This window comes from Urocitellus parryii, chromosome 11 (genome assembly GCF_045843805.1).
Source record: "Urocitellus parryii isolate mUroPar1 chromosome 11, mUroPar1.hap1, whole genome shotgun sequence".
In the NCBI taxonomy this organism is placed as follows: domain Eukaryota; kingdom Metazoa; phylum Chordata; class Mammalia; order Rodentia; family Sciuridae; genus Urocitellus; species Urocitellus parryii.
Window position 1 is genome coordinate 16,805,615 of NC_135541.1, and position 71,511 is coordinate 16,877,125.

General features: G+C 42.1%; 2 protein-coding genes and 1 pseudogene across 5 annotated transcripts; all 3 read left to right on the top strand.

Moving 5' to 3' along the window:
- The first annotated feature begins 494 nt into the window (after positions 1–494).
- Sesn2 (sestrin 2) lies at positions 495–25,932 on the top strand. Of its 3 annotated transcripts, none has more exons than XM_026391764.2 (11): positions 495–645; positions 6,036–6,695; positions 14,480–14,542; positions 16,747–16,944; positions 17,329–17,511; positions 17,622–17,834; positions 18,876–19,026; positions 19,374–19,654; positions 20,030–20,220; positions 23,533–23,677; positions 24,231–25,932. In XM_026391764.2, exons 2-11 carry the CDS (start codon positions 6,606–6,608, stop codon positions 24,315–24,317), a joined length of 1,602 nt encoding a protein of 533 aa, XP_026247549.1. In that variant the 5' UTR covers positions 495–645; positions 6,036–6,605; the 3' UTR covers positions 24,318–25,932. The 3 variants fall into 3 exon arrangements, with proteins under 3 accessions (XP_026247549.1, XP_026247550.1, XP_077647233.1); XM_026391765.2 differs by having other exon boundaries at positions 19,536–19,654; XM_077791107.1 differs by lacking the exon at positions 6,036–6,695.
- Positions 25,933–34,696: 8,764 nt separating this feature from the next.
- LOC113184758 (ribosomal biogenesis factor pseudogene) lies at positions 34,697–35,025 on the top strand (annotated as a pseudogene).
- A 19,811-nt stretch (positions 35,026–54,836) lies between these two features.
- Positions 54,837–65,909, top strand: Med18 (mediator complex subunit 18). 2 transcript variants are annotated; one of them, XM_026391737.2, is made up of 3 exons: positions 54,837–54,948; positions 55,505–55,645; positions 64,842–65,909. In XM_026391737.2, exons 2-3 carry the CDS (start codon positions 55,573–55,575, stop codon positions 65,393–65,395), a joined length of 627 nt encoding a protein of 208 aa, XP_026247522.1. In that variant the 5' UTR covers positions 54,837–54,948; positions 55,505–55,572; the 3' UTR covers positions 65,396–65,909. The 2 variants fall into 2 exon arrangements, with proteins under 2 accessions (XP_026247522.1, XP_026247523.1); XM_026391738.2 differs by having other exon boundaries at positions 54,837–54,933.
- The last annotated feature ends 5,602 nt before the right edge of the window (positions 65,910–71,511 follow it).

The following is a 71,511-nucleotide window of genomic DNA, read 5'->3' on the forward strand; positions in this document are numbered from 1 at the left end:
TTATGTCTAACCAAAACTTAAAAATAAATATTTTTTTTAAAAAAAGTAAGTCTTGGGGTCTGGGATTGTGCTCAGTGGTAGAGCACTTGCCTAATAAGTGTTGGGGCACTGGGTTCAATTCTCAGCACCACATAAAAATAAATAAACAAAATAAAGGTTTGTGTACATATACAACTAAAAAAAATTGTTTTAAAGTAGTCTTGAAATGAGACAGACATTATTACCCTATGTATTATTACGTGTACAGCCAGAGAAATGAGAAATTGTGCTCCATTTGTGCATAATGAGTTGAAATGCATTCTGCTGTCATTTATAACTGATTAGAACAACAAACAAACAAAAGCAGTCCTGAATTGAAGGGCAGTCTTGGATGCTTCCTGCAGAGGCGGGGCTGGGAAGACACCAATCAGAGGTCTGCACCAATCAGAGTCCGGTTGATGGGCAGACCCTGGAGAAGCTGGAGACACTCCCCGTCCTTCAAACAGCCACAGACATCGCTTGGGTAAGTAAGCCGCCTGGAAACCCTGCAGGAGCCTATCCTGCGCATCGCTGAAGATTGCTATTGGCTGCCAGAAAAACCCATCCCACCTTCATCCTCATTGGCCCTTGCGGTTTACGTAAGAGGAGCCTGTTGCTGAGCAAGAAGTAAGTGCAGTTGCTTTCGTTGAGAAGACAGTAGGACTGAAAACCTGCTGGGCGTCCTTGAGTCAAAACGAAACAAAACAAAAAAGCCACAAGTTTATTCAGCTCCTGCTAAATGCCAGGATCCAAACTTTAAAATATTAATAGTTATCTTGACTACCCACTGGCTGTCAGTACTGAGCTAGATCCTTAAAGAGTCACAACACTGTAAATAATAATTACGACTTATGGAGCACTTGAATCCGAGTCAAACCTTAGCTCTCATCCGTACAATACCCCCGTGAAGACAAACTTTATCGCCCTGTTTGACACAACAGGAAACAGATTCAGAGAGGTGGAGTGACTTGTCCAGGTTCACACATCTAGAACAGGTTAGAACTGGGAAAATTTAGACTCCAATACCTTGATTTCAAATCCAGCCTTCGGTGGGGGCGGGATACGGAAGTTTTTGAGGGGTAGGAGAAGTGGAACATTCTGTAGCCAGAGCCAGGAACAGGCCTCCTGGTTGCTCTCTGAGAATTGAGATGTTTAGAGCTTTTGGGAGTGGCGGTTGGGGGGAGGGGCGAGACAACAGAGCTAGGGACAAGTTGTTCTTTCCGGAAACGTGAGGTTCTTAGGGCACCCTATTAAGGCATAGGTGCCCTTGGACCTCAAGATTCTAGTCTCGTCTCTGTGGGCAACTTTTCTTTCGTTCTTCCTTTTTGTGGTGCTGGGGATTGAACTCAGGGCCTCATAGATGCAACGCAAGTAGTCTACCACTGAGCTACATTCCCAGCCCTGCGTGCAGGTTTCTCGGGGAGCTTGGGCAAATTCTTCCTTCTCTCTAGACCTGAGGCTTATTGCTTATGGGATGAGGGAGTAAGCCAAACAATGGGAAGTCTGCTTAGGCTGCAGTCTTTTAGGAGAGTGGTCCTTAACACTGCATGGTGGTAGTATTTCCAAGGGGTCAGAAGGCTGAGGCAGGAGGATGGCAAGCTCGAGGCCAGCCCCGGCAATTTAACGAGACCAAAGCGGGAGGGAGGGTTCTGGGGATGTAGCTCATTGTTAGAGCACCCTGGGTTCAATATTCCTCAGTAACATGCCAAAACAATAGAGAGGTCCTTGCTGACAGCAGGAGACTCTTCAGTAACCACAGAGCTTTTCTTAGCTATTGCCTGGCTTCTTTTCAAGAACTGAAGACCTTAACAAGGGACCTAACAAACGAAAAAACTGAAACTGGTTTGGGGCTGCAGCCACACCCCCCCCCCCCCCAACCCTACGATTTTTCTATTCTGGCTAAGCTGTAGCAGGGTCTGGCCTGCAGGGGGCGCTAAGGGCTCACTCCGCCGACAAAACTAAATTTGAGCTTTTCAGCAAATTGCCTGAAAGCATCCAGTGGGTTAGTTTTCACATTTTCTTTCTTAAGAGGATTGAGCTTTTCCAAACTTGAAGATTTCTGTCTTTGATATGCAATCGAAGAAAGCGAGTTATATGCATGGCCCAACACCCGCTCTCTCCACAGTGGATCTTAAAGATTGGTGTTCGTTTCAGTTCCTTTGTTTTACAGATGAATAAACAGACTCTAAGATGAGGTGGTGGGGATCGCTTTGGGCGAAAAGACTGAAAACTAACACTTGAGTTGCTTGACTCCTGAGAAGTGCTTTTAGGAGACAGTTGGCTCTGTTCCCTAGAGTCTGTAACCACGACTTGCCTCCTGATGTGCAACTCTGAGGGACAGTTTCAATGTTGGTTGTCGGCTTAACAGCTCAGGACCTGTCATCTCCATGCAGGAAGGACCTCACTCAGCACCTCACACAGTGCCTGCTTAATGAGTAATTGAATGAATGTTTGAATAAGCTTTGGCAGGTGTGTCCCCTTTGGCTTTATCAAACCCATTGGAGTAGAGTTTTTTCCTCTGAAAGCTCTCCCCAGTCAGAAATTGTGTTCTGAGATTGGAATCTGGGGAAGGAAAACAATACGAAGAGCTCAGAAAATGACTTCTGGGGTGATAAATCATGACCCCTGGAATGGTCACAGTACAAGGTCATTATAATGCCAGAACTGGAGAGAGAAAATTAATTCAGCAAAACTAAATACAGAACAGATGAGAATCCCATTAGGTTCATAATCTGAAACAGGATCTGAAGCTGAAGAAATCTCAAAAACATTTCAAATCTAATCTAGATGTGGCTTCAGGACTGAAATGTGATTGAGGAATAAAAATAGCTTTGGCCAATCAGTGGCCTTAACATAGCTGATGCAAGAGTCGAGAGAGTATGGCAACAAGAGGAGGAAATCTTGAGTGAACCAAAAATATAAGGTGTGGGGGAGGGGAGGAATGTGCCCCTGCCATTATCACCAGCCCCCCACCAAGCCCCAGCAAACTGATAAATTCAAGGCTGGATTTTCAGAGCCCAGCACAGCACCTGATACACACTAGATGGTCAATAAATATTTACTGAATAAAGGAGGGAGGGAAAGAGCAGGTTTGTTCTGAGTAGAGCCGGTTCAGTGACTCATCTTTTCGCTGGTTCTTTTGCTTAGATTTCAGCTGCCCTGGCCATCTTCAGATGATAACTTAGCTTCTCATGAAGACTCTCTGGAAAAGGGATGTGCTGGCCCATCAATTATAGGCCACTTGACAGTTATGTTTCTCACTCTCAATTAATATATCTGCTTTAAGCATCAGTTACATGTGCCAGCATGCTTCTTACATATTCACAGTCTTCTGTCATCACCAGTGTGGTGGAGTTTCTGCTATAGAGTCATCCTGAGTTTGAATACCTACTCAACATTAATTATCTGATCTTAACCAACATACCTCTAGAGCTCAGTTTCCTCATCTGTCAAATGGGGACATAATGCCTTGTTACACAGAACAATGGATATATGCTGGACTTTTACTGAAGCTCAGTAAATATTAATGCTTGTGCCTCTTCCTCCTTCCTTCCTTGGAGACTGGGTTACAAAACATCACCGAATTTAGAATATCAATCCTGTTGCTTTTTCTTTTCACAAAATCACTGACTTTGAAAGTAAAACTTTGGGAACAATTCAGTCTTTTCCCTGCAGATTCTATAAGAGTAAATCATATATATTAAGAAATATTTACTGGGGGTGCTACAGATATAGCCCAGTGGTAGAATGCTTGCTTGCTTTTGAGTCCCTGGTCTTATCCTCAGCACCACTGCCTGGCACATGCCTGTAATCCCAGCAATTCAGGAGGCTAAGCAGAAGGATTGAAAGTTGGAGGCCAGTCTGGGCAATTTAGTGAGAACTTGTCCCAAAATAGAAAACACAAAGGGCTGGGGATGTAGCTCAGTGGTATAGCAGCCGTGGGTTCAACCTTCAGTTCCACCAAGAAAAAGAAAAAGAAAACTCACTTTATGCTATTGGGGTGGTGTAGTGGTGAGGTGGTAAAATACTACCACCATGCAGTGTTAAGGACCACTCTCTTAAAAGACAGAGACAATTCAACACAGTTCCTATCTTAAAGGAATTCTAATACAGCCTGGTATGGTCAAAAGTCAATACTGTGTGAACTTAACAAAACAAGCAATTTTACCTCGCTGAGCTGAAGTTCCCTCACTTTGTATTAATGGTCAATGATATTCCATTGTTAGTTGGAGGAAAGGGGCAAGACATATAGACATGATAATGAGTCAAGTTTGGAGACCAACAGTATAAAAAGCTAGAAAAAAATGGGCTGAGAATCTAGCTCAGTGGTGAAATACTTGCCTAGCATGCAGGATGCCCTGGGTTTGATCCCCAGCACTACCACCAAAAGAAAAGAAAACAAAAAGGGAGATAAAAAAGGTGTTGAGGAGTGGGTGGACTACTTTCAGCTGAGCTGAAGAAGCAAGGAAATGGCATTTGAACAAAGGCTTCATTCAGGCCACAAACAGGAATGAAGGCATTGAATGCCAGATACACTTTCAATGGGCAGAGATTTGCATAGAGAAGTACTTAAAAGAAAGGTTTGAAGGCCAAACAAGGAGCATGGGTGTGGCAGATGAGAAAGCCGGAAAAAGTAAGGTGAGGAATATCTTGGCAGGCCTTGATGTCAATCTTGGGGGGGGGGGTGTCTTTATTCTGTAGCTGATGAGAAACCAGGGAAGCTTTTTGATCTGGACATTTAACATTACAGAGTGATTTTGTGTGTGTGTGTGTGTGTGTGTGTGTGTGTGTGTGTGTTTTGCTGGAAATGGAACCCAGGGCCTTTTGCTTCTAAGAGAGTTCTCTGCCACTGGGCTACCTCCTCAGCTCACACAGTACTTAATTCATAGGAAGATTCAGTGACTACAGGCATACTATTGTCAGGACATTGTGCTAGGTAGCATAGAACAGGAGAAAAAAGATGTAAAATGGTGGACCCTGCCCTCCAAGAGCTTATAATTAAAAGGTCAGATAAGACATATACACAGAAAATTACAATGCAAAGTAGAGTGTGAAAAGTGATGAGAGACCCAACCCAAGTGCAGAGGGAGCTTAGGAGAAGGTGAGATTATTTTCTTTCTCCCAAGAAGCTGGAATCAAGAGAACACATCAGAGGCTCATCTTGGAATCATAAGCCTAAGGGGACCTGGGAGGCCTAGTTCACTCTGGCCCCTGCCAGGATTCCCAGTCTGAATAAACAAGAGCTTTCAAAATTGAAATAAAGAGAAGGGTTCAAAAGACAACAGTGAAGGAAGAAACTGTGAAAAGTGAATAGGAGATTTGGCCTTGAGATGCTAAGGTGCTGGTAGAGGCAACTTCCTTGCAAAAGGAGAGTTGAAAGCCAGGAAATGGATGAGATCAGAGAAGTGTGGAGAGAAGAGTGATAAAAACTGAAACTAGGGGAGCACCCACGTTTTAGGGAGTGGGAAGATAAAAAGGAGTCAGAGAAGGCGTGGCCAGAGGGAGAAGTGAGAATAAACCCAGCAGAACACCTTGATACAAAGTTTCGAGAAAGAGGGTGGCAAGTGTGGAATACAGGACTGGAGGCACCAAAGGAGAAGAGGGGGGAAATGGCAGCAATAGGGATCGAGATTAGACGTGAGATTGCCAGTGGCATTTTAGTGCATGAAGGCTTTTCCAGAGACTCCACGAAAAAGGTGGATTCCCTGTGTCTGGTACACTTGGAGGTGGAGTCCTCCCCGGGGTCTGGGGGAAGAGGGTGGCGACCTTTGGCCCCCAAATATCTGGTATTCGACGCTGTAATTAGCACCGCTGGAATCGATGAACCAAACCTCTCCCAACCCTAACCCGTCGCTCCAGGAACTGAAAAGCTAAAGAACTCATTTGAGAGGGATTTCACACCTGGCTGTCTGGTCCAGCCCGGTAAAGTCCCGTTTCATCATGCAACCCTAATGACTCTGTTGGCTGTCAGTCTTGTCTGGTATTGCCAGTGATGTGACTAACCCCTCTTGCAAAAGTTTGCAGCATTCGTCGGAGGCCGACTACAGCTCCCAGAGTTCCTGGGCGCTGCCGGATGCCGATTGGAGGAACAGTTAGCTCCAGAGGGAGGTGTTGCCCCCGCCTTCCTGAGAAACAGGCATCTGATTGGCTGTGCCGCGGGGCTTTTGTGTCCCCGCCCTCCCCCGGGGACCGCAGCGAGCTGAGAGGCGCTGCTGGTGTCAGAGCCAGACGAGCGCTTGCAGTTCCGCGGAGGGGATGCTGAGGAGCGCTGGGTCCGCGAGCAGCGCTGGCTATTGCGGACTTCCGAGGCACCTCAGGCCGTGAGAACCCCTGCTTCTCGACCAAATCCAGGGCCCCAAGGCCATTCACTGTTCCAGAAGCCAGCCTGGGAGAAGAGTCCAGCACAGCAGTAGCCGTCTCCGGATCCCGAGCGTTCTGGAACCCCGAGAGACACCCTGGGGTTCTCGAACCTCCCCCAGCAACTCCCAGCTCTAGCTTCCTGCGTGCGTCCGTCCGTCCGTCCGTCCGAGACACCCCACCCGTGCCCTAATCTCGGCGAGCCGCGACTGAGTGCTGGTGCACACACCATGATCGTTGCGGACACCGAGTGCCGCGCGGAGCTCCAGGGCTATCTGCCGTTCTCCCGGGGCGGCGTAGGCGCCCCGGGGACCGGAGAGGTAAGCTGCCGTGGATCGACGACACTCTTCCCTGAGCCGCGTCCTTGCCTCAGGCTAGCCCGAGCTAAGTCAGTGCGCCCCCCGGGCTCAAAAGGGGGAGTGGAGCGTGTAAACCTGGACTAGGGTTGCATCAACCGGCAGCCTTGGGCCTCCCCTCCCCTCCCCTCGTCCCTCCCTTCCTCCCTTCTCCACTCCCCCTACCCCCCGGGGCTGCGGAGCCCTCCCTGGCTTCATCGGACTCCTTGGCCAATGAGAGGGAAGCCTTCTCGAGGCTCTCCCGGGTTTGGGCTCTTGTCGAGAGAGTCTTCAAGTCCAGGCAAATCCCTGCCGCTGCAGCCCCGCCACTCCTCCTCCCCGCCCCCTTCCGCAGATTCCCTGTCTCTCGGCGGTGGCAGGCCAGCAGAGGACTTTCTGGGATGTCTTGGCTCCGAGCCTTGGGGAATGGGACACCTGGGTCTGGCCGGCTAAGGTCGATTCCTTCCCCTGCTCTCATCACACCTCGGATTTGAAACCGGGTGCGGGTGTTCTGGGGGGTTGGCTGGCGGCGGCAGCAGCAGCTAAAGCTGGGAGAAGGGTTCTCGAAGAAGACTGTTGCTAATTAGGCTGCTCCCTGCTAAGTGGTCTGGGGTCCTCGAAGTTTGTTTAGCAGGGACTCTCCTCCTGCCCCCACAGAGCGTGGAGGGGCTTTGTAGGGAGGCAAGAATAAGGTCGGACCTAATTTAACGTCTCACCCGCGACCAGCAGTGGGGATAATGAACATGTTATCATTTATTAAGCACCTATTAGATACCAGGCTTGAAGCTTTGAGTCTTCTGACTAAAACAGCAAAACAAGCTACACTATAGCCCCTTTTTCCAGGATGAGAAGGGGATTGAGGCTTCTTTCACTAACCCCATAGAGTACCTCATTCTTTGGCCTAGGATTTTGGAGTGGGCTCGGCACTAGAGGGAATTTTGCTTGGTTCTTCAGTTTCCAAATCTGGGGTATCATGGAGGTGTTATTGCTGGGAGTTGGTAGAGTTCTAGTCTTAAAGGGGGTGACCTGGGGAAAATCTCTGCTCTGTGTAACATGATTTCTGAATGGTTTGCTACCATTTTTTCTTTTAGTTACCTTACCTTTTCATACCATGATTTAGGAGCCCCATTTAGAGGAATGACCTCTTCTGCCTCTTCACAGCTGAGTTACTTTAATGTTCATGAAAAAAATGGAAATAATGTTATTATTGAGATCACCTGGGTACTAGAATGGGCCAGTGATGGGCTGGGCTTGTGGCTCAGTGGCAGAGCACTTGCCTTGCACAAATGAGGCACTGGGTTTGATCCTCAGCACCACATAAAAATAGATAAATAAATAAAATGAATGAATTGTGTCCATCTACAACTAAAAAATTTTAAAAACAAACAAACAAAAAACCTAATGGTCCAGTCTGGTCCCAGCCCTCCACTTAATTCTCTGTGTTCTTTTTGCCAAATGATGGCTCTCTGATTGCAGTTTCTTCTCATGGGGATTGATGGTATCTCTAAGAGGTTGTTGGGAAAATTAACTCAGAATATGAGATTGTTGAGAGAATTAACTCAGAATATGAGCAAAGGACCAAGTATAGTACTTGAACATAGTAAATGCACCCCAAATCCTGGGCTACTGTCAGAATGTGGTCACACATTCCCCATTCTTCAGAGTGACTTGTAAGGGGCTTCCTGAGCCTGCTGCCTCCTGCCTGAGGTGAGAATGAGTACATTGCTCTCTGGTCTAGGAAGAAAAGAAAGAGTACCTTAGGTACTCTTAGTCTGAGTAGACGTTGAGGGAGTGGCCTTTAGAGGAAATCACTTTTCAGCAGTGGGAAAAGCTGCTGATGCCTGTAGTTTTTTTTGTTGTTGTTGTTTTGTTTTTTTTTGGTTTTTTTTTTGCGGGGGGGGGGGGGGGGCTACCAGGAATTGAACTCGGGAACACTTGACCACTGAGCCACATCCCCAGCCCTATTTTATATTTTATTTAAAGACAGGGTCTCACTGAGTTGCTTATCTGAGGCTGGCTTTGAACTCGAGATCCTCCTGTCTCAGCCTCCTGAGCTGCTGGGATTACAGGTGTGTGCCACAGCACCCAGCTTCTATGTATTCTTCTCCCTTGAGAAAAGAGGACTTGAGAAGGTGTCTGTTTTTAGTGGAATCTTTAGAAGACAGCAGTGTGCTGATCTTACACAGCCTGATGCTCAAGGCCTAAGGAACAGCCCCTTAACTTACTTCACCACACACCCCCTTGCAGGGTGCGAAGACCTTCATATATGAGACTCTCCAAAAACTTCCCAGTGCTTCACTCTAATACTAGTAATACAAAGCTCTGTTAGGCTCTAGAATAACTTCCTCAAACATCACTTCCTCTGAGGAAGCTTTTCCTCCCCCACCAAATGAAGTCCCTTTGCACAGCCTTTTCCAGTCCTCTTCTCCATTATAGGAGCTTTGGGTGCAATTATGTGGAACAGTTAAGTGTTTCACAACTGCAGGTCTCATCCCAGCCTGCTCTGTGCATCTCATAAATGCTTGCAATTATCTGCCCCTTGTTGGCTTAGCTGACCTTCTTGAACTGTTCAGGCTTTGAAGTCAGATCTGAGTTGTACCCAGCTGGGAAAGGGCCTTTCTGAGCCTCAGTAACCTGTCTCTAAAGAAGAAACAAGAACATCTATTTCCCTCTGGGTGCTTGGGAGGTATCCGTGAGCTCTGGTGTGTCAAACACTTAGCTTGGTGCCCAGAACAGGGTGGGTATGCAAGTGTGTGACACCACTCATGCACACACTCCACAGCTGGATGGAGGTTGGGCTGCTTGTGCTGTCTTCCTCTCAGGTGTAAACAGAGGGAAATATCTGAGTTCAGCTGACTGGGGGTGGGGAGGGAGTGTTTGCCCCTTCCCTGCTGGTAGAAACTTAGCATATGTAAGAATCTATAGCTGAATCTCAGTGCTCCCAGGGTCTGCCTACCAAGAGCAAAGGCTGGCCCACTCCAAGAGGACAATGCAGGTAGTGGATAGAACCCTGGGAAGCCGTACTGAGCTGCATTTAAATATTCAGGCCTGGGGCCACTTCCAGGAGATGTACGGTAGAATATAAAGGCCCTTTGATGCCATAGGTATTACTTGGGTTCACATTGCAGATTGATCTTTTGTCCTCTGGTGCTTACATTTGGACCTTTAATCTTTCCTTGTGTGCAAAATAAAGTCCCCTTTACCCTCAGATTGATGAAGATTAGATGGAACCTGCATTATACATGGCTGAACAAATACAGAAGTTAACATCTAGTGAGTGATTGCATTAGGAGCCAGGCACTGAGGTCTGAGTTGATTATCCTCTTTTTCACAACTGGTCTGAGGACCTCCTGTTGAGTGGTCTCCCAGAGTGCTGTTTGACTTCAATGTTCCTGCTGCCCCCTGTGATGTCAGAGTTAGAACTATAAATTATAATAGCCCCTATTGGTTCTCCTTCTGCTCCACTTTGGCTGTGTTACTTTGGGCAAGTGACCTGCCCCCACTGGGTTTCCCTTTCTCCATCTATAAAGTGCAGGTAGAATCATGCCCTTATCAGGTGTGCTGAATGTGTATTCTTCAGTATGGAAGCCCCTAGCCATGTGTGGTTATTTAAATTTAAATAAAAGTAAACATTTCAGGACTTTTTGTTCTAGTCATATTTGGAATGCTCAGCCACAGTGACTAGCTACCCTATTTATTTATGCAGATGTAATACATTCCATCAAAAACATTGGGTCATCATAGAAAATCCCATTGGCCTATTCTGTGCCACACACTGGGATAACAACAGTGAACTAGATCTAGTGTGTGCCTTGAGGTGAGAAACTTTATGACAGGTGCTGTGATTGGGGGTAGCCTGTCCCTGGATCTGGGGGTAGACAAAAGGAGCTTTTCTCTCTTAGTGAACCTCAAGTACAAAAGTCTTGTAACTCTTGAGACCTTGAGAGATTTAGAGAATGGGGAATATCGTTCCTGTATTTTAGGAAACTTGTCTGTTTGCCAGATCTCCTACCTCTTTCCTGACTGAATGACCAAAAGTGACTTGTCCTCTCTGAGCCTTCTTACTCTGTAAAATGGGGACCCAAAAAGTGGTTTTATGTCTAGGAAGTGCCTCTGAAGTCAATGCTAAAATAATGGCAAGCAGTATTGTTACCTACTATTCTTCTTCTTCATCATCATCATTATTATTATTATTGACTCCCTACTCTAGGGAATGGAGGGCTGATTTGGAGGTGTCATCTCTTGGCAGTGAACGTTGTCCTGCCTGAGTCCCTTGGCCTTCCCCTGCTGTCAACGTTGGGGAGGCCTTTTTGGATTAGAGCTGTAGAGCCCAATCTCTCCTTCTTGCTTTAAGGGCTTCACCTCTGTCTGGAGTGCTGGTCCCTTGTGTCTTTACAGGCCCCGCTGCCTTCTCATTGATTAGATATGAGCACAAAGGTCACCTCCCCAGTGGCTCTTTGTGCCTACTTAGACTAAAATATTCCACACTGTCCCACCTTGTCATTGCAATCATTGTTCTAAGATTTCATTCACGTCTCTGATTCGAAATCTGTTCATTCGTCCACGAGATTCAAAATATATGAAGCCTGAGACTTTGTATTTCCACTGCTGTATTCTTGCTGCCTATAGTGTAGTCACCAAAACTATTTGTCATATGAACAAATTAATTTCAGTCCCACCTGGAAAACACTTAGCATGGTGCTTTATGCTTGACACACTGATGAATAAAAGGTGCAAACAAATGGTCTGCACCCTGGCTGTACATTTTGCTGGGATCCCACCTCATACCAATGCAATTAGAACTGCTGGAGGTGGGACCTTGGCATTGATAATTTTTTAAAAAGTTTTTTTTTCAGTTGGAGATGGACATAATACTTTTATTTATTTACTTATTTATTATGTGGTGCTGAAGATTGAACCTAGAGCTGCACATATGCCAGATGAGCACTCTTCCACTGAGCCAAAACCCCAATCCCTTGGCATTTGATATTTTTGAAAAAGCTTCTCAAGGGATTCTGATGTACTGTTTGGACTAAGAAACCCTTGTTTGGGATATCAGTGAGGTTAATGACATCTGGTTTTTATTAAGTGCTTATGGTGATAGAGGTGCTGTGGTAAGCCTTGTGGCATTCTCTCATTTAATTGCCATGGTGACATAGTGAAAGTAGGTACTAATGCTATTATTTGGTGAGGAAACTGAGGCTCACAAATGAAGCTGTCATTTGAGCTCTGGCAATTTATGTCCAAAGCCCCTGAGTTTTACATGTACTCCATACTGTACATTATCTATCATTGCCATCATCATCATCATCATTATTCATAAAAATGTTGATGGATCTGGACCCATCATTTAAAGATCTAAGGGTACACCTTCTTCCTTGTCAGAATTTGGAGTGAGTGAGTTAAACCTGGAGTTTCCCCAGGTTCTACCCAGCACCTCTTGGAGGCCCTCTATGACCCCATCTCAATTCTGCCCTCCCTTCTGTGGTTCTCTCTCTCTCCTCAGGTTCCCTGAGGGGAGGCTCAGTTTGTGGAGTCAGCAGTCCTTATCTCCCAGACAGAGCTGTTGGGCTTTTTCTCTCTGGTGAGGGAGGAGGGAAGCTGGAAAGGGAGTGCTTGGGGTTGATGATAGTCAGTGTGCTGGCCTTGGACACCTGGCCTAATAGTTCCTAGAAGTTGGCTGAAAGGGACCTGAACAGTCAGCTCAGCCCCTTTCTTTGTTTAGGATTAAGGCCCAGAGAGTGTACATAACTTTCCCAGAGCCATACAGCAAATTAGTGGCATAATTGGTTGCCACATCTGGGACTTCCTGGTCTAATAGTGTTTCTCCTTTGTGGTTTTCCAGACTTCAGGGGGCTTTTGACCAACTTTAAAAAAAAAAAAAAAGGTTCAAGTATAGTTTTTAGTTCCTGGACACCTAAGATATTAAATCTAGAACTTAATGGAGAAGGGAGGATTGGGGAACTTTCCCTCTCCAATAAAAGCATAACTTCTTTCATATTTATTTTTTAGTCTTAGGTGGACACAATATCTTTATTTTAATTTTATGTGGTGCTGAGGACCGAACCCAGTGCCTCATGCATGCTAGGCGAGTGTTCTACCACTAAACCACAACCCCAGCCCATGAAGGCATCACTTTTTATTTGGGTAAATTTTTTCCAAAGTCTGTGATTAGTCCCCCTTAAATTAACAAAATAAATATCCTTCTTGAACCCCATCTCTAGGACTAGGAGAAGCGGATTTAGTGAGTGTGTGATTCTGGTTTATTAATTTTCTTTCTTTCTTTTTTTGATATTGATGATTGAACCCAGGGGCAGTTTGCCACCAAGCTACATCCCTGGCCCTTTTTATGTTTTATTTTGAGACAAGGTCTTGCTGAGTTGCTTAGACCCTCACTAACTTGCTCAGGCTGGCCTTGAACTTACAATCCTCCTGCCTCAGCCTCCTGAGTTGCTAGGATTACAGGCGTGCACCACCATGCCTGGCTGATTCTGGTGGTTTCTAGAGGCTCAAATACCATCATAGCAGAATAGTCACCACCATCTGCCTTGTATCACCTGCCCTGATTCCCTCCATGCCTCTCTGCTTTTTCTGTTTTCATTCACAGAGCACGGTGAATGACCCAGCACTCCTTTCCACAAAACATGATCTAGAAGAAGAACAACTTAAAACAGATCATCAGAGGGCAGTGTTTTTAGAAGCAAAAGCATTGGGGATTGTGGGGTCACAGATGAGGGTCAGAAAAATGTTTCTAGTCCCTGAAGGACTATGAAAGAGCTCTGTAAGCTGGGCCATGCACGTTTGTAATCCCAGTGACTTGGGAGGCTGAGGAAGGAGGATTGCAAGTTCCAGGCCAACCTTTGCAATTTAGAGAGTCTCTCAGCAATTTAGTGAGACCCTAAAAAATAAAATAAAAATTAAAAAGGGCTAGGGTGTAGCTAGTGGTAAAGCACTCCTGGGATCAATCCCTAGTATTCCCAAAAAAGCTCTGCAAAAGGAACAGCCAGAGGGAGGGTGGTGAGCCTGGCCCACTAATTGATTTAGAAGACCATGGAAGGGGTGAAGATAATTGATCAGATTTACACTCAGAAAGTTAGTCTGGGGCTGGGGTTGTGGCTCAGTGGTAGAATGCTTGCCTAGCATGTGTGAGGCACTGGGTTTGATTTTCAGCACCGCATATTAATAAGTTCATTAAGTAAGGGTCCATCAACAACTAAAAATATGTATATAAAAAAACAAAAAAGAAAATCTGGCTGCTGAATAGAGGATTGCTAGGGCAGGTGGGCTATGGAGGTCAGGAGACAATTGGTGGGGTTGTGGGTGATAGTAGATGATAGTTGTATATGAGGTGGTGGTAGTAGTCAAATGATCATGAGAGGGACTGAAGCTGCTTCATAGGCATCAAGGGTATTTGATTACTGGCTTTGGGATATACACTATGGGGAGTTTTGTATGTGTTCTTGGGGCTGCTAAGATGGTGGTGTCCCGAGATGTCCAACATGGTGGTTGTATATTTCTTTTCTCTGGATCCCTCCCACCAAGCAATGCTGGGGCTCCTGGGTCCCTGCCCAGTTCTTAAACAATTCAGCCTGGGATGAGCCCTCTTTCCTGTTTACCTGTTCACCATCCAATAAATGGGTACAAATTTTCCACCTGATTCCTCCATGCACAGTAGACCAGAAAGATGGTTTTAGGAGGAGGTTGGAGAGATAACAGTCCTCTTCGTTGTCCTCCCTTCTTCCAGCTAACTTCTATGTGTTTCTTCCCAGGAACAGAAGGAGAGCCGGTCTCGTCGAGGCCGAGGGCCCAGCGCCTTCATCCCAGTGGAGGAGGTATGCTTGGAAGGGGTTAGAAATCTGGTACCTGGAAAGAAAAGACATGAGACATTGTGGATCAGGGTCTTTTCCTATCCCTTAACTTGCAGCTTTGAATCTACATACAAAACAGCTCTGTGGAGCAGGCACTACCAACACCATTTTCCTGAGGAAGAGCAGGCTTGGAGAAAGTAATATAACTTATTCATACTTTAGCTTCCCAGATCAATGCTTCTATTTTCTTAATGATATAGAACTACCTCGTGTATCTTCTCACCCTTGATTGTATGTCTATTACAAAAAATGATTTGTTTTTAAAGTAACGTATGTTCATTATTTTAAAACTTCCAGTATGTCAGAAACCTCTAGTGTCTTGTAATTACACCCCCCACACAAGTCATTATATTTGTTAATCATTTACCATTTGCTACTGTTTTCTGGATTTTTTTCCCCCCAGTATCGGGGATTGAACTCAGGGGTACTCTACTGCTGAACTGCCCCCCGCCTTTTGTGGTGCTGGGGATTGAACCCAGGGCCTTGTGCCTGTGAGGCAGGCACTCTACCAACTGAGTTATATCCCCAGCCCTGACCTGCCCTTTTTTATTTTGAGACAGGATCTTGCTAAGTTGTAAAGGCTTATCTTGAACTTGAAATCATCTTACCTCAGCCATCTTAGTCACTAAAATTACAGGCATGTGCCACCCCATCCAGCTTAGGCTTTTTTTTTTTTTTCCATACAGATAGTTACTTTTGTACAGAAAACCAAGATCATAGCTTTCAGTTTGTTTTTCATTTGTTTTGTTTTTTCACTTTTTAATACAACAGAGACATCTTTCACTTACAGAGTTTGTTCATTCATTCATTTTTATTTATACTTATTAATTTGTAGTGTTGAGATTGAACCCAGGGCCTCATGAATGCTAGACAAACACTATACCACTGAACTGTACCCCAGCCCCCACCCATTCATTTATATAACAGATATCTGTTGAATTATTAATCTGTGATGCATCATCTTATGAACTGTGGCTAGAAAATAAAATAGACAAAAATCTGTCTACACGGAGCTTACATTCTAGTGTGTATATGTGGGGGAATTACCCTCAAAACACACAGGAAATTTTAAAAATTGATTGCTCATTTTTCTTCAGCATTCAGTACAGAGGAATAAGTTTTTTTGTTTCCTGTCCTCTTGTTCTCCCAAATGTGTGGGCCAAATGGTTAAGGATCTGTTAACAAACCCCTAAGTTCTGTATTTCCCCCTCCTTTGTAAATGTAAGGCAAGCAACCACACAATGATTATTTGTATCTGTAGCCTCTTTTATAATAAAGGAACAAAATAGGCTATGGAGTTCATCTCAGTTTGAATCCTGGTTCTGTCATTTACCAGATCTGTGACTTCAAGCAACAAACAAAACCTCTCTGATTTTCTCATCTGTCAGTGGGGGGAAAATAATAGGATTCACCTCACAGAAATATTCTGAAAATTCGAAGAGATAATGCAGGGAAAGCTCCAAATTGTGGACTTGGCATGGACAGAGTGCTCAGGAAACGTGAACTGTTTTCACCTCTCCACCGTTGGCTGGGTATATTTGCCAGGTTCAGACAGAAACTCCATGAAGGCAGGAGAGACGACTGTTGTTGTTTGGGATGGAACCCAGTACCTTGTGCAGGCCACTTAGCTACAACCTCGCCTCCAAAACCATACTTGTAATCTCTGTTCCTGAGTTTTCCTGTTTAAAAATGGGGAAGGGGCTAGTGTGTAGCTCTCCGTGTTAAAGCATTTTCCCAGCATGCCTGAGGTACTGGGTTTGATCCCTGGCAACACAAAAATAAGAGAAAATATAACTTCAGTTTTATCATTGTTGTGAGGATTATTTTATCTTAGATTTTTTGGTACTGGGGATCAAACCCAAGTCCTCAGGCATGCCAGGCAAGCACTCTGTCACTGAGCTACACCTCCAGCCCAGTTGTTGTAAGGATTAAGTAAGTTCATAGTACTTCAACAGTACTTGGCAGATAACGACCATTATATAAGTCTTATCTATTATTATATAAAGTACCAAATAAGTATTTAATCAAATAAATATTTTTTCTTCCCCATTCCCTCTTTGGATATGATGGTGGTTTTCAGTCTTTTGCTATTATAAACGCACCACAAAGGATATGTTGGTCTCAGATGGGAAAGACAGGAGGGAAACCATGTTCTCTTTGTTTGGCAGGTTCTTCGGGAGGGGGCTGAGAGCCTTGAGCAGCACCTGGGACTGGAGGCGCTGATGTCCTCAGGGCGGGTGGATAACCTTGCCGTGGTGATGGGCCTGCACCCTGACTACCTCAGCAGCTTTTGGCGCTTACACTATCTGCTGCTGCACACAGATGGGCCCCTGGCCAGTTCCTGGCGCCACTACATTGCCATCATGGTGAGCCTGTCTGGGGCCAGATGCTTGTAGGGATGTCCTCATGGGGCTTCTGTACTTGAATGTCTTTGCTGGGGACTTCTTGAGTTTATATCATAGATGACGGGGGAAAATATCACTTTGTCCAACTATCCATACACTTTAGGCTTTGAATAGATGCATCTTTAGACACATCTTTAGTGTCTACTTCGTCTACTAGTGTCTGTAGATTGAGTAACTGAGGTACAAAGGGGTCAGGTGACTCGCAAGATGGTGGTAGAGCATGACCTGAATTTCCTGCCTCTTAGGCAAAAATAAGCCCTACACTATCTCTTTCTAAGGGGGACCCACCCCGAGCACAGCCCAGAAGGACAAGGGTGACCCAGACTTTATCAACCTTCTCCACAGGCTGCTGCTCGCCACCAGTGTTCTTACCTGGTGGGCTCCCACATGGCTGAATTTCTGCAGACTGGTGGTGACCCTGAGTGGCTGCTGGGTCTCCATCGGGCCCCGGAGAAGCTGCGAAAACTTAGCGAAATCAACAAGTTACTGGCACATCGGCCCTGGCTCATCACCAAGGAGCACATCCAGGTGCAGTGGCCCCAGAGGCATGGCCCTGAGGGAGCCCAATGGCCAGGCTGGGGCTGGGTCGGAAACCCAGGGGCAGACACTGAGCAGATCTGACCTTCTTTCCCCTCCAGGCCTTGCTGAAGACTGGGGAACATAGCTGGTCTCTGGCCGAACTCATCCAAGCCCTGGTCCTACTCACTCACTGCCACTCACTGGCCTCCTTCGTGTTTGGCTGTGGCATCCTTCCTGAGGGAGATCCAGAGGGAAGTCCTGCCCCTCAAGCACCATCACCCCCCAGTGAGCAAAGCAGCCCTCCAAGTGGGGACCCACTGAACAATTCTGGGGTAAGTTACAGTTCTGGGTCTTAGTGGGGCAGAAAGCTGTTGTGTCCTCTGGTCCTTGAATGGAAGCCACAACTTTCTTAACTCCTCATGCTGAAAGGCCACAGAAAAGTTATTGTTTGACCTTTTTTTGGTGGGGGGAGCTACCTGGGATTGAACTCAGGGACACTGAACCACTGAGCCACATCCCTAACCCTATTTTGTATTTTATTTAGAGACAGAGTCTCATTGAGTTGCTTAGCACCTCATTTTTGCTGAGGCTGGCTTTGAACTTATGATCCTCCTTCCTCAGCCTCGCAAGCCACTGGGATTACAACTGTGTTCTACCATGCCCAGCAAATTATTTGACTTTGAAGCTCAGCTTCCTTGTCTGTTAAATGAGAATAAAGACCCCCTACTTACAGTGGGTTGTGAGGATTCAGTGAAATATCATGTGACTGGACTTTTATTGTGGGTATTAACACTTTAAAAATACAAAGTTTGATGGGCTGGGGGTGTAGCTCAGTTGGTAGCGTGCTTGTCTTGCATGCACGAGGCCCTGGGTTCAGTCCCCAGAACCACCAAAAAAAAAAAACCTGAGCCAGGCATAGTGGTACACTCGTGTAATCCCAGCTACTTGGGAAGCTGAGGCTGGAGGATTACAATTTCAAGACTAACCTGGAAATTTAGCAAGACTCTGTCTTAAAATCAAGCAGGACTGGGGATGTAGCTCAGTCGTAGCATGCGTGAGGCTTTGAGTTCCATCTTCAGCATCACCAAAAAAAAAAAAAAAAAAAAAAAGAAGAAGAAAACAAGAAAGAAAACAGATGCTTTGAAAATTACCTCTGAGGGAAGTAGCTGCTTAGGGAAAATACGTGTCTCTGTTGTAGCTTTATAAACTTCCCCTTGGGAAGCATAGACCACGTGAGTTGTCTAGCTCAGTGGCTGGTGCGGAGGCTGCCCTAGTCCATTACGATCATCCAGGCAGTCCTGGAAAGTGGGAAGGGTGAGTAGTTTTCCACAGGGCGAGGGAGGAGAAATGGTGACTACTGTATCCATCTTCAGGGGTTTGAGTCTGCCCGGGATGTGGAAGCTCTAATGGAACGCATGAGGCAGCTGCAGGAGAGCCTGTTGCGGGATGAAGGAGCCTCCCAGGAGGAAATGGAGAGCCGTTTTGAGCTGGAGAAGTCGGAGAGCCTGCTGGTGACTCCCTCAGGTAGAGGATCACAGTAGCCAAGGGTCCATGGGCTGCCCCTTCTTTCACCATCTGGTGGGAGTGGACTCCTCCATTTATCGTGTTTTCTGACCGATAGAGGCTGCCACCCTTCAGCCTCCTTGCCAAGAGGTTCCAAGAATGGGCCTTGGGTTCAGACCTGCTTTTGAGTCTCATCACTTTAGCCTTTCTGTGTGACCACTGACTAGTCACTTCCTGTTGCCAGCTTCAGGTTTGTTGTGTAGAGTAACTGAAACAAAGTGCTAAGCCCAGAGCCTGGCCTAGGGTGAGCAGCCCCATGGAACTGCCACCATTAGTGTTACTGGGGGCCTTACCTCTTCCTCCCCTAGGCCTGGCTCCAGCTGAAGTCCTGCTCCCACTCACTAGCGACGGACTCTCTCTGGCTCTCTGCTCTGCTTCCCCATGCCCCCCTTTGATGATTAATCAGGAGTGGAGCCCTTTGTGCTCCATGTCTCGACCTCACGGTGACCTCTTTCTGACATGGTCCTCAGCTGACATCCTGGAGCCCTCTCCGCACCCAGACATGCTGTGCTTTGTGGAAGACCCCACTTTTGGATATGAAGACTTCACTCGGCGAGGGGCTCAGGCCCCACCCACCTTCCGTGCTCAGGTAATGCCCTCCCTACTGGTCATGGTTGTTGCTTCAGATTATGAACAGGCAGGGGGCAGATGGTTTGAGTGGTTATAGAGTTGAGCACATTCTCCACTCAAGATCCCATAAAGGCAGTGGGGCCCCCATGTATCCTAGAGGGACCCATCTATTCCCCAAGCTCAGGGAGTCCTGATCACAGGGAGAAAGTCATCACTGAGGTATATCCACCTTGGTTTCTCAGGCCTAGAGCAAGCAGCATGTTAGGTTTGTAGCGTAGGAAATAAACATTATGGAGAGGCAAGGTGTGCTCTAGAGGCCTAGAGGACAGGGTCTCTGGCCAACATTGTGCTCCAAAGTCTCACTTATCAACTGAACTCTTCCCATATTCCTCAGGATTATACCTGGGAAGACCATGGCTACTCACTGATCCAGCGGCTGTATCCTGAGGGTGGGCAGCTGCTAGATGAGAAGTTCCAGGCAGCCTATAGCCTCACCTACAACACCATCGCCATGCACAGTGGCGTGGACACCTCCATGCTCCGCAGGGCCATCTGGAACTACATCCACTGCGTCTTTGGCATCAGGTGAGCACACATCCTTCCATCACGGCATGCACACACAAGTCTTCTCTCTGAGCTCGCTCTTATTGCTTTTGTTATTGTTGCCTTTCCTTTCTGCTTACTATTTTTCAAAGCCAATTTATTTCTTAACTAATTTTAAGAGATAATAGGAGTGCTCATTTTCTTTCTTGAACATTGTAAATGAAACTCTTAATCTTACCTGCTGAGATAACTATACATAAACATGTTACATATATAACATACACATATATGTCCATGTCATTAGAGAGAGTTAAGTTTATATTTCCATTCTGAATAGCAGATTTTCTCATAGTGAATAAAGACAACTTAAATACCCATCAGTAGGGGACTTTAAATAATGATATGGCCATTTAGTGAAATATTGTGCAGCAATTAAGGGTTGGGGATATAACCCAATGGTGTAAGGCCCTGGGTTTAATCCCTAGCACTGGGGAAAAAAAACAACAAAACCAAACAAAAACAGGAATATGCAACTATTATAATATTATAATATGAATATAGAGATCTATTTATATTGCCATGGGAAAATGTTCAGAATGTTTTGAAAGAAAAGAAGCTTACCAACCAAAATCTTCTTTTTGTTCCTTTTTTTCTGAATGCTTGCTTATTCATGGAAAATGTTATTTAACGGTGGTTATCTGTATAGTACACCATGCTAAATGGCATTTGTTGCTTACTAAATATTTTCTGATTTTTTTTTAATTTTTCTTTTTTAGAGAGAGAGAGAGAATTTTTTTTTTAATATTTATTTTTTAGATTTTGGACACAACATCTTTGTTTGTATGTGGTGCTGAGGATCGAACCCGGGCCGCACGCATGCCAGGCGAGCACGCTACCGCTTGAGCCACATCCCCAGCCCTGATTTTTTTTTTTTTTTTTTTTTTTTTAATGGTGCTGGGTTTTGAACCCAAGGCCTTGTGCCTACTAGGCAAGTGCTTTATCATTGAGCTACATCTCTGGTCCTCTTTTCTAACTTTTGAGTAGATGTTGTTTTGTTTTGTTGTTTTTAAACGAATGGCATAATAGTCAATATATTCTCCAGTTTGATTTTTTTCACATCTAATAATGTAGTATGAACCACATTTCTTATCAGTATGAATAAATTTCTTAATGTTTTTTAACCAGTGCATTGTATTCTGTTATAATTATTCATTAATATCCCTGTTGTTGGATATTTAGGTTGTTGGCAGTTTTTCTTTTTTGCGGGTGCTGGGGATTGAATCAAGGACCTTGTCATGCAAGGCAAGCACTCTACCAACTGAGCTACATCCCCAGCCCTGTTTGCAGTTTTTCAATGTTAAAAATACCATGTTCACTGACTAGGCTTTATAAGTAAGCTCTTTTTTTTTTTTTTTTTTTTTTTTTTTTGGTATTGGAGACCAAACCCAGGGACACTCAACCACAAAGCCACATCCCCAGTCCTTCATTTTTTACTTTGAGACAGCGTCTCACTATATTGCTTAGGGCCTCACTAGGTTGAAGCTGGCGCCAAACTTTCGATCCTGCTGCCTCAGCCTCCCAAATCACTGGGATTACAGGTGTGAACCACCACGCCTGGCTACACAAGTTCTTGTAGATAAATCCTAGATAGGATATTACTTGTCACATTTAAACCTAGAACAATTATTTTGTTATTTAAAAAAAAAAAAAAAAGCCAGTGCTGTGGCACACACCTATAATGTGTAAAACACTTGCCTAGCCTGCTCAAAGTCTGAGTTCAATTCCTAGTACTGCCAAGAAAACAAACAAACAAACAAAAAGTTACTCTGATAGCATGATGAAAAAGAAATCAACAAAAAAATTAAGGAAATAAGAAATTTCTCAAAAATCTGCTACCCGAGTTCAACCACATCCATATCCCATGATGTTTTTCTGCTATTTTTTCTTTCTTATGTAGTTGCTTTTATATAGTTCAAATTATAGTGGCTATTTCACTTAAAAAAATATACTGGATGTTTGTAAAGAGAAATAAGACCTTGATTTTTAGAAAATTTAGAAAACATAAGGCCCAGGAAGTAGCTCAGTGGTAGAGCATTTGCTTAGCATGAGTGAGGCTCAGGGTTTAATTCCCAGCACTGGAGGGAAAAAAAAAATATCCATGACACCACCTGCTTTTATTACCATAAGATACTTTCTGGGTTTTTTTTTTTTTTCTATTCACAAATAACCAAGATATATATAATTTTACAAAAACAAGATCTGCTGCCATTTTCTTGCCTACTCCTTTTACATATTTTACTCATATTAAAAACATTAGTGTAGTTCAGTAAACATATGATTTTTTTCTTGCTTTTCTCATTTAATTGTTTATACTGAGTATCAAAAAATTATCCCCAGAGGCTGCAGTTGTAGCTCAGTGATAGAGCCTAGCATGTGTGAGGTACTGGATTTGATCCTCAGCACCACATAAAGGCATTGTGTCCATTTACAACTTAAAAAAAAAAACAAAAAAAAAAACAGGCTCTGCTGTACATGTTGCTTGTAGAAAAATTGTTTTTCTTGGGGCTGGGGCTATAGCTCAGTGGCAAAGCACTTGCCTTACACGTGTGAGGGACTGGGTTCAATCTTTAGCACCACATATAAATAAGTCAAAGAAATAAAGGTTCATTGACAACTAAAAAAAAATATTAAAAAAAGAAACTGTTTTTCTGTGTAGCTATAAATCTTATTTCATTGAATGAGCTATACCTACTGGGCCATCCTCTTGCTGACTATTATGGAGTTTCATCTCTGGGATGGCAAGATGGCATTTTAAAATGTGGGAAGGGTAGCTTCTTCCTGGCCCTCAGGTTTAGGAGTCTTCACTCTCTAACATGGTCCTTGCTTCTAAATTTTTCTCTGAATTTCTCTGTGACTCAGTATGACTTCAGCCTTGGAGACAGACAGAGCTGGGTTTCAAACCTATTCCCTGCTGTCTGACTTAGAGAAAGTGAAACCTCGAGTGTCAATTTTCTCATCTGCAAAGTGGGATTCATGAATACAGTGTATTGTATATAAAGCTGTATATCACAGTAGTGTGTAGTAGTTCTGAGAATTCCATGAATACCTGGTCACATGGCACATTGGTGGTACTCAGTTCAACATGCTCATTCTCTGTGCATTCCTTGGACTGGTCCCCCACAAGTTTGTTGGCCCGTGATATATGGTATTATCTTCTTCTAAGACTTCTGGACTTCTTGTTGCTTCCTACCTTCTGCCTTTTCTCTCCATTCTCTGTTCCTCTTTCTATGGGGTGGGGGTGGGAAATGAGCTTTCCTTTTGGGAACAGATGAACAATGCTGTTGGTCTTTCCAGATATGATGATTATGATTATGGGGAGGTGAACCAGCTCCTGGAACGGAACCTCAAGGTCTATATCAAGACAGTAGCCTGCTATCCAGAGAAAACCACCCGAAGAATGTACAACCACTTCTGGAGGCACTTCCGCCACTCAGAGAAGGTATGACCCATGGGGGAGGAGCAGGATGGAGGTAGACGGGCCCAGCCAGTGGAGAGGGCAGGGAGGTGGGACACGTGGGCATGTTGTCTTGAGTTTACATCCTCCTCAGCTGCTAACAAACCTGTAAAATGGAAACACGGGTACCAGCTTCACCCAGCGTCCTCAGTGGCAGGCTGGTAGACATAGGTTCAAATCATAACACTGTGACTTGAGGCAAGTCTCTTCACCTCTCTGAGCTTTCCCACTTTACAATGGGAATCAATTCTGCCACCATCAAGGTTGTTGGGAAGATGAAATGAAAAGATGTATTGTAAACCCTTGATCCTGCACAGTTAATGGTAGCTCTTATTTAGCCCTGTGGGATAAAGAAGTTAATCATGATAAGGAAGAATGCACTGGAAGTTCTTCAGTGGTCATTGTACCAAATTGCTCAGAGCACTATCAAAGGTCAAGACATCTCTGTGGCAAAAGGGAAGGGTGAGGCGAGTGGTCAGGGATAGTGGCAGTCTGGGAGGGTAGAGGATCCGTTAACAAGCCTTGCTCTGTATCCCAGGTACATGTGAACTTGCTACTCCTGGAGGCCCGTATGCAAGCTGCCCTGCTGTACGCCCTCCGGGCCATCACCCGCTACATGACCTGACTCCCTCCCACGCAGGAACCATACCTGGAGCAGCTGATCCTGGGGATACCCTCCTCCCTGGAAGAATTCCATCTGGAGACAGATCTGGGACCCTTTCAGTTCCATGCCCATCCCCACCCTGCTGTGGGTGGGCTTGTGTGATGTGCAGCCCCCGAGCCACACCCTCTTTTTTTCTCACTGGAATGGACAGGATCACTGCACTGACTCTGGGATCTCAGCTCTGTCCCTGGGAACTGGAAGAGGATTAGGAGATCCCAAGGGGCTATGCATTTTTCCTTCCCCTGCCCCCCAGAGGCAGAGGGCATAGAAGGGAAATGTGCCAACCTCAGACTTATGTGCCAGCAGGCTGAGTCCCAGGCACCACAAGTGCTGTGGCCTTCCTGGACTGGGAAGTCCCTGGCCTAGCCCCTGTGAAAGAGGGCCAAAGACCTCCAGGGACTAACACTCCAGGCAGCTTTGCCTTCTTTCCCCCATCATTCTCAGAGTTCATTACCTCCCACTTGAACACCCATTAATGTGAAAGCCAGGGTCACAGCTGGCCTGTATGCCCTGTTCCCCAAAAGCCTTTTCTGTTGGGCAGAATGGAGACCCCTGGTACCCTCGTTGCCTGAATCCTAGTTCAGTTCTCTGACCTTCTTTGCCCTTGTATGCCTTTCTCCGATGATTTGAGGTGGGAGACCCCAGGAGAGAGGCCAGGCCCAACCTTTTGGATGTGAACTGTTTCTGGAGATTTGGAGCCACTGTTGGTCACTTTGCCTTCTGAAGAAGAAGGATTTGATGATAGATTCTCTGTGTTTGGATCCTTTGTGGTTGAGGTCAGTCCTCTTCTCGGCCTCCCCCTTGGAGCCACAGTTGATACCTGGGAGGAGCAGAGGGAGCCTCTTCACTCTAGGCTGTGCTGCCTGTAGAGGCTGGAGCTCTGCCAAGGATATTTGCCAAAAAGCAGGGCCTTTCTAGGTGGCTGAGGTGGCACTGAGACTCAGTAAGAGAGGCAGACACCAGGGTTCTTGTTTGGGCCCTGCCCCTGATTGGGTGACCATGCCACATTGCCAGGCCACCTTGACCACCACAGTTGCAGACGGAGGGGTGGGTTTGAGTTTCCCCAGTGTCTGAGGCTTTGCCCTGGGATCTCAGGCCAACCTGTCAACAGCAAGCTGATTTTTCTTATAAGATCTTACAAAAGTCCTCTGGGGACCCCCATTCCTGTAATTGTTTTTTCCTGGCTGCCTTCCAAGGACCCTCACCCCCATCCTGGCGTCTGATCTGTCCCCTCTCCTAGATTTTAGCTTTGCTTGGAGGCAGAAGCAGCCAAGGACTAATCCCAGGCACTTTCTGTAGCAAACAACTGTGAATTATGGCTTCTCTTGCCCTTCTTAGCAGTAGGTGCCTCCTCTTGATCCAGTTTGGAGGTACCTGAGAAAGGCAGGGGCCACCATGCTGCTGCTTCTGACCCTCCTCCCTGGGGCAGGACAGGAGAGAAGCCTGCCAGTGTGCCACATTTCATACCCCGTGCAGGCACGGGAAAGCGACTGGGCACCCCCTAAGGCCTGAAAGCCCTCCCCACAAAGAAGGGGGGCCAGAGGGAAAGGGGCCCAGCATGGGGGTTTGAGTTGTAGAGGGGACATGATGCCTCTGTTATTGTCTCCTGGGTTGGGTGGGAAGGGTATCCAGTGTTCAAGTGCAGAAATCTTTGACCTTGTTAACAGTTACATATGATAAGAAATAAAAGTTCACCAAGGTTTTGTTTTGTACTCATTGTTAATGGACTGTTTTTCCATTTTCTGAAGGCCAGGGTTCATCTCCTAACACAAGCAGAGAGCTATGATTGCATCATGGACCTGACCCGACAGTCCCTGCCCTGACGATTACTTGTGTCATTGATTGCAGGGTTGGAATTGTTGACATTGAAAGTCTTAACTTCTGTGGCTTGGGTGTTCAGCCCTGCTACCCAACTCTAGCTGATTTGGCATGGTGAACTAACAATGACCACATCATTTTCAACCAAGCCTGGCCCTGGGGTGGATATGTGGAGGCCATTTCTCTGAATTTGCCACAATCTTGCAAGGGAATTAACTCAGAGGTGAAATGACATTGCTGAGGCCACACAGCTAGTCATTGGAGATGCCAGGATCCATCTGTTTGACACTGAGGCCTTGGCATCTCACCTTGTTTTGTTTTTTCCTACTACTGGAGGTCCCCCACCCTACCATATTATGATCTGCTTCTCATCCTTCCCTTTCTAGAGGCACCAAGGAGACAGAATCAGATTTAAGGAGTTAAATTGTGCCCATGCCATTTATAGCTGTGTGACCTTAGTCAAGCTTCTTAACTTCTCTGGGCACCAGGAACTAAGAAGTTCATCAGGAAAACCACATCATGACTAAGCTAAAGCTTATTCTGGCTTCCCATTTGCTCTGAACACTACTGTCATAAACTGAAAACTAGACCTTACTGGAAGCCTCCCCCAATTGATTCTCAAGTTCACTTTTCCCTTGAGGTAGCTTTTTATTTTTGCAGTATATCTATACATTGACTTTTCCTTCTAAAGTCATTTGAGAGTGTGAGAGAAAGTGAATCAGACTTTGAGTCCAAAGCTTGGATTCTGGCTCTGACTTAGCCACTTGTATCCCTGGGTGGGGAGGCTATTAATTAATTTCACTGGGCTTTGAGGCTCCTCAACCACAAAAATTGGAATAAAATATTTCCATTTCTTTTCTAGGTAGCATTTGTGGAGTGTGGCTGTTATCAAATGTTTTCACATTTAATCTTCACAACAGCCCTTTGAGAAAGGAGTGGGGTTTTCCACTGCACAGATGTGGAAATGGAACCATAGATGAGAGAGATCTAGGGAACATCAATTTAGCAGGTTCAATTCCAGCTTTGACATCCAATACCTTGACTGTGAGCAAGTTACTTCAGGTCTTTCTCCTCAATTTCCTTATGTATGGAAAGGAATTTATATTTCTGATTACAGGAAGGTTGTAAAAATTAATGCATGAAAGCCGCCTAGCATAGTTCAGGGATCTCTGCCTCGTACTGGTGAGCAATTCAGTATTAAGAAATTTGCCATACCAGGTGCAGTGTCACTCACCTGTAATTCCAGCAGCTCAGGAGGCTCAGACAGGAAGATCACAAGTACAAGGCCAGCCTCAACAATTTAGACCCTGTCTCAAAATAAAAAGGCCTGGGGATGTAGCTCAGTGGTAAAGTGCCCCTGGGTTCAATCCTTTGTACACCACCACCACCACTACCCCCACCACCCCAAAAGGGAGGAAATTTGCCAAAGATTATGCAAATGAGGCAGAATTGGAACCCTTATCAGTCTGATTCCAGGGTTTTCTACGTGGCATTGCTTTTGTTCCAAACTAGTCAGCATTACTTTTTATCATGTTCAATTCAATTTGCACATGAAATTGAGAACTGATACAGATTGAATATAATACGTTTTAGACTTCTGAAGCCTGCAGTCTTAAGACCAGGACATATCTACCCACGTCGGAGTTTGTGGGAAGTCTGCTAGTGGCTGCATTCTTTTGTCTGTCTGGCTTTTGAAGATATGCTTGGATTGAGGGCTGCTGAGAGTGAGTAGGAAAACAAGCTGGGTGAGTCTCCGGCAAGTTTCAAACATTCACCAGAGTCATGGCAGGTGGGTTGGAGAAATGGTTCACAGCCTTTTGCGCTTTAGAGTCTCCTGGAGGATCAGTGTATGGAGGCAGAGCTGGGAAATGTGTATCTTTAACAGCTTCTCTAATATTCTTTCATTCAACAGATGTTATAGACCGCGGAGATACAACAGTGAGGGAGACAGACAGGGTTCCTGCTTCTTTGGGATTTATTGTCAAGTGGCAGAGACAGATATTAGATCCTTACTCAGCAAATTATTTACATTACAATTGTGATGAGCACCCCACAAGAGATATGAGTGAGGCAGAGTGATGCACGTCTGTCATCCCAGCAACTTGGAAGGCTGAGGCAGGAGGATCACATGTTTGAACCAGCCTTAGCAACTTAGTGAGACCCTGACTCAAAATTAAAAAAAAAAAATGGGCTAGGGATATATCTCAGTGGTAAGTGCCCCTGTGCACACCCCCCCCCCAAAAAAAAAGCAATGAGGTGCCTCTGAGGACATTTAAGACCTAGCAGTGGAGACCTCTTTCAAGGAAATAAGTTAGACTCTGCAGAAGCTACAACACATTCAAGAAGAGAGGATTTCCACCCACTGAAGCACCTTCTTGGAACCTGAAGGCTTCATGAAACTGAACAGTTAGAAATGCTCATCTGCATTCTTCTGTAGTGGTGCTTGGGTGTCACGCAGTCTAGGGCACACATTCCTTCCCACATCCCCATTCCATTGAGGGTGTTGGCTGCTGAAAGACCTGAATCCCTCTCTGGGAACTGTCCTGGGTTGAAGGGAGCAAACTAACTCATGGTTATGCCCTCCAGATAGTCTGCTTCCAATGACTTGTTGATAGGAGAATGAACAAAGGCCTGGACCCTTTGCCTTCCTTTGAAACAATTCTGACAGATTATTCCAGCTCTAGAATCCCCTGTCAGATCAGCTGAGCCCTCCACTGCAGCTGCATTGCAACCCAACTTCTGCCTAGCCCTGCTTCTCACTGTCCTCTGATATTGTTCCCAGTAAACCTCCTGTATGCAAATTTCCATCTAAGTCTGCTTTCCAGAGTACTTGACCTAAGACTCTCTATTACAAACAGGGGGAATGACTTGTTTGAGGTCCCACAAGCCTGAACCTTCAGACCTTTAAATCTCTGGCACTAGTGTCAACACTTTGTGCCAGAGACCTACAACTTCTTGCCTTAATTTTTTCTTCCTGAGGCTGGAGGCAACAGCTGCAGTGGCCAGCATAGGTTCTCACTCACATGGCTGGAGAACTTGGGCAAGCCTCTTCCCCTCTTTGGGGAGAAGCTTAAGTATAGTGCCAGAATGTCCCATCTTCTCTCAAGATTGCGTGATCTCCTGGCCCTAAAAAACAAACAAACCAACAAAAAGTCTTAGCTGAAATTCTTTCCTCCCATGTCCAGATCACCTCTGACCTAACAGTTGGCTCCTACTGGAACAGAGACTTGAGCTTCTGTCTCATTTCTGAGTGTCCAAATTCACATGTCGAGGAAGAACTCTTTTTGCTAGGTGCAGTGGCATACACCTGTAATCCCAAGACTCTGGAGGCTGAGGCAGGAGGATCACAAGTTCGAGTCCAGCCTCGGCAACTTTTTGAAAATAAAATTTAAAAAATAATTGTAGCTATAACTCAGTGGTAAAGAACTCTCCTAGCATGCAAAAGGTCCGGGGTTTAATCCCCAGTACTGCCAAAAACAAACAAAAAGAAAAAAGGAAAAAAAACCTTGTAGAGACAGAGATCAGGGAGAACATGAGAAAGACTGAAGCTGAATGAAGAAAGTCCTAGACAGATTCGGCAGAATTGTACAGGGCATATCAAGAATTTTGAAAAAAAAAAAAAAAGAATTTTGGACCTTGACCTGGGGAATATAGCTCAATGGTGGAGTGTTTGCCTGGTTTGTGCAGGTGCCAGGCCCTGGGTCTGATCCTTGGCACTGCCAACAACAACAACAACAAATGGACTTTATTGTGTGATCAATGGGAAGTCTTTAAAGGAATTTTTTTTTTAATTATAAAACAAATAGTACTATTAGAGGAAGGAGTGAACAAGTTGGTAGGAGTTATTTAGGCCCTCCCAGTGTGTCAGGTTCCTCACTTAATACTTATAGTCTTAATATAATTTAGTTCTCACCAGAGTCCTCTGTAGTAGAGCCCATTAGCTCCACGGTACAGATGGACTCAACTGAACCTCAACTCAAGAGCCCCCCTCCAGAAAGATTTCTCTGGCTCCCCAGAGGATGCATCTTCCTTCTTTGGCCCTTATAAACTTTTTTTTTTCCTTTGGTGTACACGTGTGTGTGTGTCCACACACCAGGAATGGAAGCCAGGGCTTTGCACATGCTAAGCAAATGCTCTATCACTGAGCTACATTTATAGAAAACAAATAGACTCTTAAGGTAAACATGCTTCCAGGAACAGAGATATAAGTTCAGTGGATTCAAATCCCCATGGTCTTTTCTCCAAATATCTAGCCAGGAGGCTATTGTGAAGTGAACAGGACATGTGGTTTTATCACCACAAGTTTTTGTTTTTGTTTTTTCCATCTAAGATTATAGTCATTTGTTTGGCTCTCTCATCTCTGTATTTGATTGTGAGCCCCAAGAAGGCAGGGATTTTTGTCTGGTGTGTTTTGTTTTATTCCCACAGTGGGGACTGAGTAAATAAGTGTGGAGTCCATGTTTATAGATACCAGGATGCCTGGCCTAGGTACTGGGCACTGTTGGCAGCACTTGAGAAATCACAGCCTCCCAGCACTGTGAACTTGGCTGTGTTCCCATTGCTCCTCCCCACCTGGTTGTCTGTTTTGTGACCAGCTCTCAGCTACTCAGCATCAGTCTAGTGTCAGGGAAAGAGGTTGGACTTTGGAACCAGACAGATGAGGCTCAAATCTGAGTGCAAGTCCATCTGGAATGAGATAGAATATAAACAAACAGAACCAAGTACACTGTTAAACTTTAGTAACTTTAGTTTTCTCATCTATGAAATGTTACCATCTACATAAAAAATGTTTTCATCAGGATCAAATGAGCAAATGTTTATAAAGTGCCTGCTTAGTTTAGATCCTTCTTTCAGCAGAAAACAAGGGGTTGGTCAATATGATTTTCTTAGACTTCACTTCTTCAGGTCTCAGTTTCTCTTTCTCTAATAAGGGATAGAGAAGTGGGTATAGCTCAGTCATAGAGCACTTGCCTAGCCCTAGGCCCCAGGCTCGATCCCCAAATGAGAAATAAATAAAAATAAAAAGGGGAGATAATACTTCCTAGGTCATAGGGTTGCTGTGTCCATTCAATTAAATCAGGTTCTTACTCAGGCATGAGTTGCACCCACCTCCCCAGGACATTTGGCAAAATCTGGAGACATTTTTGGTGGTCACAACTGGGGGTGCTTTGGTAGGTAGAAATCAGGGATGCTACTAAACATCTTACGATGCACAGGGCAGTGTCTTACAACAAAGTATTATTCAGGGCAAAAAGTCAATACAACAATTGGTACATATCAACTACGTGGTAAATAGAAAACAAATAGACTCTTGTGGTAAACATGCTTCCAGGAACAGAGATATGAGTTTAGTGGATTCAAATCCCCATGGTCTTTTCTCCAAATATCTAGCTGTGAGGCTATTGTGAAGTGAACAGGACAAGTGGTTTTATCACCACAAATGCCCTGGAAACCAAAGGGTAAGCAATATGTTCTGAACAGGAAAACTGCAGCCTTGGACCTTGGACTCCTAGTGGGGGCAGGGACATTGGGAAGGCTCACACACTCCTCAACAGGCAGCATCTCCCCTGGATGAGTTCCAGCTGTTGTCTGGGTCACTGCAAACAGAGACCTTTGGCCTGTTCCAGATCCAGGATTACAGCCCTTAGGTTCCTCCCAGTTGACAGGAGTGCTCAGAAGATATACTCCAAGTCAGCAGGAATTAAATGGGCACCCCAGGAGAGCTGTGTCATGTGACCTGATGACACAGCCAAGATGAACTGAGAGGTGCAAATCAGTCCAGGTGAAGGCATAGCCAAAGCGGAAATGAGATTCAATTCAACAGAGTGAAGCATTTAGCATTTAGCAACTTTCATCCCCTACTGTGTACCAACCACTATCCTTCTCCTGTGTGGGAGTCTGTTTGGAATAGTAGTTAGGAGTGCAGTCTCTATGTAGAGATGGACATTTGAATCCCAGCTCAGCCAGCACAGGTGTTTGTCCTGTGCAAGGTACATCATCTCTCTGGCATACTTAGTGTTATGTGTCTCAGTTTCTCTCTCTCTCTCTCTCTCTCTCTCTCTCTCTCTCTCACACACACACACACACACACACACACACAAACTACAAGGGCTATTATCGTCTCTCATTTTTACTTTTTGCTTATTTTTGTGGTGCTAGGGATTGATCCCAAGACATATGTCCACTCCAGGGCAAGAGCTGTACCATTGAGCTACATTCCCAGCTTCATCATCCCTCTTTTACAAAGAAATAAATGAAGGCTAAAGGAGGTAAGGAAGGGTAGGGGGTATAGCTCAGTGGTACAGTGCCTGCCTAGTCTGGGTGAGGTCTTGGGTCCAATGCCCAGCACCACAAAAAAACAAATAAACAAAAAGAACATTAAAAGAGGTGAAGGACTTTATAAGTGTCACGTGACTAAGTAAGTGACAGACTTTAAGGAAAATAGATTAATAGGATGCAGTCTCTGCAGAGAGCCACAATAAACGTTTAATTCCAATCAAAGAGACAATGAGAGCTAGGCATGGTAGCATATGCCTGTAATCCCAGAGGCTCTGGAGGCTGAGACAGGAGGATTCTGAGTTCAAAGCCAGCCTCAGCAATGGCAAGGCACTAAGCAATTCATTGAGACCCTGTCTCTAAATAAAATACAAAATAGGGCTGGGGGCGCTGGGGCTGTGGCTCAGTGGTAGAGCACTTGCCTAGCACATGCGAGGCCCTGGGTTCAAAACTCAGCAACACATAAAAATAAATAAATAAATAAATAAAGGTAAAAAACAAAATAGGGTCGGGATGTGGCTCAGTGGTTGAGTGCCCCTGAGTTCAATCCCCAGTACCCTCACCCCACAAAAAGAAAGAGACAATGAGAGACACACTCACAGAGTATTCAGGTGGGGTGAGGCAAGTCTAAGGTCAATTCCAGGTGAGGACAAGTACAAAGGCCTCATGGGGGAAATGGTGGTTGAACTGGTCTTTGAAGATAAGTAGAACTGAAAATAATCAGACTCTGCTTTTATAGACTGATGTCCCCCAAAGTAGGACCATTAGGTTGGGCCATGGGGTGTGTGTATACAGGGGTAGGAGCAGAAGATCTGTCTGGGAAAGTTGATAAACTAGGCGAAACTATTCAATGGAAATGGGCAGAGGTGATGTTCAACAGATTTAACCAGCCAATGGGTATATGCACCAATTAATCAGAATGGATGCTGAACTATAAACATCTCCCATGGGCCATGCTGGTGAGGACAAACTGAATTCCATGCTAAATAATTCTGGAAAGAATTTCTGCATTTACCTACCCAGCCTCCTTTCCACCTCTTGGAAATAGCACGCTCTTGTTTGCTTTAGTAATTCCCATGTCCCATTTGGTTCGGTGGTCCTAACTCCACTCTCATATCCCCAGATGGGGGTGCACAGTGGAGTCTGGTCTGGCTGATTAGAGAGCAACAATGACTGTCAGCTGGACCAGTGAGAATTCTTCCCCAAATATTTATTGGAATTCTTGGGGAGAACAGGAATCAGGAAATCTAAGAGAAAGGAAAGTCAGGCGGGGAAGGTACTGGGAAAGAACTTTGAGCAAAATTCATATGTATGAACATGCCACAATGAAACCCACCCTTCTGTATTTAAAGAGAGACAGAGAAAGAGAAAGAGTTGGGCATGGTGGCACACACCTGCAAACCCAGCGACTTGAGAGGCTGAGGTAGGATTGCAAGTTCCAAGTCGGTCTGGCAATTTAGTGGAACCTTATCTCAAAATAAAAAGAACTTGGGATGCAACTCAGTGCTTGCCTAGCATGTGCAAGAACCTGGGCTCAAACCCAGTAGAGGGGGAGAGGGAGGGGAGCCTGAGGGGAGGAGATAAAGAGAGAAAGACCTTTGGTTGTTGTTGTTATATTGAGAATTGAGCCCTGTGCTTTACCACTGAGCCACATCACCAGCTCTTTTCATTTTTTTATTTCAAGACAGGGTCTCACTAAATTGCCAAGGCTGGCCTCAAAGTTGCAATCCTCCTGCCTCAGCCTCCCTAGTCACTGGGATTATAGGTGTGCATCACTGATCCTGGCTTGAGGGACCAATTATTTACAATAATATTTCAGTCTCTAGATTCAGCTATGCCTGAAGTCTTCACATATACTTTTTAGTTCAATGACCAAAAATTATCTTTTATGAACAAAACAAGTTGAGTGGGCCTTTTTGCCATTTGCAACCAGAAACATGCTAATACAATTATAAAAGTCTTCAAATGTCATCCTAAGGAATTCTACACAGGCTCTAGAAAGACATAAAAGGAAAGGGGAACTGGGCGCAGTACCACATGCCTGTAATCCCAGTGATTCAGGAGGTGGAGGCAGGAGAATCACAAGTTCAAAGCCAGCCTCAACAACTTAGTGAAGCCCTAAAAAACTCAGTGAGACACTGTCCCAAAATTTAAAAAAAAAAGGGGGGGGATTCATATGCCTGCAGATGGTGTCACCTGGAACTTGAGCAGGCATGTAATGGGTAAATCAGGTCTGATGAGAGATGATGGCCAAGAACAAATTAAGAGGGCAGAAGTCCAGAAGTGTATTTTATATATCCAGCCAAAAAAAAAAAAAAAAAAAAAAAAAACCTTGAAGGCTAAAAACAAAGCAAAACCAATTACCCCTAATCTTAAGAAGATAAACATTGTGAATGGTGAAAAAATTAACGGAGTAAATAAAGCTTTTGTAACATACAGAAGGAAGCTGCACACTTCTCAAAAAGCCTCCCTCCAGAACCTGTGCAGGAAGAACTGATTCCTGAGCATCACGAAGATGAAACCAGTCCATGCTGAAAAAGCTACAAAATCAATGACTCCTGTAATACAGTGGTGAGGCATGAAATTCCCCCTAAAAGATCAATAAATTAAATGTTTTGTACAAATAAATAAATAAATAAAAAGGGCTGGGGATGTAGCTCTGTGGTTACACTCCCTGGCTTCTTTCTCCTGCACCAAAATAAAAAAAGAAAATAAATAAAAATAAGTTCAAGGGACTGGGGCTGTGGCTCAGTGGCAGAGCACGTGGCTCAGTGGCAGAGCACTCGCCTCATAAGCATGAGGCACTGGGTTCAATCCTCAGCACCACATAAAAATAAAGAAATAAAATAAAGATATTGTGTCCATCTACAACTAAAAAAAATATTTAAAAAAATAAATAAATTCAAGGTGTCAGCTGGTATGGGTCCTCTGAATGATCCGGGGGTAAATTCATTCCTTGTCTCTTCCATTTTTTGGTGACTGTTTGTGTTCTCTGACTTAAGGTCTTGTCACTCCAATCTCTGCTTTGGTCACCACATTGTGTCTTAGCCTGTTTTGTGCCGCTATAACAGAATACTACAGACTGGGTACTTTATAAGGAGCAGAAATTTATCTCTTACAGTTCCGGATGCTGGGAAGTCTAAGGTTGAGAGGCCTAACTCTGGTGAGGGTCTTTTTGCTGCATAATAACATGGAGAGGTATCATACAGTGAGAGAGCATTTGTGGGAGGGAGAAGAAGGGAAGGAGACCAAACTCATCACTTTGGGAAAATAGCTTGAATCCATTCATGAAGGCACAGCCTTCCCACTCTAACCATCTCTTAAAAGTCCCCCCTCTTGACATTATTACACTGGAGATTTTTCCCATCATATGTACTTTAGGGGTCATGTTTAACCATAACACATTGCCTTCTCTTCTGTAGTCAAATCTTCCTCTTATAATGATAGTGTGAGTTTATTGAGGGTCTATCTAGATAATCCAGGATAATCTCCTCATCTATATATATTTACCTTAAATACATCTACAAAGAGATTAAGTTGTGTATGTTAACATTGACAGGTTCAGAAATTAGGACTTGAAAATCTTTGGGGGCCATAATGTCCTACCACACCCCTTGATTAAAAATGTTTCTTGAGCATGTCTATAATCCCAGTGACTCCAGAGGCTGAGGCAGGAGGAAAGCAAGTTTGAGCCTGGCCAGGACAATTTAGTGACACCCTGTCTCAAAATTTAAACAAAAAGGTCTGGGGATGTAGCTCAGGGGAGAAGCACTTGACTGTACAAGCAAGGCCCTGAGTTTGATTCCCAGTATGGCTAAGTAAAATTTCCTTTCCTACTAATATGAGGAAATGAATCCAGTGATGAATAGGATCATAGCTCTACAATTGGCTTGAGGCTTGTGTTTAGGATATCTGTGCTGATTGCTTTTCTGCTAATTCTGGGTGACTGGGAAAGCTGCCACTACAGTATCAACCTTTATGCCAGGCACAGTGGTGCATGACTATAATCCCAGAGGGATTACTGAGGCATTAGGATCACAAGTTCAAAGCCAGTTTTAGTAATTTATCGAGGTCCTATACAACCTAGAAAGATCCTGTCTCAAAATAAAAAATAAAAGTGGTTGGGAATGTAGCTCAGGGGTAGAGAGCACCTAGATTCAATCCCCAGTACCAAACCAAACCAAACCAAACCAACAAAAACTCTTAGCTAGCAGGGCACATTGGCACATGCCTGTAATCCTCGCAGCTCCAGAGGCTGAGGCAGGAAGATCAAGAATTCAAAGCCTGCCTCAGCAACAGCAAGGTGCTAAGTAATTCAGTGAGACCCTGTCTCTAAATAAAATACAAAATAGGGCTGGGGATGTGGCTCAGTGGTTGAGTGCCCCTGAGTTCAATCCCCAGTATCCACCCCTCCAAAAACCCTTAGCTAGTTAGGCACTGTGGCACACACATGTTCCTGGCTACTCAGAAGACTCTGCAGGAGAATTGCAAGTTTGAGGCCAGACTGGAAATTTAGCCAGACCCTGTTTCAAAAATAAAATGAAAAGGGGTCTGGGTTCAATTCCCAGTACCAGAAAAAAAGTAAAATAAACCATTCTTTTAATTAATTAAAATAAGTCATTATTTAGACTCAGGTCTGCATATTGTGACAATTTCCCTTTAGAGTGGAAAGGGACAGATTTTTGGCAAAGGATTCTGATATCAATTTATGGAGCTTTCTATGCTTCAGGAAATTTACATCTTTTATCTACATTTTCATCCCATAAGTTTTTTTTAAATATTTTTAGTTGTAGATGGATGCAACATTTTATTTTGTTTGTTTAGTTTTATGTGGTGTTGGGGATTGAACCCAGTGCCTCATGCATGCCAGGCACATGCTCTACCACTGAGCCACAACCTCAGCCCCCATAAGTTATTTTTAATTTTAATTTAATTTTTATTTTTTGGTACTGGGTATTAAACCAGGGTGCTTTACCACTGAGCCACATACCCAGTCCCCCACCCTTTTTTAATCTTTTTAAAAAAATATCTTTATTTTTATTCATTTATTTTTATGTGGTTCTGAGGATCGAACTCAGGGCCTCACACCTTCGAGGCAAGTGCTCTACCACTGAGCTACAGCCCCAGCCCCCTTTTTTAAATCTTGAGACAGGGTCTCAATTAGTTGCTTAGGGCCTTGTTAAATTGCTGAGGCTGGCCTCAAACTCAAGATCCTTCTATCTCAGCCTCCTGAGTCACTGGGATTACAGGTGTGTTCCACCATGCTTGACTAGTTATTTTTAATTTTAAAAAATATTCATAAGCCCCTTACATGTTGGAATACATACAGCAAAGGGCTCCTGAGCTGCTAGCCTTGGGAGAAGCTGAAGTGCTTGGTCTGTTATTCAGGATGTGGTCTCTGGGAGTTCCCAGGTACTAGGGTCAGTGCAAAAATTCTCTGTGGCTGCTGAGTCCTCAGGAAGTGCCTACTTTACCCTAGTAGGTGGAACTTGCCCTTTGTCGAATTGGAGCCATTTATCTTTTATCTCTAAAAGACAAATTTGCAAGGTGAATATTTTACAGAATAAGGAAGTTCAAATTTAGAAGGGGTAAGCCTCTTGCCCAGGATCACAAAGACAGTATGCAGCAGAACCAGGGCTCAGAACTCAGGTCTGCATATTGTGGACACCAAAAGCCCAGAGAGGTCCTGGCCTCCACACCACACTGACTTTCAAGAAATAGGAGTTCCTAGCCTCTAACATGTTCCCCTGTCCCTGACATTGACCCTGATAGTTATTAGACTAGAAAAACAACCAGGAGATGTTGTATACAACATTGGCACCCCAGTTCAGTCATCCATGACGCCTCAAGGACCAGAGTTCACAGTCTGTGCTTGGCATCCCCATCAGGGATTTGACAAGCAACATGTTTGTCAGAAACGACGTCCTTTCAAGGCTCACCCAGACAGCTCCAGCCTGTTGGTTCCAACCAGCAGAACAGGCTACCAGGCTGAGTCACTGCCCAGCTTGTTTCACAACCTGTTTGTGCATTAGGCCTCAGAGGCAGGGAAGGTCACTGGGTGCATGGTGTCTTCTTGAGGTCCCGGACAGAAAGGTAGTTCCCAGTGACAAGTGCAAGGAAAGCTTGGTTCACCTGTGGCCACCCACCTTTCACACACAGGTTTCTTTGGCTTTTTGTGTGCTTTCTCTTTGATTTGAGATACAATCCTGAACCAAGAGAAATTGCAACAAGCCTCATCTGTAAAGTGGGAACTATATTCATATTTAAATTATTATATACTCTACATGGACTATATAATTTAATCTTTATAGTAAGCCAGTGAGGTAGATGTTATTGTTTCATTTTATAAATGCAGACAATGAGAATCAGAGATGTTATATCACTATCCAAAGACAGAGCTGGTTGATGCAAGGTTAGGAATCCACCTCCAGTCCGCATGACTAAGAGGCTTATGTTCAGAAGGAAATGGTGAGAAAAGGCTGGCTATCATTCAGGGCTCACTGTTCCATGCTAAGTCATTGAGGCGAGTCTCTTTTGCTTTGTGGTCCTTGATTTCCCCATCTGTTTTGTGAGGAGCGGGACAGGAGTTAGACTAAACTGTCTGAAGGCCTCTTTTACTACCTCCACCCCCAGTAATGTACATTGAACCCAGGGCTCCTCAATTACTGAGTACACCCTAGCCCTTTTTATTTTTTGAGTCTGAGTCTTGCTAAGTTGCCCAGGCAGGCCTCAAACTTGCAATCCTTCCTGCCTCAGCCTACCCAGTAGCTGGAATTGCAGTGTCTCTTTCACTTTTAAGTGTATGGTCCTATGATTTTAGGTCAGAAGATATTTTCCCAAAGTCACACCTTGAGCATGGTTCCCTGCACAGCCCATTCTTTTTTTTTTTTTTTAAATATTTATTTATTTATGTATCTTTAGTTTTAGGTGGATATATTAGTTTGTTTTTTTTATGTGGTGCTGAGGATCGAACCCAGTGCCTCATACATGCTAGGCGAGCACTCTACCACTGAGCCACCACCCCAGCCCCCACAGCCCATTCTTGAGCTCCCTGTGGAAGAAGAGCAGATAACAGTGATGAAGAATTCTTCCATCTTGGAGATTTCCCAACAAGTCACAGCTCTTATAACGTTCTCATTATTTCCATTGAGCCATGTTCACATTCGTCAAATTAGGATGGTTATAATGCCAGCCCCACGTCACAGAATATGCCACTGTGCTAGGTGCATCATCTACATTTCCTTTTTATCTTCATAACGGCCATAGGAGAAGATGTCACTGCTTGAGGTCACTTGGCTTATTGCAGGTGGAGTTGGTATTTCAGCTTAGGTGCATCTGCCTTTTGCCTTTCACCACACTCCTCCTTCCCAAATCTCCCAGCCTGGATGGTGGGAGCATATACCAAATGACGGATGGAAATCACTTGAGCTGTGGAGTCCTGTGCACATGTGAACTATTAAAGGGTTATCATGGACTCTTTTTCCTACCATAGTGGCAGGTAGAACCTCACTCTTCAACTGTTTTTGCATCCTCAAATAATGCCAATGTGGGCCTTTCTGTGGGTTCTTAACATATAGGTGCTGACTGGTAAAACTATTCACTAAGGATAAACAGGTAGGATGAGTCCACAAGGAAGTACAATAATATTAGGAACTCACGTGGTACTTGCCAAGTACCCTGTGCCTAAATTCTCCTTCATTTATTCTCAGCTTTTCTCTGCCATTATTATTTTTGTTATTCCACATTCTAATTTATTTATTTTGGTACTGGAGAATGAACCCAGGAGTGCTTTACCATTGAGCCCTATCCCCAGACCTTTTTATTATTTATTTATTTATTTAATTTATTTTTTTAGTGGTCAATGAACCTTTAATTTATTTATTTATATGTGGTGCTGAGAATTGAACCCAGTGCCACATATATGCTAGGCAAGCACTCTACCACTGAGCCACAATCCCAGCTTTTTATTTTTTATTCTGAGACAGGTCCTCGCTAAATTGCTGAGACTGGCCTCAAACTTATGATTACAATTCTTCTGGATCACCAGTGTGCACCACCTTGCCAGGCACTACATTCTTATTCTTACTCTTTCTCCCAAAGATGTGGGAGAGGATAACTCTAAGAGCTAACAGAAAACCAATCAAACAATTCCCTATCAGCTCATCTACCTGACCTCCATTCTCATTTCTTTCCCCCGTTTCAAGGTCTCACAAGGAGGGAGGTTCTGCCATCTCTGACAGCCTTATCTGCTAGCGGGGTTTCGGTTAGGTTTCTGTAGAAGTCTCAAATTTCTGGATATTTCACTCTGTTTACTCTTCTCTGCTTCCTAACAGGGTTCTATCTCATATTCTGCTTTAAGACATGCATTTTTTTAAAAAGAGAGATTAGAGAGAGAGAGAATTTTTTTTAATATTTATTTTGTCGTTTTGGGTGGACACAACATCTTTGTTTGTATGTGGTGCTGAGGATCGAACCCCGGGCCGCATGCATGCCAGGCGAGTGGCTACCGCTTGAGCCACATCCCCAGCCCCTCTGCTTTTTAAATTTACTGATACTTATTGTGTATCAAATTCTGTGCTTAGAATTGCAGTAACTTTCCAATTTTTCAAAATGGGGAAAGTAACTTTCATGTACATTAGAATGTCCTCCTAAAATGTTAAATTTTCTTACAATGAGCATGTAATGCTCTTGTAACCAGAAAAAGACTATACATTTTTTTTCATTATTTTAATCAATTTTACTGCTGTGTTTTGGGTGGGCTTGAGTGTGGCCTGCAAAAGTTCATGTGCTGGAAGGTTGGTCCTAGGTGTGGTGTGGTGGTATTGGGAAGTGGTGGAACTTTTGAGTGGTGGGGCCTAGTGGAAGATGCTTATGTCACTTGGAGTACTGCCAATGGAAGGGGTTAACATAGTTACCATGGGCCCTGGATAATTCCTCTGAAAGAAAGCTGTTATAGGGGCTGGGGATGTGGCTCAAGCGGTAGCGCGCTTGCCTGGCATGCGTGCGGCCCAGGTTCGATCCTCAGCACCACATACCAACAAAGATGTTGTGTCCCCCGAGAACTAAAAAATAAATATTAAAAAAAAAATTCTCTCTCTCTCTCTCTCTCTCTCTCTCTCTCTCTCTCTCTCTCCCTCTCCCCTCTCACTCTCTCTTTGAAAAAAAAAAAAAAGAAAGCTGTTATAAAATAAGAACAAGCCTTGTCCTTGAATCTCTCTGGTTTTCTGTCTCACCATGTAATCTCTCCCTCTCTCATGCATTCACACTGTGTTGCCATCTACCATATTGTGATGCAATCAAAGGGGGCCCTCACCAGATGCCAAACAGATAAGATCTCCTGATCTTGAACTTTCAACTTCCAAAACTGTGAGTTTAGGGGCTGGGATTGTGGCTCAGCAGTAGAGTGCTCGCCTAGCATGGGTGGGACCCAGGTTAGATTCTCAGCACCACATAAAAATAAAGGTTTTGTGTTGTGTCCATCTACACCTAAAAAAAAAATATATATATATGCACACACACACACACACACATATATATTTTTTAAACCTCTTTTATTTATAAAGTACCCAGACTTGAGTATTTTGTTATAGCAGCAGACAATGGACTAAGACATATATTTATCTAAATGCAAAATTCGTGAATTTAAAGTATAGCTTGATGATTTTTGGAAAATATACACACCTGAGTACCCACTACAACAAGCAAGATTTAGAATATTCCCATTTTTACAAAAAGTTCCCTCACGTCCCTTTGCAATCAGTCCTCTCATTTCACCCCTCACAAGCACAGATCTGATTTCTCTGACTTTACATTCATTTTGTCGGTTCCAGAACACCATATAAATGAAATCACAAATTACACATTCTTTTGACTTCCTCCATTTAAATTATTTTTAGATTTATCTATCTTTTTATGTACATCAGTACATAAAATTTTTATTGCTGAGTAGAATTCCACTGTAGAAATATCACAATTTGTTTATCCCTTCACTGTTATAGACATTTGAGTTGTTTCAGCTTTTTTTTTTTTTTTTTTTAAAGAGAGAGTGAGAGAGGAGAGAGAATTTTTAATATTTATTTTTTAGTTCTCGGCGGACACAACATCTTTGGTGGTATGTGGTGCTGAGGATCGAACCCGGGCCGCACGCATGCCAGGCGAGCGCGCTACCTCTTGAGCCACATCCCCAGCCCTGTTTCAGCTTTTTAACACACTCATCAAAAATGTGGAAAACAGGGCTGGGAGTATCACTAGAACATATGTTTAGCATGCCTGAGGACTTGGCTTAAATCTCCACCACCAAATAAATACATAAAAATTGGGGAAAAAAAAAGAGAAATTGAGAGAAAATAATCTCTAGTCCCATTAATCAAAGACAATTACTGCCAGATTTAGAGTGTCTGGTTTTTCTTCCTCTGTGTACAGACATTTTTCAGATTCTGTATTTAAAACACATTACAGCCCGGTGTGGTGGCTTGGGAGGCTGAGACAGGAAGATCTTGTGTTCAAGCCAGCGTCAACAGCTTAGCAAGACTTTAAGCAACTTAGCAAGACCCTGTCTCAAAATAATATTTTTGAAAAGGTCTGGGGACATGGCTTAGTGGTTAAGCACCCCCTATATTCAATGCCAAGTACCAAATAAATAAATAAATACATTATACATGAGATTTTATAACTGGCTTTATTGGTTAATATTATTTCATAAATATTTTCCATATAATTTCTTCTGTAACCATTTTTAATAGTATATGACATTTTATTACTAAGATGTGAACTAGATTTTATTATTAAGATAATAAAATAACTAACTAGATTTTATTACTAAGATGTGAACCCTGTCAATTCAGAGATTTAGGTTGCCTACTACTTTTTTTTGTTGGCAGTGGTGGGGACCCAAGCTAAGGTCTCACACATGCTAGGCAAATGCTTAACCACTGAGCTACATTCCCAGCCCTAGCTTATCCTTGTATTCCTTCCTAATGATGCTTAGTCTATAACAGGCACACAATAAATATTGACAGTATTGTATGCCACAATTTACCTTGCTATATCTGTACAAAGAACTAGCCAATTCTTATCATTTCCTTTTCATTAGTTCCTTGTTAAATGCTTATATCCTGCCTCCTCAACCACATTGCTTGAAAGCAGCATCTAAGAACACCTACCATGTGCCAAGCACAGCAAGTATCAATAATGCGCTTAGAATAAACTTTGACAAGTAGATAATCTCCCTGTTTTATAATTTTTTAAAAAAATTATTTATTTATTTTTTAGTTATTGGCGGACACAACATCTTTGTTTGTATGTGGTGCTGGAGGATCGAACCCGGGCCGCACGCATGCCAGGCGAGCGCGCTACCGCTTGAGCTACATCCCCAGCCCCCCTGTTTTATAAATTTGAGAAACAAACTCAAGCCAGGTGTGATGGCACATGCCTGTAATCCCAGTGGCTCCTGTGGGCTGAGACAGGAGGATCTTGAGTTCAAAGCCAGCCTCAGTAATTTAGCCAGGTGCTTAGCAACTCAGTGAGACCCTGTCTCTAAATAAAATACAGAATAGGGCTGGGGATGTGGCTCAGTGGTTGAGTGCCCCGAGTTCAATCCCCAGTACCCATGAGAAAGAAAGGAAGGAAGGAAGGAAGGAAGGAAGGAAGGAAGGAAGGAAGGAAGGAAGGAAGGAAGGAAGGAAGGAAGTCAGAAAGAGAAATTAAACTGGCTCAAGTTCATGTCACCAGTATGTAGTAGAGTTCAAATGTTAAAAAATTCATATGTAAGACTCCAAATCCCACAATAATTTTGGGAATAGTTAAAATTGCCTTTTGCCTTGCTATATGCCAGGTGCATCAGACAATTCTCATAACAATTGGGGAGATGACAGAGAAGGGAAGTAAAATGCCCAAGTTTTCATGGTTGGATAGAATTCTAACCAAAGAACCCTGACTCCAAGGCCCATCTTAAACCCTAACTGCTAAACCTTTCTGCTTCTCCACAAAGTCTTCTTGAATTTTTCTCTCTTCTGGACTGTTCGAAGAGTCTCCCCCAGAAAATGTGTGAGTCGATATTATAGATAATGCCATATGATGATCCTTTTGACCTAAAGAAGGGGTTAATAGCAATGAGGTCTTAAGGAACCAAAAACAAACCCTTTTACTTCCAAATATTGCATACTATAGCAGATTCACAGTCGGGCAGATATGAGGTTGGGAAAACATCACCTGTCTCCGAGGGCTGGTAGGAGGAGTAAATGAGTGATATAGATTCACAGAAAGTGCTTACTCCAGAGCCTTGCACCCAAGAAGTGTTCACTAAAGGGGAGCTATCAAAGAGCCTCCATCCAGGAAATCTGAGATTCAGTGGGTTAATTATCCTCAGACAGAAAACAGCACTGACTTCCCCAGACAGCCTGGGAGGGTAGAAACCCAAACAATCAGTTACAGTTCAGCTAAGACAGAGCTAATCTTTAATCTTTTATGGATGTATGTAATACATTAACTGTTAAAGCCTGTCCCCTCGAGGCAGTTCAACACCTGGTCAACAGAGGCTGGAGCTGAGTTGGCTGGGCTAAGTGGAAAGGAGCAAGTAAATAGGCCAATTACCCTTCCGCAACAGACTTTCCTAGGTCCCCACCTTGAGATTAAATGCTCATGCTGCCTGTCATCCAGGGGGTGGGGATGGGAGGTGAGCTCTTGAGTCAGCACCCAGTGAAGAGCGCAAAATGACCTGACATGTTTTACCTGTCTCCCAGCAAACCAAACTTCTTAAGAACAAGAATTGGACCATTTATTATTTGTCATTGGGTGTTTACTGTTGGTAGTTGCTATTAATAACGATGGTGTAGTTATCATAACACGGAAAAAAATCCCAAGGTGCAGAATGACTAAGGCTATGAATTATAAAGTCATAAAGTTCAACTCCTTATTTTCTCAATTCTAAGATGCATTTTAAACCGGCTTCCAGTTATAATACACGCTTGGAGGCATTTCTCGATTGCCTGAAACTCTGCCCTTAAAATAACTATTATAGCTTAGAGTGCATGTAAGTAACAAGGAAATGAAATAGTTCAAAATTCCAGTCTGGGCAAGAATTCTTTCTACCAGTTTCTACCAGTTTCAATATTTCCAAAGACAGGGGTTCACTCCCGCCCCCACCCCACCTTGCAGAAGTGGGGATTGAACCCAGGGTCTGGCACATGCTAGGCAAGTGTTCTACAACTGAGATATATCCCAGACCTTTTTATTTTAAGATAGAGTCTTGCTGAGTTGCACAGGCTGGCCTTGAATTTGCAAACCTCTTTCTCTGGCTCCTGAGAAGCTGGGATTACAGGTACAGGTGTGTGTCATAGTGACAAATTGGGAGTTTACCCCCCCCCCGCCCCACCCCAGTACAGGGGATTGAGCCCAGGGGCAGTCCTACCATGAACTACATCTCCAGCCCTTTTTATCTTTTTATATTAAGTTGAACAGGCTGGCCTCAAATTTGCAACCTTCTTGCCTCAGCCTCCCAAGTCACTAGGATCATAGGTGTGCAACATGGCACCCAGCTAGGAGTTTGCTTCTTACCTAGTACCTTTTCCGTTACTGGACATCATCATTGTAATTGGTAGTTCCTTTTATAAAGCTGAAATCTGTCTCCCTGTCGTTTCCACCCAGAAATTCCACTCCTGTCCTTTGAAACTACACAAAATTAAAATTTTCTTAGGATGCTTTTATGAATTGAACACTTGTGTCTCCCCAAAATTCATTTGTTTAATCTTTTTATTTTATTTATTTTTTAAGAAGTAAGTGGACACAATACCTTCATTTTTATTTGTTTATTTTTATGTGGTGCTGAGGATTGAACCCAGGGCTTCACATGTATTAGATGAGTGCTCTACCACTGAGCCATAATCCCAGCCCTCATTTGTTGAATCTTTTTTTTTAAAATGGCAATTCTTATATATATATATATATATATATATATATATATATATATATATATATATATTTTAAGATGTTTATGGATCTTTATTTTTATTTATCTATTTAAATTCGGTGCTGAGAATCAAACCCAGGGCCTCACACATGCCAGGCAAGTGCTCTACCACTGAGCTACAACTCCAGCCCCATTTGTTGAATCTTAATCCCCAGTGTGATATGGGGCCTTCAGGAGGTAATTAGTTCATAAGGGTAGAGCCCTCATGAATGGGATTAGTGTCTTTATTATAAGAAACACAAGAGGGATTGTATTTTTCTCATGGATATGTATGAACACAAGAAGACAGTGGTCTGCAATCCAGGAAAAATTCCCCCACCAGATATTGGACAAATTAGGACCTTGATCTTGGACTTTCCAACCTCCAGAACAGTGAGAAATAGTTTGTGTTTAAGCCACCTAATTTATGATGATTTGTGATAGCAGTTGGAAGACAAGAAAGTCTTAGGAAAATAAATCTGTGGTAGACAGCTCTGGGCTTTAATTCTGACTCTGACACTTACTAGCAGGACCTGTAAAATGTGCTAAACATTTCATTATTGAGAGGTTTTGGGGACATGGTACAGGGAATTGAACCCAGGGATGATTTACCACTGAGGTAAATCCCCATTTCCTTTTGAGACAGAAATAAATAAATAATTAATTAAATAAAAGAGTCTCTCTGAGTTGTTCAGGGCCTCCTCAAGTTTCTGAGGCTGACCTCAAATTTACAATACTCCTGCCTCAGCCTCCAGAATCAATGAGATTACAGATTCAACATGTACCTGTAATGAGTAATATGAGATTTATTTATTTATTTATTTGTTTGTTTGTTTGTCTGTTTGTTTATTTATTTATTTATTGGTTGCTCAAAACATTACAATGATCTTGACATATCATATATCATACATTTGATTCAAATGGGGTATGAATTCTTAATATGAGACTTAAATGAGAAAAAAAATGCATAAAGTACCTGGCACCTGATGCTCAATCAATGTAAGATACTCATCTCTTTCTCGCTCCTCAACTCCTTGGGCTTCGTCATTTTTATATGCTGGAAGACAAATGCTGTGACTCACCCTTCCCCAGTCTTTTCCAAGTTAAACATTCCCCAGTTCCTAAACCATTCTTCTAATAATAACTCTGATTCATTGCATACCTACAATATACAGTATATGACAGGCACTACTGAAGAACTAGGAAGTTAAATTACAGGCCTATGGCCATCTAAGCATTCACCCCAATTCAAGCTCAGACCTGTCTGGCTCTAGAGCCACATTTTTTTTTCATTCTTTCTTCTTTTGGGGGGGGTACTGGGGATTGAACTCAGGGACACTTAACCACTGAGCCACATTCCCAGCCCTATTTTGTAGTTTATTTAATAGAGACAGGGTCTCATTGAGTTGTTTACTGCCTCGATGTTGCTGAGGCTGGCTTTGAACTTGTGATCCTTCTGTCTCAGCATCCCAAGCCACTGGGATTACAGGTGTGTACCACTCCACCCAGCTAGAGCCACACTTTCTAATCTAGATTGTGTAGCAATACTATCCCATAGATATTTCATATGAGTCATGTATTTTTAAATACATGAAACTACATTTTAAAAAGCAAATTTAATAAAATATTTTTACTTACACCAAAATAGTAGCATTTCAATATATACTCCATATAAAAATTATTGGACATTTAATATTTTTCACACCATCTTCAACATCCAGGGTGCATCCTATACCCATGGCATATCTTAATTTGAACTAGCCAAAGGTGACTCTTGGGTACCATGTAAGATAGCACATATCCTGAGAAAAGCAAAATCCAGTCTGGAATTTAAGGGCTTGGATTTTACTGCATCCAGTGCTGACTACATGTATGAGACCAAGAAGAATGTTTAATAACTCTTCTGCTAAACTTTGTCTCTAGAATCATTTTTCTTAGCAAATACAGTGTTTATGAAGCGCCGGTACTGCACCAGGCATCATTCTAGGTGCTGGGGATGCTGCAGTGAATAAAATAAAGCAAAGGCCTGCATACATGGAGTTTTTCATTTTAATGGGATGAGAAAAAACATTGGAAAATTGGTGGTGAATCACCTGGTCAAATGTGCCATGAAGCTGGGCATGGTTGTGCAGGTCTTTAAGCCCAGTGGCTCAGAAGACTGAGGCAGGAGAACCTTGAGTTCGAAGCCAGCCTCACCAATTTAGCAAGGCCCTAAGCAACTCAGTGAGACCATTTCTAAATAAAATACAAAAAAAAAAAAAAAAAAAAAAAAAAACCAAAAAGGGCTGGGGCAGGGGCTAGGATTGTGGCTCAGTGGTAGACCACTCACCTAGCATGTGCAAAGTGCTGGGTTCGATCCCCAGCATCATATAAAAATAAATAAAATAAAGGTATTGTGTCCAACTACAACTAAAAAAACAAAACAAAACAAAAACAAAACACACACACACACACACACAACCCCCACCCCCACCCCCACCCCGCTGGCGATGTGGCTCAGTGGTTAAGCATCCCTGGGTTCAATTCCTGGTAACAACAACAAAAAAGTGCTATGAAGAAAAGTATAGCAGGCTATGGGAGCAGGACAGATAATGGACTGCAATCTTATTTATTTTGAGATGGAGTCTTAAAAAAAAATATATATATATATATATATATATATATATATATATATATATATTTAGTTGTAGTTGAACATGATACCTTTATTTTATTTATTTATGTGATGCTGATGATCGAACCCAGGGCCTCACACATGCTAGGCGAGCATTCTGCCACTACCCCAGCCCTTGAGATGAAGTCTTGCTATGTTGCTCAGGCTGATCTTGAACATCTGGTTTTGAGTGATCCTCCTGCCTCAGTCTCCCAAGTTGCTAGGATTATAGGTGTGTACCCCCACACCAACAGGGAAGACCTCTCTAACAAAGGGATATTTGAGACATGAAGAAGCAACAGAGTGAAACTTGAAATTCATTGAGGAACCAGAGTTCTGGGAATACTACAATTACAAAGACTTAAGATGGAAGCGTGCTTGATATAGCCAAGTTAGAGCAATAAGAACAGTGTGGCTGGAGGGCAGGGTGGCACTGAGGGGGATGTTAGACATACATGGTCAGAGAGGTGATGGGATGGATGTTGGCAGACCATAGAAGCATAAAGACTTCTGCTTTTACTCTGAGTAGAGGAATCAGACATGAACTGATGAGGATTTGAGAGATAATGAGATTGAAAAATGATGGCTATACTTTTTTTTTTTGTAGGGCTATCTATATAGAAAGTAGTTAATAAATGTCAGTTACTCATGGAGACATATATGGAGTTTGTAACACTAAGGTTGGGAGCCTAACACTGAGTTTAATAGGGCAGTAGATCTATCTTAGTTTTTGATAGACCAGTCTAGAAAGCCGACAAAGGAAGCATGTATGGGTATGTGTGGGTTGCAATCCATGTGATTAGTCAGCTGTGCTGATGAAGACTGGCCAAATACTGGTCCTACTCCTTTTACCATTGGCTGGGAAATGTTGAATATATGGACTTTTCTCCTTTTTACTGCCAACTAATTGCAATAACTGAGAAAATTTACAATGGAAAAAGGGCCCATGAATTCATAAAGAAGCATATAAAAAGACAGGTTTGGTGTCAAATATAACTGACTTTGTGAATTCTGACATTGGCTGTGTGGCCCTAGATAAGTTACTCACCCTTTGGAACCTCTTTTTCCACTTCTGTAAAGTACAGACAATTATATGTTCCTATTTTTTTAAAAATTGAACTCATCTTTACCACTGAGTTATATCCACAGCCCTTTAAAATGTTTTTTTAATTGTAGGTGGAGGGCTGGGGATGTGGCTCAAGCGGTAGCGCGCTCGTCTGGCATGCATGCGGCCCAGGTTCGATCCTCAGCACCACATACCAACAAACATATTGTGTCTGCCAAGAACTAAAAAATAAATATTAAAAATTCTCTCTCTCCTCTCACTCTCTCTTTAAAAAAAAAATTGTAGGTGGACACAATACCTTTGTGTTTTTGATTTATTTTTATGTGTGCTGGGGATGGAACCCAGTGCCTCACACATGCTAGCTAAGTACTCCACCACTGAGCCACAACCCCAGTGCCCCCAGCCCTTTTTTAAAATTTTGAGATATGGTCTAAATTGCTTAGGGACTTGCTAAATTTCCCAGACTACTTTCAAAATTGGGATCCTCCTGCCTCAGCCTTCAAATTGCTGGAATTACAGGCATGTACCACCACACCAGAAATATGTCCCTTTAGTAGTATTTGGTTTGAAGCAGCTATTTAATGATTAGTAACTATTCTGGTGTGTTAAACAAGATTTTTAACATCTACTACATCTGAATCACATAAAGAAAATACATGGGGCTTGAGGTGTTGTTCAGTGGTAGAGCACTTGGCTAGCAGAATCGAGGTACTGGGTTCAACCTCCAGTAACACACACACACAAAAAAAAAATTAAAATAATAAAATACACACAATAAACCATGATTCTTTCCTCCACAATGTTTACATTCTATCCAGGGAGATGAGTCAGGCATAAAATATGATCAATAAGATACAATGTTATCGGGCTTCCATGGTAGCTCAGAAGAAGAGTAGTTTGTTTGCACAGTGAGGCAATGGGTTCCATCCTTAACACCACATAAAAATAAAATAAAGGTATTGTGCCCATCTACAACTAAAAAATACTTTAAAAAGATACAATGTTATTATTCAAATGAGAGATATAAAACTAATATTAGCAACCATTTATTGAGCGCTTACAATAAGTTAGGCAGTATACTAAGTGCTTTATAATCCTCTCATTTAATTTGGCAACCTTCCCCTTAGAAAGTACTATTTTTGTCTAAGGCCTTACCAACTGAATGTGCCTGATCTCAAAAGCTAAGAGGGTCAGCCTTGGCTAGTACTTGCATAGAAGAAAGTATAGGTGTGGTGGTGACACACCTGTAGTTCCAGCAGTGGGGAAGCTGAGAGGATCACTTGAGTCCTGTAGTTGGAGAGCAGCTTGGGCAACAATGAGATACTAGGTTTCAAAACCAAAAATTCTATTATTATCTCTTTATAAAAGAGGAAGCTGAGGCTCAGAAAGGGGAAATGAATTGCCCAAGGTTGCACAGGTGGGTGGGGCAGAGCACAGGGGTGAACCCCATTCTAGGCTCTAGGATTTATATCCTTATGAAAGTAACCAATTCCTATAATTTAGGGATTGTCTAGATTTAACCATATTGTTCACACATTTCCTATCTATCCTTTTTTTTTTTTTTAAGTACTACCAAGGCTATTCAAGGTAGGAATCTAGACACAGGTGACTATCCTCTCTTTTCTCTCTGGTTAGTCATTAAATCATTCTCTAATTTACATTTTGAAATCTTTCTCTCATAGTTATCTCAGCCAGAGTGAATCACAGCTCTCCAGGCTGTCTTCCTAAGTTTTTCCCCACATTGCAGCTAAGATGATCTTTTCATTTTTATTTTATTTTTTATATTTATTTTTTCATTGTAGTTGGACACAATACCTTTATTTTATTTATTCACTTTTATGTGGCGCTTAGGATTGAACCCAGAGCCTGGCACGTGCTAGGTGAGCGCTCTACTACTGAGCCATAACCCCATCCCTTCATTTTTATTTTTAGATTTTTGTTTTTGTTTATTAGTATTGATCCCAGAGTGTGAGCCAGATTCCCCAGCTCCTCCCCCCATTTTGAGACAGGATCTCGCTGAGTTGCTTAGGGCCATGGTAAGTTGCTGAGGCTGGCTTTGAACTTGGGATCCTCCTGCTTCAGCCTCCCAAGTTGCTGGCATTACAGTCATGTACCACTGCACCTGGCTAAGGTGATTTTATATATATATTTGTAGACAGACAACAATAACTTTATTTATTTTATGTGGTGCTGAGGATCAAATCCAGTGCTTCACATATGCTAGGCAAATACTCTACCAACTGAGCTACAACCCCAGCCCCAAAGATGATCTTTTTAAAGCTCACATCTGATCTTTAGTTTGGTATGTAAAGTCCTCCAAGATCTGGACCTTATTCCTCTTCCATTTCTTTTTTTTTTAATATTTATTTTTTTGGTTGTTGATGGGTCTTTATTTATGTGTATGCGGTGCTGAGACTCGAACCCAGTGCCTCACGTATGCTAGGCAAGTGTGTTACCACTGAGCCATACTTCCTCTTCCATTTCTTACTCTTTCTTACCTCAGATTCTTCAGCCTAATTCTACTTAATTTGGTGTCATCTGGTAATGCTGTTTCCATCACCTGCAATTTCCTTTCTTCCCTTTTAATCTAGTTAACACTTGTTATGACACCATCAAGTTACTTTGTGCATGACCTTTTCCAGGAAGACTTCCCTGATGCCCTCAGGATGGCTGAAGTGTCCTACTTGCTTCCAAAACAGCTGGCCTGTTTATATCTCATTACCCAATTGTATCAAATCACATGGTACTGTTTCCTTAGTTTAACTCTGCTTCCTACTAACCTGCTGATCAACTCTTTTGAATGCATAGTTGGAGTCCACACTTAAAATGAACATCTGACTTTTCAAAGTCAACTGTGTCCAGTTTAAAAAAAAAAAAAAAAAGAATCCTGGCAGGTGATGAAGCAGGTCTATAATGACAGATTCTGGAGATGGAGGCAGAAGGACAGCAAGTTTGAGGTCAGCCTCAGCAATTTAGTGGGACCCTGTCTCATAATAAAAAATAAAAGGTGCTGGGGTGTAATCAGCTGAAAAGACAGCAAGTGTTCACGCCTGTAGTCCCCACAACTCTGGAGGTTGAAGCAGGAGGATCACAAATTCAAGGCCAGTCTCAGCAACACAGTGGAGGTCCTGAGCAATTTAGTGAGATGCTGTCCCCAAATAAAAACAATTAACAAGGCTTAGGGTTAGGGCTGAGGTTGTAGCTCAGTTGATAGAGCACTTGCCTAGCACTTTGAGGCACTGAGTTCGATCATCAGCACCGCATAAAAATAAATAAAAATAAGGGTGTTAAAAAAAAGGCTTGGTGATATAGCTCAGTGGTAAAGCATCCCTGGGTTCAATCCCCAGTACTAAAAAATTAAATTTAATTAATTCATAATTAATTAATTAATTAAATTAAAAATAAATAAAAGGTTTGGGGATGTAGCTCAGTGAAAAGCACCCCTGGGTCCAATCCTAGTACTGGAAAAAATAATAATAATAAAGGTGGAGGGAGGCTGTATAGAGAAAGGAAACCAGAGCTAGAGTTAAAAGTGTCAGTATAGTATAGTCCCAAAGAGGATGGACCAATAAACTGCTTGATTTGTATCCCAGCCTCTCTACTCCTTTGTACATAATTTAACATCTGTTGTCTAAATTTTCCCACTGTACCACTATTACAGTAATAGTGGTACTTGATTCATAGGGTTTCTGTGAGGATCATTAAATTTTGGAAATTTTGTTTGGGCTCTAGGGATTGAACCCAGAAGCACTTTACCACTGAGCTACATCCCCATTCCTTTTTATTTGAGACAAGGTTTCCCTAAGTTGCCCAGGCTGGCCTCAAATTTGTGATCCTCCTGCATCATTCTCATGAGTTGCTGGGATTAAAAGTCTGGGCCACCTGGGCTGGCTTTACTTTTACATTAACTATGTAAGACATTATTTGTTAATCACTGAATTTTTTAGTATCCTTTTAATTTCAGGATTTCAAGTGAATGCTTCATTCATCTTTCCCTAATCCCTGCTCCCTCCACACTTTTTGTGCTTGACGTTAGCAGAGTTCAATAAATGTTGAATTTACAACCCCCACCCCATATTTTTTATTTATTTTTGAGCCTGGGTTGTCTTATATCGCTCAGGCTGGCCTCAAACCATGGCCTCAAGCCACCCCATCTCAGCCTCCTGAGTAGTTACAGGTGCACGCCACCCCCAATATTTTTAAATTGAGTTTAATATCCATAGCAAAGTGAAAAAAAAAATAAGGCTATTGCTGAGATCCCCAGTTGCTCACAACATTATGGTAAGCAATATAGGGCGTCTTCCTTTTCACCTTCAGGTATCTAATAAAAAGAGGTCTTTGTTTTATAACATTCTCCCCTTCTCTTCGTGAAGCTCCCTTTCTTGTCCGAGTCAGCGTTTCTGCGATCAAAGTTTAAACATAAGTTCTTTCTTCACTTCTACCAGTTCCAAGAGATCTCCTACACAAAAACATCTCTGGGTCATCGAACTTGGAAAAAAATAAATATTTTCCTAGATGAGGGCCTATGACGTCAAGCTTCCCCTGCCACCACCGAGCAGTTACTGTACAAACCAGTGCCGCATGTTTGCGCATGCGTTTCCGCTTGCCCGCAAAGAAACAATTTCTGACCCTCTCGGCACCCTTACGTCGCGAGGCGGCAGTGTCTCGCCTTGTTTGCGCGACGTCGGCTTCCTGCCGGAAGTGGGAAGAGAAGGAGGCGGGGCGGTTTTGCTCGTGGTGTTTCTTGCTAGGCTCCTGTATTCTGAGGTCTGGAGAGTAACTGTCGCTCAAAGGCTCTGCGGGTGGAGCGCGGGCGGAGGTGTGTTTCTCCAGTGTAAGTGCACACGTCCGGGATGCCGGCTTAGGACGATCTGTACTATCATTTTATAAAAGAACTTCATGCTTCCGCGAGCTCTCTCCTAGTCGGCCGCAGGCTCTGCTACTGACTTGATGTGCACTGTGACTTGCCTTGTATCCCTCTCCGTGCCTCTGTGTCTAATCTGTAAAATGAAGGGAAGACAAGATCTCTAAAGTCACTTTTCAGTTTTTCCGAATGTAATTGAATGTCTGTTATTTCTTTTGAGCCACGTAGTCCGGAGGGTTAGTATCCTTGACCCCATTTTATAGGGAAAAGACGGTGAGAGGTTACATGACTTCCTCAAGGTTGAACAGATAACTTTTTGAGGTTTTAGAACTTGAAACTAGAATGTTACTCTGTAACTCCGTGGTCAAATTTTCTTTGTATATTTCTATATCGTCAGTTCCTGGAACTGGCCACATAAGCGGATACTCAAAAAGTTTTGAATGAATTAATCTTGATTCCAGGGCCAATGCCATGCAAACCTGGTATCTCTCCATCTCTGATGTATAAACAAATGTTACTTTTCCAGGGTATCCTGTGCCTTACCTTACTGGGTGCTCTGAGTCCAGTTCTGTAGTCTTCAATTAATCAGACACCATGGAGGCACCCCCAGTTACCATGATGCCTGTTACTGGGGGCACCATTAACATGATGGAGTACCTGCTTCAGGGTAAGTAAACCAGAAAGCTGGGATTACCTGCTTTCCTCTTTTCAGCTTCTGTGGAAATGAAAGGCTTACACAAAGGTAACCTGCATAGTTTCTGACACTCAGCAGACAATTTCCATCCCCTGCAGTGCTGGGGATTGAACACTGAACTTCATGCATGGTAGACAACCTCTACCCCAAGCTCCTTATTTTTTTAATTATTTTAAACTTAAAATTATGGTTTCAAGGGGCTGGGGTCCTGGCTTAGCAGTAGAGTGCTCACTTAGCACATGTGGAGTGCTGGGTTTGATCCTCAGCACCACATAAAAATAAAATAAAGGTGTTGTGTCCAACTACATCTGAAACAATATTTTAAAAATATGGTTTCAAATGCATTAAGCACTATAAATTTGTCAGTATAACAGTTTCCCCTCTCTTCTACTCCCAGATGTTAGCAACTATCTTTCTACTTTCTCATTTCAAATATCTTAGATACCTCATATGAGTGGGATAATACAGTATTTGTCTTTTTGTGACTGACATATTTCATTTAGCGTAATGTACTTGGGATTCATCCATTTTATGATATAGGACAGAATCAATCTCCATATCTATCTATGTCTGTCTCTGTCTCTCTCTCTCTCGCGCTCTCTCGCTCTCTCCCTCTTTTTTCCATACTGGAGATTCAACCAAAAAAAGATTGGCTTACTTCACTTAGCATTATATTTTTTAACTCCATCTATTTACCTGCAAATGCCATGATTTTATTCTCTTAATGCTGAGTAATATTCCATTGTGTATACATACCAAAGTTTGCCATCATATAATAAATTAGAATAAATAAATAATTTAAATAAATAAATAAATAAAATCCTATGCTAGCTGTTGGACCAAAAAAAAAGAACAGTAGGCAAAGGCTAATAGACAATTCTGCAAAGAAGACATACAAATGGCCTATAAGCATATGAGAGGTTCGATATCATGTGAGGCAAGTTCTATACCCTGAGCTACAACCCCAGCCCTTTTAAAATTTTTTATTTTGAGACAGGGTCTTTCTAAATTCCTCAGGCTGCTCTTGAACTTGCCATCCTTCTTTGTATTACCCTTCCTTAACTTCTCAAGTAGCTGGGATTACAGGGATTTGTCACCAACCTGGCCAGAATAACCTCTTTTTTTTTAGTTGTAGTTGGACACAATATCTTCTCATTTTATTTATTTATTTTTATGTGTTGCTGAGGATCAAACCCAGCGCCTCACATGTGCTAGGCAAGCGCTCTACCTCTGAACCCCAGCCCCAGCCCCTGTGCTTTTTTCTTTTTGGTACCAGGGATTGAACCCAGGGGTGCTTAACCACTGAGCCACATAACCTTTTGTGTATTTTATTTAGAGATAAGGTCAGCAATAAAAGAGAATAAAACTATGGTATTTGCAGGTAAATAGATGGAGTTAGAGAATATAATGAGGCTGGCTGGGTTGATGGCTCATGACTATAATCCCAGTGACCTGGGAAGCTGAGGCAAGAGGATTGTAAGTTTAAAGCCAGCCTCAGCAATTTAGTGAAGCCCTAAGCAATGCAGTGAGACCCTGTCTCTAATAAAATATAAAAAAGGGCTGGGGATGGGACTTAGTGGTTAAGAACCCCTGGGTTCATTCCTCAGTACCTGCCCCCTTAAAAAAAGTTGCTGAGTCTGGCGTTGAACTCACAATCTTCCTATCTCAGTTTCCTGAGCCATAGGGATTCCAGGTGTGTTGCACTGTGTCTGGCTTTATTGTGGTTTTTTTGGTCCAGCAGCTAGCATATGATTGTGTTTATTTATTTATTTAAATTATTTATTTATTCTAATTTATTATATGATGGCCGAATGCATTACATTTCATATTACACATATAGAGCACAAATTTTCAAGTCACTGGTTGTACATAAAGTATTTTCACACCATTCGTGTCTTCATACATGTACTTAGGGTAGTGATGTCTAATTCATTCCACCTTCTTTCCTATCCCCACGCCCCCTCTCTTCCCTTCCCTCCCCTTTGTCCTATCTAAAGTTCCTCCATTCCTCTCATGCTCCCCCCCATCACCATTATGATTCAGTATCCTCATATCAAAGAAAACATTCAGCCTTTGGTTTTTTGGGGATTGGCTTACTTCACTTAGCATTATATTCTCTAACTCCATCCATTTACCTGCAAATGCCATGATTTTATTCTCTTAATGCTGAGTAAATTAGAATAAATAAATAATTTAAATAAATAAATAAATAAAATCATATGCTAGCTGTTGGACCAAAAGAAAAAAAAAGAACAGTAGGCAAAGGCTAAATAGAGAATTCTGCAAAGAAGACATACAAATGGCCTACAAGCATATGAGAGGTTCAATATCACTAATCACTAGAGAAGGGCATCTGGGTTGGTTCCACAATTTAGCCATTTTGAATTGTGTTGTTATAAACATTGATGTGGCTGTGTCCCTGGAGCATGCTGTTTTTAAGTCCCTTGGGTATAAACCGAGGATAGCTAGGTCAAACAGTGGTTCCATTCCAATTTTCCAAGGATTCTCTGTACTGCTTTCCAGATTGGCTGCACCAATTTGCAGTCCCACCAGCAATGTATGAGTGTGCCTTTTCCCTCACATCCTTGCCAACACTTACTGTTGTTTGTATTCTTGATAGTTACCATTCTGACTAGAGTAAGATGAAAGTTTTGGTTTTCATTTCTCTAATTGCTAGAGATGTTGAACATTTTTTCATATATTTGTTGATTAATTGTATGTCCTCTTCTGAGAAATGTCTGTTCAGTTCCTTGGCCCATTTATTGATTGGGTTATTTGTTTTTCTTGTGTTAAGGTTTTTGAGTGCTTTATATATCCTAGAGATTAGTGCTTTATCTGATGTGTTTGTGGTAAAGATTTGCTCCCATTCTGTAGGTTCTCTATTCACCTCACTGGTTGTTTCTTTTGCTGAGACAAAGCTTTTTAGTTTGAATCCATCCCATTTATTGACTCTTGGTTTTAATTCTTATGCTTTAGGAGTCTTATTAAGGAAGCTGGGGCCTAATCTGACATGATTGGGATTTAGGCCTACCTATTCTTCTATTCGGTGCAAGGTCTCTGGTTTAATTCTTAGGTCCTTAATCCACTTTGAGTTGAGTTTTGTGCATGGTGAGAGAAGTTTAATTTCATTTTGTTACATGTGGATTTCCGGTTTTCCCAGCACCATTTGTCGAAGAGGCTATCTTTTCTCCAATATATGTTTTTGGCGCCTTTGTCTAATATGAGATAACTGTAATTATGTAGGTTTGTCTTTGTGTCCTCTATTCTGTTCCATTGGTCTACAGGTCTATTTTGGTGCCAATACCATGCTGTTTTTGTTACTATTCCTCTGTAGTATAGTTTAAGGTCTAGAATAGTAATGCCACTAGCTTTATTCTTCTTGCTAAGAATTGCTTTGGCTATTCTGGGTTTCTTATTTTTCCCAGATGAATTTCATGATTGCATTTTCTATTTCTATGAAGAGTGTCATTGGGATTTTGATTGGGATTGCATTGAATCTGTATAGTGCTTTTGGTAGTATGGTCATTTTGGCAATATTAATTCTGCCTATCCAAGGACAAGATAGATCTTTCCATCTTCTAAAGTCTTCTTTAATTTCTTTCTTTAGCATTCTGTAGTTTTCATTGTAGAGGTCTTTCACCTCTTTCATTAAGTTGATTCACAAGTATTTCTTTTTTTCCTTTTTGAAGCTATTGTAAATGGGGTGGTTTTCCTAGTTTCTCTTTCTGAGGATTTGTCATTGATGTACAGAAATGCCTTTGATTTATGGGTGTTGATTTTATATCCTGCTACTTTGCTGAATTCATTTATTAGTTCTAGAAGATTCCTGGTGGGATATTTTGGGTCTTCTAGGTATAGAATCATCGTTGGCAAATAGAAATAATTTGAGTTCTTCTTTTCCTATCCATATCCCTTTAATTTCTTTCGTCTGTCTAATTGCACTGGCTAGAGTTTCAAGAACTGTGTTAAATAGAAGTGGTGAAAGAGGGCATCCCTGTCTTACTCCAGTTTTTAGAGGGAATGCTTTCAATTTTTCTCCATTTAGAATGATGTTGGCCTGGGGCTTTGCATAGATAGCTTTTACAGTGTTGAGATATATTCCTGACATCCCTATTTTTCTAGTGTTTTGAACATGAAGGGGTGCTATATTTTGTCAAATCCTTTCTCTGCATCTATTGAGATGATCATATGATTTTTATCTTTGAGTCTATTGATGTGACGAATTACGTTTATTGATTTCCGTATGTTGAACCAACCTTACATCCCTTGGATGAACCCTACTTGATCGTGGTGCATTATCTTTTGATGTGCTTTTGTTGTTTTCAGTTTGCCAGAATTTTATTGAGAATTTTTGCATCTATATTCATTAGAGATATTGTTCTGAGTTTTCTTTCTTTGATGTGTCTTTGTCTTTGTCTGGTTTTGGAATCAGGTGACATTGGCCTCATGGAATGAGTTTGGAAGTGTTCCCTCTTTTTCTATTTCATGAAATAGTTTTGAGGAGTATTGGTGTTAGTTCTTCTTTAAAGGTCTTGTAGAACTCAGCTGTGTATCCATCTAGTCCTGGGCTTTTCTTGGTTGGTGATGTCCTCTATTTCCTTGCTTGAAATTGTGTATATAATCCTGATTTAGTTTGGGTATATCATATACCTCTAGAAATTTGTTGATGCCTTCGATATTTTCTGTTTCATTGGAGGACAAATTTTCAAAATAATTTCTGTAGTGTCAGTTGAGATATTTCCTTTCTCATCATGGATGTTAGTAATCTGAATTTTCTCTTTCCTTCTTCTCATTAGCATGGCTAATGGTTTATCATTTTCATTTATTTTTTCAAAGCACCAATTTTTTGTTTTGTCAATATTTTCAATTGTTTCTTTTGTTTCAATTTCATTGATTTCAGCTCTAATTTAATTATTTCCTATCTTCTGCTTTTGAGATTGATTTGTTTTTCTTTTTCTAGGGTTTTGAGATATAATGTTAGGTCATTTATTTGTTGACATTTTCTTCTTTGAAGGAATGAACTCCATGAAATGAATTTTCCTCTTAAAACTGTTTTCAGGGCTGGGGATGTGGCTCAAGCGGTAGCGCGCTCGCCTGGTATGCGTGTGGCCCGGGTTCGATCCTCAGCACCACATACAAAACAAAGATGTGTCCGCTGATAACTAAAAAATAAATATATATAAAAAAAGAAATTGTCCAACTGTCTTCCAAAGTGGCTCTAACATAAAAAAAAAAAACTGTTTTCATACTGTCCCAGAGATTTCAATATGTTGTATCAGTGTTCTCATTTACCTCGAAGAATTTTTTAATCTCCTCCTTGATATCTTTTGCAACCCATTGTTCATTCAGTAGCATTTTATTCAGTCTCCAGGTATCAGAGTAGCTTTTATTTTTTTATTTTATCATTGATTCCTAATTTCATTCCATTGTAGTCTGGTAGAATGCAGGGTAGTAACTCTACTTTTTTGTATTTACTAAGAGTTGCTTTGTGGCATAATATATGATCTATTTTAGAGAAGGATCCATGTGCTTCTGAGAAGAAAATATATTTGCTCGTTGATGGATAATATATTCTATTATATGTCAGTTAAGTCTGAGTTATTGATTGTATTATTGAGTTCTATAGTTTCTTTGTTTAGCTTTTGTTTGGAAGATCTATCCAGTGGTGAAAGAGGTATGTTAAAGTCACACTACCACTTGAGCCACAACCCCAGCTCCTGAAATGACCATCTTTATCCCTTTTGATTAACTTGGGCTTGAAGTCTACTTTATTTTATATGAGAATGGAAACCCCTGCTTGTTTATGCAGATCATGTGAATGGTATATTTTATCCCAACCTTTCACCTTCAGTCTGTGAACATCTTTTCCTATGAGTTGAGTCTCTTGAAGGCAGCATATTGTTGGGTCTTTTTTTTAATCCAGTCTACCAGTCTTTTGGTTGGTGAGTTTAGGCCATTAACTTTCAGGTTTATTATTGAGACATGATTTGTATTTCCAGTCATTTTTGTTTATTTTTGCATTAAACTTGACTTGGTTTCTCCTTTGATTGGCTTTTCCTTTATTATAGTTTTTCCTTCTGCAAATTTTCATTGTTGTTTTTCATTTCCTCCTTGTGGAATATTTTGCCAAGAATGTTCTGTAGTGCAGGCTTTCTTGCTGTAAATTCTTTGCTAAGTTGCTGAGGCTGGCTTTGAACTTGCAATTCTCCTGCCTCAGCCTCCTGAGTTGCTAGGATTTTAGGTTTGTGCCACCACACCCTGCTCCTAACACTAACCTGTTCAATATCAAACTGTTGATTTTTCCACCTCAAAATCTTATTTCTCCTGTAGTCTTCCCATCAAAGTAAATGGCAACTCTCAGCTTTCATCTTCCCAGGCCAAAAACCATGGAATCATCTTTGACTTCTTTCTCCAACATCCTATATCCACCTAATCCACATTTCTAAAACAAAAGCAAAATCCACCTTTCACCCGCTTGATCATTTCTACCTGGTCCACCTTGCTTTCATTTTTGCCTTGCCTTTGCAGTAACCTGTCTCCACCTTTGCCTTTTTTTTTTTTTTTTTTTAAATGTGGTCTTGCTGTGTTGCCTAAGTTGGCTTTGAATTCCTGAGTTCAAGTGATCCTTCTACCTCCTTAATAACTGGGACTATAGGCATGTGCCATCATGCCTGGTTCATCAACCTTGTCTTCTTTAATCTACACAATAGGCAAGTGGTCTTTTTTAAAATATAAGGCAAATATGAAAAATAAATAAATAAAATATAAGGCAAATAAATCCTCTGCTCAGAACCCTCCAGTTTCCTATGTGATTTAAAATAAAATATAATCTAGACCATTTCTACAAGATCCTACATATTATGTTCTCTGTTATCTGTCCAACATTATCTCTTCCCACTTTCCCCCTTGATCAGCCTCTTTAGCCAGAATGACATGCCTACTATTGTCTGAAAATAACAAGTATTTGGCAATGTATTTCTCTTATCCCTTATGCTAAAAATGTTCTTCCTTCAGATATTCCAAACACTTTCTTTAGAGCACTATAAAATGTCACTGTATTGCAAAAACTAATAGTAAGATTCAAAAGACTGAATATTTGAAAACAAACAGGGTTCTAAGTACAGCAATGGACCACCAGGTCCTGGTAAGCATGTGATTGAAGATTTATTTAAGAGTTGTGCCAGGGCACACTGTGCTAGGCAGTAGGAGGCCCTGACCTTACAGAGATTACAGTTTATTAGAGAAAACAAAAAACTAAAAAGTAAATAAAAAAATAGAAATACAAGGAAATAAAAGGTAGATGATAGAATAATTGGTGGGAAGGGTTGGGGGAAAACCGCACTGAGGGGCTGGAGTGGTCAGAAAAGGTCTAAGTAGATGAACCTGTGCTGAGATCCAAAGGATGAAAATGAGATGATTAGGGAAAAGAGTTGTCAGGGCACAGGGATGATCAAATGCAAAGACCACGAGGCAGGAAAGAGCTTGGCAGATTCAAGGAAATGAAAGTAATATTTAAAAGTCATTATGAGGGCTAGGGCTATAGCTCAGTGGCAGAGTGCTTGCCTAGCACATTGGAGCACTGGGTTTGATCCTCAGCACCACATAAAAATAAACAAATAAAATAAAGGCATTCTGTCCATCTACAACTACAAAAAATAAAAATAAAAAAAGATAATTATGAAACCTGGGATCATCTAAGCAACTTAGTGAGACCCTGTCTCAAAATAAAAATAAAAAGTTCTAGGGATGGGGCTCAGTATTAAGTGCCCTTGGGTTCAATCCCTGGAAACAACAACAACACAAGATGTATGTTAGGCATCCAAATGGAAAGATTGAGTAGACAGTTTGGATATATGAGTCTGTAGTTCATGATTTAAATGTGGGATTCTCAAGAAATAAAATAGTATTTAAAGCTATGGGATCAAATCAGGTCACCAAGGAAGGAAGAGACTTATTTTGGAGGAGGGGGTGTTTGGTGTTTTTTTTGTTTGTTTGGTACCAGGGCTTGAACGCAGGGGTGATTTACTACTAAACTATATCCCTGGCCCTTTTTATTTTTAAATTTTGAGATAGGGTCTCACTAAGTTGCTTAGGCCTTCACTAAGTTTCTGAGGCTAACCTTGAACTTGTGATCCTTTGCCTCAGCCTCCTGAATTGCTGGGATTACGGACATGTGCCACCATGCCTAGCAAAGTGACTATTGATAGAGAAAAGGACCAGGAGTGAGTTGTAGGACCTTCCATCATTTAGGCAAGATGAAGAGATTAAGCATAGAAAACTTAAAGGAATAGTCACTGAGTTAGGTGAAGAACCAAGAGAGATTTGGGTCCTAAAGGCCAAGGGTATAATTTGTAACAACTGTGTTAAATGCTGCCAGAAGGATGAATAAATGAGGACTAAGATTAATGTTTTTATGAAGCAGTTCATTTTCTTTTCAAAAAATATATTATATAAAATGGAAATTTTAGAGCTGGGGATGTGGCTCAGTGGTAGAACACTTGCCTAGCATGTACAAGGCCATGGGTTCAATCTTTCAATCCCCAGCATCACAAAAGAAAAAAAAAAAGAAAAAGAAACTTTATTTGTTCTTACATAAATGGAAGACTTATGGGGCTGGAGTTATAGTTCAGTGGTAGAGCACTTGCCTAGCATGCAGTAAAGCCCTGAGTTCAGTCCCCAGCACCATACACACACACGCACACATACGCACAAAACAAAACAAAACAAAACTTGCTGGAAATAGCAGATAATTGTGGCCAGGGGTATAGCTCAGTGATAGAGCACTTGCTTAGCATGAGTGGGGCCCTGGGTTTACTCTCCAACACCAAAAAAGAAAAAAAAAAATCAATCCCACAAATATAATTGTTAAAATAAACGACATTCTCACCGTTGTCTTTTAAAGGCTCTGAGGCCAAGGAGCAAGAACCTCTGGTCATTAGCATTTCTAGGGAGATCCTAAAGAAAGGGAAATAACTTTCTCATAATGTTATACAATAGCTTGGCAATATAACTCCTTATATATTAGGCCTGTGTTTTACATAGTACTACACTAAACTGTTGGGTTATTCATTTAAGATTTTTGTTTTGTTTTGTTTTTTAAAATAATCCTTTGCTAATTCTTTGACCCAAAATGAAAGCTGAGATTTAATAGTGCTTTTTCCCTCTTTAGGAAGTGTTTTAGACCACAGTTTGGAAAGCCTTATCCACCGCCTTCGTGGTTTATGTGACAACATGGAACCTGAAACTTTCCTTGACCATGAGATGGTATTCCTCCTGAAGGGCCAGCAGGCCAGCCCATTTGTCCTGAGGGCCCGGCGCTCTATGGATAGAGCAGGGGCACCCTGGCATCTGCGTTACCTGGGACAGCCAGAAATGGGAGACAAGAACCGATATGCTTTGGTGCGAAACTGTGTGGACATTGCCACATCTGAAAACCTCACAGATTTCTTGATGGAAATGGGCTTCCGCATGGACCATGAGTTTGTTGCCAAGGGACACTTGTTTCGTAAGGGCATTATGAAGATTATGGTATACAAGATTTTCCGCATCCTGGTGCCAGGGAACACAGACAGCACTGAAGCCTTGTCGCTCTCCTATCTTGTGGAATTAAGTGTTGTTGCACCAGCTGGGCAGGACGTGGTCTCTGATGACATGAGGAACTTTGCTGAGCAGCTGAAACCTCTGGTTCACCTGGAGAAAATAGACCCCAAAAGGCTCATGTGACTAAGACAGTCTGTCCTCATATGTTAGAAAAAAGATGTTATAAATGCCCCAGTATACCACTGCCAGCCAGGTGTTGCTCAGGAAGGACAGTGAGAATTTACTTGGTTCTTTGCCGTGTATTCCTCGTGAGGTTTCACATTCATGGCAGCCTTTTTATTTTTATTTTTAAAATTTTTTATTTTTTGGTACTTGGAACTGAACCTAGGGACGCTTAACCACTGAGCCACATTCTCAGCCCTTTTTTGTATTTTATTTAGAAACAGGGTCTCGCTGAGTTGCTTAGGGTCTCCCTAAGTTGCTGAGGCTGGCTTTGAACTTGGTATCTTCCTGCCTCAGCCTCCCAAACTGCTGGGATTACACGTGTGTGTCACCACACCCAGCCATGGCAGCCTTTTTAAATTAAAGGCTCAGGATAACACAGAATATGTCTAATCCCTCTGCATAAAGAAGGGAAACTGGGACAAATTAGCTTTGGAAAGAAAAGTCTCTTAATTATTATGTATAAGGTTTGTAACAGAGCCTGTGAGCTTGTGTTGAATAGTAATAAAAGCTGTTTAAAAATGTCTATAATTCTGCTTCTTTGGTCTCTTATTTTATACCCTCAGGGGAGATTCATTAGCAGTTGAAGCAACAATAAGGGTAATTCTTAGTTTTAATTTTTTGTTTGTTTGTGGTGCTCAAGATTAAACCCTGGGCCTCAAGCATGCTTGGCAGGTACTTTATCACTGAGCTATACCTCTAGTCCCTTAGTTTTAATTTTATGAAAATGGTAGTTCTCACTTATCATAAAGTGGCACATTTGTTGATGAGACATTTTAAAGTACAAAATAGTAAAAATAATATCTAAGGAAATACACTAATTCTATTTTGGTATATAGCTTTCTAGTCTTTAGTTTTTATAAATTTATGTACATACATATATATACACATATATATTTGTTTTGGTTTTGGGTGGGGGTACTGGGGATTGAACCCACTGAGCCACATCCCCAGGCCTATTTTGTATTTTATTTAGAGACAGGGTCTCACTGAGTTGCTTAGTGCCTGTTTGCTGAAGCTGGCTTTGAACTCAAGATTCTCCTGCCTCAGCCTCCCAGCTGCTGGGATTACAGGTGTGCACCACTGTGCCCAGTTATATATTTGTTTTTATAAAAACATTTCATACATATTGGGTTTCTGTTTATTTCCCAGGATATTAATCTATAGTGTTCTTTTGTAAATGTAAAAAAAAAAAAAAACCAAACTCATTTATTGGGTTCTAATCATGTTACAGTGCTGTCCTAAATTCTTTATTTTTTTGTTCTTTTTGTGCATAACAGTAGAATGTATTTTACCTACATATGTGGGGTATAACTTCCCATTTTTGTGATTGTATATGATGTGGAGTTACCCTGGTCATGTATTCATATATGAACATAAGAAAGTTATGTTTTATTCATTCTATCTTTGCTAGTCACATCCTCCCTCTGTTCCCTTCATTCTCCTTTAGACAAAGGAGAATGAACTTCACAAAATCCAGTGAACTTCCATTCAGCCTTTGGTTTTTGGGATTGGCTTATTTCACTTAGCATGATAGTCTCCAGTTCTATCCATTTACAGACAAATGCCATAATTTCATTCTTTATGGGTGAGTAATATTCTATTGTGTTTGTATATGTACTACATTTTCTTTATCCACATTCATCTGTTGACGGGCACCCCAGGTTGGTACCATTAGCTTAACCCAAGTTCTTTATTTATGTTAAACCAGACCCTTTTGGGCCAGGAGGTATAATTCAGTGGCAGAGCACTTGCCTTAGAGTGCCTGAGACCTTGGTACCTAGCACCATTAAAAAATAAATAAATAAATAAATAAACAAATAAAAAGACCCATTTTGTAAACAGGTACAGAGTAATTATCTTTTTCTAGGTTATACAGCTTTGATTAGCAGAGCTAGTATTAAAATATTGGCAGTTATAATTACTCTTTGTATTTTCATCATTTAAATTTGCAATAAATTGATTCCTCTACTTTTGGATTTTTAGTTTTATTCCAATGTTTTGCCTTTATGCACAATGCTATAATGCTGGTGCTTTTGATTAAGTCTTTATTGATAGCTATGATTATTCAGGATAAATTTAGGGAAACTGCTGAGTCAAAAGGTATGTACTATTTTTTGTGGGGAACACGAGGGATTGACTCTGGGGTGCTTAACCTCTGAGGCACATCTCCAGCCCTTTTCATTTCTTATTTTGAGACAGGTCTCACTAAGTTGCTTAGGTCCTCGCTAAATTGCTGAGGCTGGCTTTGAACTTGCAATTTTCCTGCCTCAGCCTCCTGTGCTGGAATTATAGGTTTGTGCCACAGAACCTGGCTGGGTATGTACTATTCTAAGACTTCTGCCATGTACCACCAGTGTCTTCCAAAAATGTCCCAGTTTTCATTCCTACCAGCATTAAATGAAGTTTCCAACACTAGGTTACCTGAAAATTCATTTTTCTCATTTGAAGATTAATAGTAATAAGTTTTAATTTAAAAAAAAAAATTCCTTGGGGCTGAGGTTGTGGCTCAGTGGTAGCGCACATGGCTAGCATGCGTGAGGTACTGGGTTCGATTCTGCGTACCACATACAAATAAATAAAGTAAAGGTCCATCAAGAACCAAAAAATATTTTTAAAAATTCCATGCTCAGGTTTACATTTTATAAATATTTATTGTAGACACATGTGAATATTTTTTCCTTATTGTTCATCTTTTCCTTATTAATTTGTAAAGATCTCCTATATAATTTTTCCTATTTATCATTTTACTTATAACTTAATGGATTTTTTTTAGTAGAATAAATATGGATTATTTTAATGTTTGTAGTAGAGTTTCTAATATTCTAGAGAGATTTCAGTTTACCAAAACTTAAAGGCCAGCCAGGCCTGGTGGCATGTGCCTGTAATCATAGCAACTTGGGAGGCTAAGGCAGGAGGATTATGAGTTTGAACACAGCCTCGGCAATTTAGTGAGACCCTAAGCAACTCAGCAAGACTCTGTCTCTAAATAAAATATATTTTAAAAAGCTGGGAATGTGGCTCTGTGGTTAAGTACCCCTGGATTCAATCCCTGGTACCAAAAAAAAAAAAAAAAAAGATATAGGTCATTAAAAATTTTCGGGCTGGGTCTGTGGCTCAGTAGTAGAGTGCTTGCCTGGCATGTGTGAGGTGCTGGGTTCGATTCTCAGAACTACTGCATATGAATAAGTAAAATAAAGGTTCATCAACAATTTCAAAAAATTTTTTCACTTTCCATTTTATTCTGTAACTTCCACTTAGTTATTTCATTTGAACTATATTGGACAATTCACAATTCACTTTGGATCACAATTTTTTACTCAAAAGATAATAGAGCTGGGGGATTTAGTTCAGTTGTAGGATGCTTGCCTAACATGTGAGGCCCTGGGTTCAATCCCCAACACCACAAAAAGATGCAAGCAAAATGTTCAGCCAGGTGCTATGGTTCTAGCTACACCCGAGGCAAAGGTAGAAAGGTCGCTTGAGCCCAGGAATTGGAGATCAGCTAGCATAATGTAGCAAGATCTGTCTCAAAAACAAACAAATGAAACAAACAAACAAACAAAAATGAATGTGTATGGTGCTGAACAATGAGTGCTGAACACTCATTGACTTGGGTGGCTGAGGCAGGAGGATCACAAGGTCAAGGCCAGTCTGGAAAACTTAATAAGACTGTCTCAAAACCAGTCAAAAGGACTGGACATGTGGTTGAGTATCCCTAGGTTAATCTCCAGGACTGCAAACACACACACACACACACACACACACACACACACACACACACACCAAAAAAAAAAAAATTATTAGGATGCTTTGTGCTACAAGTAACAGAAAACCCTCTTCAAAACTGCCTTAAACAGGTTTGAGGATGGTGTTATCTTTACTAGAATGGTGTCCTGGGTTCCATCCCCAGCACTGATGATAAGTTCCAAAATGGGATGGCTTCCCAGTTCGCTAGCCAATTGTTTCATCTAGGATTATTTTCTTGGGCTTCCCCAGCATATTTGCAAAGTAGTTTCCCCCACTCTCTGTTATGACATATTGCTGTTAATAGCATATTAGCATAATGATTCAGGTAAGACCCTTTCTTTTGTAGTCTCCACCTTTATTCCCCCCATTTATTTTTATTTTTATTTTGTTTTATACCAAGGATTGAACCCAGGGGCACTTAACCACTGAGCCATATCCCCCGTCCATTTTTTTTAATATTTATTTTTTAGTTTTTTGGCAGACACAACATCTTTATTTTATTTTTATGTGGTGCTGAGGATTGAACCCAGCGCCCCGCGCATGCAAGGCGAGCGCATTACCGCTTAAGCCACATCCCCAGCCCTCCCCAGCCCATTTTTACTTTTTTTTTTTTTTTTAATTTTTTTTTAGTTGTTGATAGATCTTTATTTTATTTATTATATGTGGTGCTGAGAATCGAACCCAGTGCCTCATACATGCCAGGCAAGTGCACTACCGCTGAGCCACAGTCCCAGCCCATTTTTACTTTTTATTTTGAGACAGGGTTTCACTAAATTGCTGAGACTGGCTTTGAACCCGCAATCCTCCTGCCTCAGTCTCCTAAGCCACTGGGATTACAGGTATGTATCACAGACCCCACCACCCCCACATTCTTTTTTCTCTTTTAATTTTTTTTAGTTGTCTTTATTTTATTTATATATGGTGTTGAGAATCAAACTCAGTTCCTTACACCTGCTAGGCAAGCGCTTTACCACTGAGCCACAACTCCAGCTCAACCACTCCCATTCTAACCTCTATTCTTATTCCCTTTAACCTTTAGGCACCCACTCAGATATCTTTGATATGTTTGTGATGCCTGTCTGATTTCCTTCTACTTTCCACTATCATAAGTAGTTAAGTGGGTATGTAAAATTCACATAAATGATACTGCTCCATCATTTATGTTCCTATTATTTATTTTTGCACACTGCTGGCAGGCAAACCCAGTGTCTCACAGCTTGTAATCACTCTGCCTCTGAGCCACATCCCCAGTCTATCTTTTTTTGCTTTTAAAAATTAATGTTTTTCCTGCCTGCACAGCAAATGATGCAATGTTTGTAAAACTGCTTTGATAGGAATAAAGTGTGTTTTTGCAAACTGTTTAAAAAAAAAAATTAATGTTTTGAGCCGGGCATGGTGGCGCATGCCTGTAATCCCAGCACTCGGGAGGCTGAGTCAGGAGGATCACGAGTTCAAAGTCAGCCTCAGCAACTGCAAGGCTAAGCAACTCAGTGAGACCCTGTCCCTAAATAAAATACAAAATAGGGTTGGGGAGGATGTGGCTCAGTGGTTGAGTGCCCGAGTTCAATCTCCGGTACCCCCCCCACCCCTCAAAAAATGACATTGTGGGCCGGGGTTGTGGCTCAGCGGTAGAGCGCTTGCTGAGCATGTGTGAGGCACTGGGTTCCATTCTGACACCACATAAAAATAAACAAAATAAAGGTATTGTGTCAAACCTACAACTAAAAACTTTATTTTTAAAAATATTAACATTGTTCTGGCTGTGTGGTACATACCTTTAAGACCAGGTTCTTAGGAGGCCGAGGCAGGAGAATCACAATTTCAAGACCAGCCTAGGCAACTTCGTAGGCCGAGGCAGGAGAATCACAATTTCAAGACCAGCCTAGGCAACTTCGTAAGCCCCTGTCTGAAATCAAAATGAAAAAGAAGGGCTGGGTCTGGGCATGGTGGCACATGCCTGTAATCCCAGTGGCTCTGGAGGCTGAGGCAGGAGGATTACCAGTTCAAAACTAGCCTCAGCAATTTAGCGAGGACCTAAGCAACTCAGTGAGACCCTGTCTCAAAATAAAATATAGAAAAGGGCTGGGGATGTGACTCAGTGGCTAAGTGCCCCTGGGTTCAATCCTTTGTACAAAAAAAAAAAAAAAAAAAAAAAGAAAAAGAAAAAGAAGAAGAAGAAGAAGAAGAAGCATTTGGGATGTAGCTTCTCAGGCATGTGTGAGGCCCTGTGTTCCATCCCTAGCACTGAAACAAAAAGAAAAACACATCGTTTTGTGATACATTCTTGTTGTTTTTCTAACTCATAGTTTCCAACTTGCATGTACTTT

Bases quoted from the DNA above. Each gene is read 5' to 3' on its own strand.
- Med18 (XM_026391737.2), top strand. From the start codon at position 55,573: ATGGAGGCACCCCCAGTTACCATGATGCCTGTTACTGGGGGCACCATT. The intron at 55,646-64,841 runs GTAAGTAAACCA...TTCCCTCTTTAG, and splicing joins GATGGAGTACCTGCTTCAGG to GAAGTGTTTTAGACCACAGT.
- Sesn2 (XM_026391764.2), top strand. From the start codon at position 6,606: ATGATCGTTGCGGACACCGAGTGCCGCGCGGAGCTCCAGGGCTATCTG. The intron at 6,696-14,479 runs GTAAGCTGCCGT...GTTTCTTCCCAG, and splicing joins GCGCCCCGGGGACCGGAGAG to GAACAGAAGGAGAGCCGGTC. The intron at 17,512-17,621 runs GTGCAGTGGCCC...TTTCCCCTCCAG, and splicing joins TCACCAAGGAGCACATCCAG to GCCTTGCTGAAGACTGGGGA.